Raw genomic sequence first — 72,089 nt, forward strand, 5'->3', positions numbered from 1 at the left:
TTCACATGTATCTACAGTGCATCTAAATGGCAAATAAAGTGAATCTGAATGTGACTAATGTGTAAAACACAGATACTGACCAGTCTTTAGAGCTGATGCATTCCTCAGGGTCTCTAATTCAGTCTTCAGATCATATATCTGCTGAGCTGTAATGACAGGATGAAGATATATTTACATGTTGATAGACATCATCATCTATGTAGACAAACTGAGTTTTTAATGATCCACTTCTCACCAAGCTGTGTGTATTCTTGCTTTGTCGTCTTCAGTTCTTCATGGCTGCTCTGCAGTTCTCTATCTTTGTCTTTCATTTGTTGGTTCACTTCATCCAGTTTTCTCTCTTTGTCAACGACAGGTACAAGTTATGTGTAAGTTCTGACAAACCAGAGCCATAACAAACGTCTAATGAAACTTTACACGTTTAATATGTGTGGATGATTCAGTTAAGTCTTTGTCCACCACTCACCCAACAACAAACATTTGTTTTTTTCTTTACATCAATTAATTTCATTTATTTCATTTCATTGGCTCATGTATAGGCAGAGGTGGGTAGAGTAGACAAAAACTGTACACAAGTAAAAGTATTGTTACTTTAAAATAATGAGTAAAGTAAAAGTAGTCATCCAAGTAAGAAAGGAAGGTAGTGCCTACTGAAAATACTAATCTATTACTGAGTTACTTCATACTATCTGATTTGTTTAAATAATCAGAATGTAATTGAAACGTATGAAATATGAAATTGTACATGCTTGCCCAATAGAAATGTTACACTCTAATAAATAATTGGTGCTTCAGTGGTTTTTCAGTGGTTCTTTGGGATGGTTGGTGCTATAAAGTACCTCAGTGGTCATTATTGGTTATTTAAGATGGTTGAGGTGCTATATACAGTACGTACTGTAGGACCAAACACTTCTCCTATGATTACCAGGCCAAAAACCCAATTTAGGTGTTATAGAGCACCATTTGTTTTAGAGTGAGTATAAAAAGTGGAAGGTAGAATCTCACCAGCATGACTTTGATCACTGATGACATAATTCCACTCCTTCTTCATCTTCTTCAGCTCTTCATCTTTCTGCTTCACTTGTCTGTCTGTTTCTGTCACTAGTTTATCACCTTCCTTCAATAGTTGGTCTTTCTCTTCTAGTTTCTGGTCTCTCTGTCTACAGTAAACATAACAAGGATACAAGATTATCAAATGGTTTATGTCAGCGGTTCCCAAACCTTTTTGGCCGTGCACCCCGTTGCCTCCCGACCTAGCTGACACACCCCACACGGAAAGGAAATATATTAACTTGTATTTTTATGTATGCAACTTATATGTTTATCATATATATGTGACATATTATTGAAAATTGGCCGCCTGCCTATATGTCTCTACATATATGTACATATACAGTATATATCCATATATGTGGACATATATAAGCTATATTTGAGACATATGTTTCCTCTATATCCACGTATATGCACATATATGAACCTGAATATGGCATATACTTGCCATATATGTTCATAATATTTAAAATAACACTGTAACAGGACAAAGAAGGATACGCTGCTGGTTCCAACTGGTGTTACACATTTGTTTTATTTTGTTGCTTTTCTGCAAAATAGATATTAAACGGTTCAGTATCACACGATGCCTCTGCACAACATGCACGTGTGTCCTTCATAGAACAAACTCTCACTGGCATTTTTTAACTGGCAATAACATCAAATGACTAAATATAACCATTACTTAATATTCAATCAAGGGGGAGAGAAATCTTCTCTGTAATAGGAGTATGACAATAATAACTAATAGAACTACTATGCAAATAAAAACTTAACAACAGAAATGCATTTGAAATTATCTGTATTTACTGGACATGGACAATACAACCTACTAAGAGGCTTTGATTTGATTGTGAAGACATTAATTACATCCAATAAGGAGCTCACAATGATGCCAAGTTCTCACTATAAACCCCTTTGTTTCAGAGGATAGACAGACACTAATAACAAATATAATGCAGCTGAGCTGAGAAACTTTGGTCAACTTCATTATGTAGTCTACTTGCATAATACGTGTTTTTTACCTAGTCTACTTTGGATCTGATGGATAGGGTTCTGTGCAGACTGCAGACTCTGCAGTCCATTTAGAAACACTTGGTTGGACCCTACCTACCTGCTCGTAGTGTCACTGTTGCCTGGTCCATTGCTCCTAACATTATCAGAATGGCAGCTGCTAAATCCTCTGATCTCTGATGACCATAACATTCTCCTCTTCAATACCTTCGGTTTTGGTCAAACTACCCCCCAAATTGGAAGCACCAGGAGGTTGTTTGTTTATAATTATTCACAACGTGGTCGTTAGTTTGAGTCGTGGCGGGGGTCTATCACTTTTTTTTTTCTTTTTCCTCGGTAACTTTCACTGTTTTAAAATACTTGCTTAAATATGCACACTTTGCAGCTTTGCACAGATAGCTCTTGTATCCTCTTATATGTTGTTGAGCTCCTGATTATTTTCTTTCCGACTTGTATTCTACCAGCAGCAACACGTGATTTCATTCACCGCTTGTTTACAAGAACGCCTTGTCGTCCAAAACACTCGCCGCAAAACACACTCGCCCCGGGTATATCTGGCGGCCTCGGTCGGCGGAAAACATAGGGGCGAGTGTTTTAATTGGGCTGCGTTTCTCCTCTCGACAGACGCACGCACGCACGCACGCACGCACGCACGCACGCACGCACGCACGCACGCACGCACGCACGCACGCACACCACAACACACACACACACACACACACACACACACACACACACACACACACACACGGCCCGCCCCTGATGACAGGCTCCACTGCTCCGCTGCACACAGCCAGTTAATTGATCAAATCAAGATTTTAAACGCATATTTGAAAACTGGAGCCTATCAATCTAAATGCGGAACAGCGTCTCAATTTGCGGGACGCTTGAAAAGTCACTGAAATGTGGGACTGTCCCGCACAAAACGGGACATATGGTCAACCTACCTGAAACATTTAACCATTTCTTGGCTGAGCATCCCACCAAGTTTCATGAAAATATGCTTTTGTTCTCAACCTTTGACCTCCTGCTCATTCCCAAGTGCTATGAAGTTTATGAGGGGGAATAAACATCACAGCCTTGTATCCACACACAATTATACTGATAAAAAACGGATAAAGTTTTATTTTGAATCATCTTCAATGGCCTGTGGATCAGTTCGAGTGTGGAGTGGGACGGTTAAACCGGATGCAGGGTTTAAATTGGTGGGTTGGTTTTATTTTTTAGTTTTCCTTCTCATTTCCAACCTGTTTCAAGTAATCTACTATCCTAGAAGAAACCAAACCAAATAATGTATTGGTTATTACATTACCTAACATAATATGTAGGTATAGAAAACATACTGTTTGATCAAACTGTTAAAGATGAGCTGTGGCTGTGATTAAGCAATGATATTAAATATAATAACATTCTTAGTGTATATGCATACAAAACTACTAACTGTATGTGAGCAGTGGGAAATGTTTGCCTGTTTATTGTACCTTTGGTCTGACCAGAAGTAGGCATGAGCCAAGCATTCCTCCACTGTAGGTCTTTTCTCTGGGTCTTCATTGATCATCCTCTCAATGAGATCCTTGGCAACCTCATCCTGAACGTGGTCCAGTTTGTAGATTCCATCCAGAATGTTGCATTCACACCGAGGGCCTTTGCCAAATGGATGGTGTCCTCCAGACAGGATGTAATATAACAACATTCCAGCCACCTTTAGAATGAACATGAACATTTAGTGACAGTACAGTATATGTTGTTCTCATTGATTAAATTGTTCTTGCTTAATAAGAACAAACCTGGATGTCAGTGCTGCACTTATATGGCATATAATCACAGTCTAAGGTCTCCTTCGCCTTCCAGCATTTTGATCCTGCAACTTTTGTGATAAGTGTTGTTTGTCCTCTGGGCAACCGTATACTTATTCCAAAATCAGCCAGTTTTGCCCTCCCTCCAATATCTGCAGGGCAAATGGGGTAGTTAAATATAATTAAAAAAAGGTTTCAGATTAATCTAAGTAAATTCAGAAAATGGTGCCTAAAATGTCTGACTGTTTAATTTGTCTTCTGTAACTTACCAATCAAGACATTCTGGGGCTTGATGTCCCGGTGGAGAATTGGAGGATCCTGACAGTGGAGACACTTTAAGCTTAAAAGAACCTGCTCTGCAAGCTCCTTTCTGTTCAATTCAGAATCTGATGCATTATTTTTCACATTGTATATGTGTTCTTCCACTGTGCATTCACATAACTGCAGAGCAATGTATCCAAAGTAGTTATCCTCTACATAGTCCACACATCGTACAATTGAAGGATCATCAAGCTCTGGAAGACGTAAAATGTCTTTCTCATTCTTCAGCCCCTCATAATTGTGCTTAGTCATTCTCTTCACTGCAACTTCAGTGCCGTCATCTCTTAACCCCAAGAACACATCAGTTCCATCACCTCCGTATGCTATACGGAATTCACAATCTGTCCCAAACACTAGACTACCAACTCTGGCAACATTGTCATCGTCAGTGTTCGCAAGTTTCTTTAACTGTTGACTCCACCTTTCACTGACTCGGTGCCATTTTCGTGGTGGTGGTAGTGGTGACGGATCCATGTTTTGTTTCAGAATATCTGTGGGGAGACAAAAATGGGAGCTCAATACATCTGTTTGGATTACATTTTTATTAAGCCCCGGAGTGGCCATATATTACATAAAATAATGTACTGAGGCCATGTTCTACTATTTCGAGCACACAAAATAGATATACTGTAATTCGTTCTCATGTTTTGGTTAATTTGAGCGTGTGAATTACGCAATTTGTGTATTGGTCTCATGTTAGTCACTGTATCCAGCTTTGAAACTCACAGGTTACAATTTGGTACAAATTAAATCCATAATTTTGTGTGATTTTCTCTGTCAAGGTGGCCGTGGGTAGCCTTGGAAAACACACCGGTCTTATTATTTGCAGTGACATATAGCCTACTCACTGCAGTGAGTAAGTGCACCAACTGTACCCTGGGCAAGTAAGGACTAAACTACAAAACTATCCCTAGTATCAATTTCTTCACCACAATAAAGCCTACATTAAACACATTCTTGTAACAGCATAGCCAAAAATGTAATTTACATTTAAACCACCTTTAAGGTCCACTTCACAAAATGTGTCATCTTGCGCTAATGATACTGTATGCCAGCTTAAACATGCTCATAACGTTTTACAGCTGAGTATAGATTGCCCTTGTTTTGCGTCTAGTGATAGTGATCCATGTGATAATGTTTGTATTATTTCGAAAATGGCAGCCATATTGTTTTTTTTTTTGTGTGGCTAACAGGCTTTTCTGCAAAAGTAGGTCCTAGGCAAAATAGACCTAGGCAAATTAATCCAAAATAATCCAAATTGGATAATCCAATCACAATCCAGGTCCAAATACACATAAAATGCCTTTTGCCTGAAGCCATTTTGGAAAATGGCAGCCATATTGTTTTTTTTCCCCCGCATAGCTAACGGGGGGAGGGGGCGGGGGGAAACTATATGTTGATACCAAAATAATCAAAATCCAATCACAATCCAGGTCAAAATACACATAAAATGTCTTTCGCCAGCAGCCATTTTGGAAAATGGCAGCCATATTGGGTTTTTTTGCGTGGCTAACAGGCTTTTCTGCAAAACTATTGTAGCATAACAATGGACTTAAGGGCCCGGACTAGTCATTATTTCTTGATAATGACTGATGAGCTCTATAACAGACCTCTGTCTAATCAAAGACTCAGAACACCTGCTCATGTCAACCTGCGCTGCTTGGTTTTATGCTTTATCCAACATGACAGCCATGTAAACAAACAAACAATGTCATTTACAACTAAACGTTGCTCTCAAGAATGTTTTTGAAAACATTTGAAGTGAGACATAAATGATGCAATAACTGAAAAGTGATTCTATTTGATCCATTACACATCCTAATATCGTGGGCAACAACGCAAGAATCCCAAAACACTCGCCCCAAAACACAGTCGCCCCGGGGCGAATCCGGCGGTACTATCCACCTGTTTGCGCGGGTAGTTTCCTGATGTGTGGGATTATATTATTATAGCGCCCTTAGGGCGGATATATAGGCCTACCAATATATCTGTTTTTATCTTATACATCTTTAGATCACTTGGACCACACACAAAGGGTGGGTGTAAACATAATTGGAATTGGTCCATTCATTCATATCTACCAACAATGACATAGTTCTCCTCTCTCTTCACTTACCTTGGGCTGTGTTTTTAAATGTCTCCAGTAGATCTTCCCTCTTGACCTTCTTCAGGATTTTCAACATGATGTCAATTTCTTTACCAGAATAGTTCTGTGTGATCAGGTCCACAACGTCCGTGGGCCCAGCATTCTCCAGATCGCTCTTACACAGCGGTTTGAGACCTTCAACATTGCCAGGCTGTTGCAGATACCACTTGAACCTGTTGAACTCCTCGACATCCAGCTCTTCCAGAGTGTTCAAGATAAGACCCTTCATGGTTGATTCCTGCTGCAAACACATGATGTTAACGTCTCTTAATGCTTTGAAGCTTTAGTTCAACTTATTTATACCAGGAAATATATCCACACATGCACATTTCTGCATTACAGTGTGTGTGTGTGTGTGTGTGTGTGTGTGTGTGTGTGTGTGTGTGTGTGTGTGTGTGTGTGTGTGTGTGTGTGGGGTGCTCAGTTAAAATATGATTATTTTGGGGGGTCCTCAGTTCAGTTGTAAAAGTCATAACCTAAGCCCCCCCCCCCCCCCCCACCACCACCTCCTCGAACTGTTTATTGTACATATTTTTAGTTTTTCTTACTTTTAAACTGTTTATATGATGTTCTGCATAGTATTGTTTATCTGTCTGTCATGTAATGTCTCCATGAATTGAGTACATGGACCCCATTTGAAACAAGCCGTTGCAGCTTTTATTTTTATTTTTTATCCTGTTTAGTTGAGCTTGTATTGTGAACTGTACTTCCATGTGCTCTTTCTCTGCAACCTTCTAAATAAACTATTCAATCAATCAAAAGCCTCCACAGTGAAGGCCACCATGACTCTCTACAATAACTTTAGAAGATATGTAAACACCAACTAACAACATTAATATTTGCAGACACAATACAAATTACTTTTTTTTTTTTGCGTGGCTAACGGGGGGAGGGGGTGGGGGGGAGTCAAAACTATATTCTGATGCCAAAATAAAAAAAATGGATAATCCAATCACAATCCAGTCAAAATACACATAAAATGCCCATTTGCTTTTCTGCAAAAGTAGGTCCTAGGCATTGTTCATGCCAAATTTGGCGCTTATATCAAAAAGTAAACTATTGTAACATAAAAATGGACTTAAGGGCCCGGACTAAAAGGACATTGTTACATTTGTTTATTACACGGCTTGGTTGAATGCTTGATTCTGATCAATCATCAGTCATTATTTCTTGATAATGACTGATGAGCTCTATAACAGTCTAATCAAAGACTCAGAACACCTGCTCATGTCAACCTGCGCTGCTTGATTTTATGCTTTATCCAACATGACAGCCATGTAAACAAACAAACAATGTCATTTACAACTGCTCTCAAGAATGTTTTTGAAAACATTTGAAGTGAGAAATAAATGATGCAATAACCGAAAAGTGATTCTATTTGATCCATTACACATCCTAATATCGTGGGCAACAACGCAAGAATCCCAAAACACTCGCCCCAAAACACAGTCGCCCCGGGGCGAATCCGGCGGTACTATAGGGAAATCCGGCGGTATATAGAATGGGGACAAGTGTGTTTTGGGGCGAGTCTTCCGGTTACCTTATGGAATACTGTCTATTTGTTTTCCAAGGCGAACTTCTCGGCCCAGCCCAATACTTATGGAATACTTTTATTGCCGTAAACAAGGAAATACTTTGTTTTGTTGGGTCTCTTTATTAATGTATTTATTAAGTAGCTGTGTAATAAGTGGGATAATACATGGGGAGGTGGTCATTATTGAAATGTAAAGCCCTTCAGGGTGATTATCCACCTCCGCGAAATAATCACCCTGCCGGGCTTTAAATTTCAATACTGACCACCATTATCCCTTGCATATTTGACTTGTGTTGGTTAGTGGTGTGAGGGCACACGGTGCACACATTCATACAGCTCAATATCATAGGAAATGAGAAATCAGAATCTGAGCTGTTTGTCATAATGTTCTGTCTGGATTTTGTTTTCCTTACCGGATTAAGCTTCCTCACTTCTCCAGGGCTTGGCCCTGGAGAAGGGCTGGAGGGCTGAAGGGCTGGAGAAGGGCTTGGCCCTGGAGAAGTGGGCCTAGCAGGCCGGAACAGTTTTTTAAATTTGTCCATTTTGTTGAGGATCTCCACTGAGGACAACACAGCTTCCTCCTGGTCACACCTTCACTCTGTCATCTGTTGATTCACATTTACATTAAATATAATGATCTCAGAGGAAAAACATTAAAGTATCCATAAAACAAAAACAAAAAGTGAAATATTACAGGATATCAGAACCTGGTTATTAAAACAATACAAAGATTCATTCATTCATTCGTCTATAAATCTGAGGTTTATGGACTCTCACTGAGTCCATAAACCTCCTGTCTGTCCCACCCATCCACCCACCCAACCACCCATCCACGCACCCACCCATACATCAATCCAACCCCCCCCACCCCCAAGTTCTCATCATAGCCTATATCTGTTGTATTTAATGTCAATTAAAACAATAAACACTGTGTGCCTACAGCAACCCAGCGCAATGCACACACAGCCATATATTTTTGCTTCAACCAATGATATAATATAGAATGATCAGAAAAAAATTCAAGCCTGTCATTCCTGTTCGAGTAGCCTACTGTAGGCTTTAATACTCGCCGCACGAGCCTTGCACATCCACAAAGTAGGCTAATCCAATGTTTAATCATCATTATCATCATTTTCAGTTGATAAAATGGCCAATCTACCCTCCCTGTAGCCTATATCCATGACATAGTTGGAGAATGAGCACTCAGGTTTGCAACGATAAAACAAAACTCAAGTGAAACCTATGGAATACCATAGCACAGAGTGCCACGCTATGAGCTTGTAGATCTGCTATTTGTTTTTAAATCCTGGAAGATTTGTGCAAATCTTTGAGAATATATATATATATATATATATATATATATATATATATATATATATATATATATATATATATATATATATATATATATATGTATATAGGATATGTTTTAAAGCAAACATTATTTACTCTGATCGTACTTCTGGGGGTCCCTGGAACAACATATTTTGAGATGGGGGTCCGCGGCCAAATACATATCATTTTGGGGGTCCTTGACATGAAAAGGTTGGAGCACCACTGATATAGCAACATACTGTCAGGATTTATTTTTTATTTTTTATACTGTATGTATTTGACCGCGAACCACCATTTCAAAATATGTTGTTCCAGGGACCCCCCAGAATCATCTACAAAGGTAGAGAGAAGCTGTGACCCTCCCTCTCTGATGGACATTTCACAGATAGTTATACTATTCTTGTACTATATTAAAATTAAATCATCCTTAACCAAGTTAAATTCATTATTTATGTGGACTTAAACATCATTGTTTTATTTGATGGCCTTCCTGCCCTGACATTTGACCTTTGTGCCCTTAAAAAATAACATCAAACGCCAAGTGGCCTTGCCCCTAAAATGATGAAATTCCAGGCCTGCCCAGAAGCAAAGATTTGAGTTACAATTAAATGTTAGCTTTAAAAATATATATATTCAAAGATTTGCACAAAGTTACCACGATTGTCCAAAAAATAGCAGATCTATAAGCTCATAACACGGCACTGGTAAATATAGAGCCCTTAACAGGCAACGTCACACTGATAAGAACCAGTATGCGCGTGCAGGCCGGCACCGAATGAACCCCATTCTGTCAGGTCTCACTATGACGCGCCTCACTAGCCAACACACAAGAGGAGGTTGAATGAACTGAAACCAGCGAAACCCCGAAAAAATATGTTGGGAATTGATTGCATGAAACAATCACCTGTGCGTCCATCTCAACGTTGGTGAACACATTTCAGTCAGATAACTCACAAATAGATTGAACCAATATTATAGACCAAATATATATTTAACAAATATTATAGAACGAGAATACAAGTGTGGATGTAATATTTCATCTTGGCGTTCAGGCTCTGCTCAGCACAATTAGACAACCATCATTAACCATTAAGACACACACACACACACACACACACACACACACACACACACACACACACACACACACACACACACACACACACACACACACACACACACACACACACACACACACACACACAATGGAGGGAGTTGTTTCTTTTCTGCCCTCGAGTCTTGTTTCCTTCCCGTTCTTAATAAAAACGTGTTAAAAAAACAAAACAAACATGTAACCAATGAAAAGAATGAACACAAGATTAACTACATTAGATCCATTGGAACACAGGCTCCTTTTTCCATTTCCTGAAAATGTACGGTTTTGAACCATACAAGATTATGATTCTACAGTCACATGAATGACTCAACCTTGTAATAATATAACAAATGATTCATGTATGTGACTCAGGACAAGTCTAGAGATATACTGTATTATCTCCTACTAGTATCCTCATGGTGAATCTACATGCAGGTATAAAGTAAAGACATTTTACCTTGAGACGAGACGTTGAAACGATGCAGCTGATCTGAACTGACTGAGATCATGTGAGGATGTGGTTTCACTTCCTCAAACTCCACTATAACTGTGGAAAACCATCTGACACCATTCTGGTCTAAACTGAAGTCTAGTGTCAGGTTACACTGTTCTCTCTGTAGTTAATGTAGAAAGAAATGGAGTAATTGATTGGATTTTGTAGAAATTAACAACTTTTTTTTAACAAAGATTTTATGCCATTTATTCCACATTAATTATATCTTCTCTACACTGTCTCTCTCTCAGCTGTCCTACTGTCTGTCTCTCCTACACTGTCTCCCTCTCAGCTGTCCTACTGTCTGTCTCTCCTACACTGTCTCTCTCTCAGCTGTCCTACTGTCTGTCTCTCCTACACTGTCTCTCTCTCAGCTGTCCTACTGTCTGTCTCTCCTACACTGTCTCTCTCTCAGCTGTCCTACTGTCTGTCTCTCCTACACTGACTGGTGGCGCTATAAAAGGCAGATGTGAAAAACGCAGGGCAAACGTTTTTCCTTGACCTCTAGGGAGTGCATATGCAAAGTTTTACACAGATTGGTGCAGTTATAGGTAAAAACACAAATCGGTCTGTTATAGCGCTGATTTAAGGCTGATTTGAAACATTTCAAGTGCCATTTCTTCCTCGGCATAGTGGGAATGTGTGTGTAAAATATCACGGAAATTGCAAGCTGTGTTCATGATTTGAGGCATTTTGTTGAAAACGGATCGGCCTGCAAACTTTGGAAGCCATTTTTAGCCAATCAGGATGGAATATGAAAAATCTGAAAGATACTTTTTGTTTAATGACTATTAGAGATACTGTGTACCGATTTGCGTGATGTTTGGACAAAACCTGTAGGAGTACTGTCAAAAAATGTGTTTTGCAAAAAGCGGCCTCGTGGTGGCGCTATAACCGGCCCATGTGAAACATTTGGGGAAGAGGTTCTGATAACTTCCTGTCTGTCTAACTGATGTTCAACCACAAGCTGCTCTGTGTTGCAAACTGACAGTTAAAACTGATTCTTCATTATTCACAGTGAGCATTATGTTCCACTTATAACAACATCTTTACATTATTAAACTGCAAGGTCAGCATTCTGTTTCATCTATTTGTGTATTATTTGTGTATCATCAGTTTAATATTTAAGTAATTCATGCATTTATTACATCTAGGCTTGACTAGATCAATGCCTGCCAAACAGACCCCTCAGGGGTCCCCGGACCCTTTAGGACATAAAAGGGTCCAGGGACCCCTGAGGGGGTTCCAGGGGGTCCCCAGCTAAATCATTCTTAGGTACCAAATAGACCCTAATCGGTCTGTAACACAGAGAGAGTGCAAATGGATTTAGCTCCATTTGCACACTCTCAGAGTTATGGGGGTCCCTGACATTAATATGTTTGAGAACCATTTCCTTAAAGAACACTCTTAAAAGCTGTGGTCTGGATCCAGAGAGGGCTGGTACAAACATTGATAGAAAAAAACATGAATTTACTAAATATGAAATCTATGAAGAAGTTTAATCTGCAACCCAATTGTATACAATATGTGGTGGAGGGGTCCCTGCTTCATCTCTATCAGCTAAGGGGTCCCTGTTTCATCTCTATCAGCTAAGGGGTCCCTGTTTCATCTCTATCAGCTAAGGGGTCCCTGTTTCATCTCTATCAGCTAAGGGGTCCCTGTTTCATCTCTATCAGCTAAGGGGTCCCTGTTTCATCTCTATCAGCTAAGGGGTCCCTGTTTCATCTCTATCAGCTAAGGGGTCCCTGTTTCATCTCTATCAGCTAAGGGGTCCCTGCTTCATCTCTATCAGCTAAGGGGTCCCTGTTTCATCTCTATCAGCTAAGGGGTCCCTGTTTCATCTCTATCAGCTAAGGGGTCCCTGATTTAAATCACTTCATATTTAATATTCACTGTCTCTCTGTACTTGTATCCTGGTTGGCTGAGAGATGTTAGAGAATATACGTTTGTGTTTGATGTTTAAACTCATATCCATCCATTTCAGAGTGTCGCAAAAAGGTAGTGAAAATAGCAGATCTACAAGCTCAAAATGTACTGTGGACTTGAAGATCGGCTATTTTCACTTAAACATATATATATATATATATATATATCATTACAAACAGGCAACAGACTTGCAGATTTTCCACTTTGAGAAACTTCAGACTGCATTATGTCCAGTGATGATAATAATAATAATAATAATAATAATAATAATAATAATAATAATAATAATAATAATAACTAGAAAATGTGCTCCTCGGAGCACAAGTCTCCGCCAGCAGACCCACATTGGTGAGGATTTTTGGTAAGGAATTTATTCCAAGATTGGAACTTTTATCTCTGACTAAATGTTAGCTTGGCTGATGCACTGATGTCACTTTGAAACATGCAATGCAATGTTTCAAAGTGACTCACCTATTTATAGGTATGTATTTCGTCATGCGTCTCGCTAGCCAATCAAAGCACACCCTTTCAACATATTGTCACGTGTCACGTGAAGCTTGACCAATGTTAGCTTGGTGGAACCAAAGGAAATCAAACGAAAACATACTCTCTGCCTTCGGCCTGGCGGAGACAATAATAATATAATATTTATTGTCCCCGAAAGACTTCACAGGTCTGTTAAAAAACAACAACAACAATAATAAACAAAACATAACCATAAAGCACAAAACAACATCACCAAGACAACACACTTGTCCATTAGAGACTTATTATATTGCTGTCAGATGAACATAATCAACATGATCAGAGATTCAGGAGTCTCTGTGTCGCCCTCATGTGGACAGACTCTACATAGCAGGCTGATAACATCACCTTGGTCTCTGCTGCAGGAGGACAAACATGATCATTATGTTATAATTATAAATAAAACACAGTTTAATGTGTAAACACAACGTGTGGGCCTTCCTCAGGTGATGTGCTGGTCTTTATTCAGAGCAGCAGATAAAACGTATTGTTATTATATTATTTATTATTTTTCTGAATCTCTGATCATGTTGATTATGTTCATCTGACAGCAAATAAAACAAGTCTCTGATGTAGGAGGATACTCACAGTGTGGTGATGACGTCATGATGACGTCATGATGAGGAGACAGCTGTGTTGAAGATGTTGTTCAGTCTCTCTTTCTCCTCATAAACTATGTTAAATATGATGATATTAAAGTTGTTGTAGAGTCCATGTATCCATATGTATGAATGATTACAATGCTTCTTTCAGCTCATCTTCATCATAAAGTATTTAAAGTAAAAGGTAAAGTTGTTGTTATGATTCATGTAGGATAAAGTGTATTCTAATATACAGATCAGATGTCAAATCACTTCCATGTGGAGTCACAGTGAATGAACCACAGACAGGATGTCTTTCTGTCTGTGATTACAATCCTGCTTTCAGCTGCAGATACAACACCTGATGATGATGATTGTTTGATTGTTTAAAGGACCTTAATGGAAACAAGCCATAGTGTTTTCTTGGGTTTATAATCCTCTTTACAGACTTTGTATTTATCTGTACTTTATGCGCTTTTTTTTGGGTAAACTCTTAATAAAGTATTCAATCAATCAAAGCAGACCTGTAGCAACCTTACCAGAACACGTACATTACCATGGTGTATGGGAAATGTAGTCCTTGAAATGTAGTTCTTCTAGAGAGACAATGCTTTTGTTTTGAAGAAAAAGCGGAAGTGCTCACGTGGCGTCCGATGTGAAGCATGACACTAAACCAGTTTTATTTTGAAGGGAAAACGGAAGTGGTCACGTGGTTACTAAACGTCTTACATGACGCAGCCAGTCAGCGTGTCAACATGATGCTCTGTTCTATGACGGTGTCCCTCACCGAAAATAGCAGATCTACAAGCTCACAACGCGTCTCATTGAGAGCTTTTAGATCTTAACATCTTATATAGTAGAAAGTAGATCATATTGCGTCATCTCATTATTTTATGAACTGAGTGAAAAGTGGATTTATTGACGACTTGCACTTGTAGTGATTCATTTTGTCCACATGAGGGCGACTAAGGCCGTTCAATACAAACAGATGAACAAAGTGTTGTAAACATGAACACATTGTTATATTTATCACTGTATTAGTTTAATGATTTACATCAATGTTGTGTTTTTACCCCATGATGTATGATAGATAGATTATGTGCAGTTATTTCTTATATTTATATTTTGAACAGGATCAAATTGTAAATATGAAGCCATGATTAAAAGCTTTTTAATACATAAATAAAAACGCGTTACTAATTTCTGCTTTGATTCATTCATAGATATAATATATTTATAGTAGTATAAGCATATAATATTTTCCATTGTTCAACAGACCATTTCTGTAGGCAAATAATGTAATGTAATGTAAATAGTTTTTTGTAGGCTACAGCAATGATGTTTCATCTATTTTCAACCGGGCATCATGTCAGAGGTGATTTTATTTTTTATCTAACAATTTCAGACAATTTAAAACCATTTAAAAGTAGATCCTGCTGGCTTAAACAAAACAAAACACACGATTCCAGTTCATGATTTGAATAATTAAGTTAACATAGCGTCACAAGAATTGTAACCATATTTTATTCTTTGGTTATTCAAAAATCACACCCAGTGTGAAGTGGGCGGTGTGTGGTCATCACAACATGACTCACTTTAAAAAAAGACTTTTTCCATAGTCCATACTGCTATTCATAGGTCTGCACATGTGTCATGTGTTTCGCTAGCCAATCACAGTCCTGAATTTGCAAAGTCAGCCAATCACATTACAGTTAGTGGTGATGACACTAGCTGTAATGTGATTGGCTGATATGAAAAAAGTATCGATTTGCATTAACAATGGAAGGGTTAGGGGGTACACAATTTTTTGGGTTGGTGTCCAAAACTCACTTATAGGGGGCGGCTACACCGCCCCAAAAATAGCAGATCTACAAGCTCATAGCGTGGCACGAGTGCCACGCTATGAGCTTGTAGATCTGCTATTTTTTGAAAAATCGCAAACCTTTGAGAAAATCTTTGAACTCTCTCTCTCTCTCTCTCTCTCTCTCTCTCTCTCTCTCTCTCTCTCTCTCTCTCTCTCTCTCTCTCTCTCTCTCTCTCTCTCTCTCTCTCTCTCTCTCTCTCTCTCTCTCTCTCTCTCTCTCTCTCTCTCTCTCTCTCTCTCTCTCTCTCTCTCTCTCTCTCACACACACACACACACTCACTCTCACACACACTCACTCTCACACACACTCTCTCTCACACACACACACACACACACACACACACACACACACACACACACACACACACACACACACACACACACACACACACACACACACACACACACACACACACACACACACACACACACACAGTTTTTTTAAAACAAACATTTTTAACTCAAATCTTTGCTTCTAGGGGTCCCCGGCACAACATATTTTTGAGATGGGGGTCCTCAGCCAAATACAGATCAATGTGGGGGTCCTTGACATGAGTTTGAGAAACACTGACATACAGGAGGAACACTGGAGAAAGGAGAAGATCTACACATTGTCTTAATGCTCCCAAATATATGTTATTATAAAGCGGTAAAAAAAATAAAAACCTTCATCAGGTTTAGTGAACAGCATGTAAAGGACACATAGAGCTCACATCAGTCCATGAACTAAAGACACCCGGGACAACTCAACAATTTGTAATAATAATAATAATTCATACCATTTATATAGAGCTTTTCTAAGTACTCAAAGTCGCTTCACACAAGAGAAACACAATTTCTTTTAAATGTATTAGGAAAAACTAGTTCAAAGGTTAAAGGTGGTTAGTTAGTTAGTTTTCTGAAACACGTATGTTTCTATATCAGTGGTGCTCAATCTTTTTCATGTCAAGGACCCCCAAAATTATATGTATTTGGCCGCGGACCCCCATCAATTTTTTTTGTTCCAGGGACCCCCCAGAAGCAAAGATTTGAGTTAAAACATGTTCGCTTTAAAAATATATATATTCAAAGATTTGCACACATTTTCACGATTTTTCAAAAATAGCAGATCTACAAGCTCAAAGCGCGGCACCGAGTGCCGCGCTATGAGCTTGTAGATCTGCTATTTTTGAATAGCCCAAAGTGTAAAATAATAATCGTTTTAGCTCAAATATAAAAATGACACAGTTCCAGGTCTTAATGGGTTAAACGTGGTGAGGGTAGCTTTGATGTGAGCTGGCAGTGAGGGAGAAGACCCTGGCCGTCCCCCCAGGTTTATGTTATTTGTCTCTGTGACGTCCAGGAGGTTGTTATCACCAGACCTGAGGGTTCAGGGGGGGGTTGGAGGAGTTCAGAGAGGTAGGGGGGAGCCTGGTTGATGAGGGTCTAGTAGGTGGTGAGTCGTGTTTTGAAATCTATTCTGTGTTTAACTGGGAGCGAGTGAAGGTCATGGAGGACCGAAGTGATGTGGTTCTGGTGAGCAGGCGGGCAGCAGTTACATTTAAAATACTTTGTCTAAAAGGTCCGTCCAAAAAAGTCCTTGCGGTCTTGTTTCCAATGAGGTCCTTGTTATTCAATTCATAGACTTATATAGTGGAAACACAGTTCAAATATCATTACAAAAAAAAACAGGTAAAAGATTATGTACATTATGTACATCAAAACAAATAAAATAAAATAAAAGACTATGTACCAGAACAGGGGCACATACTGTAGTTTCATGATAACCTTGGTGGTGACGCTGTATAAGAGGCTGTTACTGTAGTGGAGTCTGTGAGTGTCTCAGCAGCAGTGTGTGATTGGCCGGGACGAAGGAGGACAATGTTGCAAAAAGGTGGAAAAAGGACGGTTTTTGTGATGTGGTTGACATGGGACTGAGAGGAGAGGGTGGGGTCGGTCCAGGATGACACCAAGGGTGTGGACTTGGGTGGAGGGGGTGGCAATGGAGCCATCAAATCAGTGCCCATACCAAATACCAGTCCACAATGTATACAAATATAATCTGAGCTCCCTGAACAATACACAGAACCCCACACGGTCAGCTAAATACAGAATAAAAGACAAAAATACAACATTAAAAAGACAAGAAACAAGAATGCTTTGATATAAAACTATAATCCCTGAACCAGCCTGTGTCCATGAAACAGTGTCCTGTCATTGCACCTGTCATTGATCATTTACTTTAAAGTTGGTCTGGATGACAGTGTCATCAAAAAATAACAGTTAAATAGAATGATGCAACGTCAATGTGTCCAACTTTTTTTTCATCTTCGGAAAGAAAGAGAAAAGCAGCAGGAAGTTGCCTGACTGAAGGTATTTTCATTACTTCAGTAGAGTTTTACATCAACTCAAGATGTTCAGAGAGGAATGGGTCGAGATCACAGAGAATGAGTATCATGCATGAACTTGCAGCAGGTCCTTTTCTCCTCACTGCATCGATGACAAAACGTGCCTGGTCCTGTTTCATCTGCCCATAGTCGGCCGCCTCCCGCTCATGATCGTTTAACACCCTCCTCTCAAGGAGTTTGTCCAAGAGATGGTTGAGTACAGGTTGTGAAACTCTGGAGATGAACCTGCTCCGTATGGATAACAGTCTTTTCTCTGCTGGAACACTCGGTGAGCGCTGAACTTGTTCTCTTAAAGCAGGAGCTGGAAGGTCTACATGGCGTTCCCATGCACAGACAGAGGAGTTACTGTCTCTTAGAAGTAGACGGACATTCTTATACCTTTCTGTCAAAATGATGTCAAATGTTTCAATATAATTGAAATAGGATGATTCATCAACTGCAAATGTTGCCTTATTTGGTTGAATTATGATGGTATCATCTTCAGGGGAAGTGGAGAGAGTGTATTCTTGATTTGGGATTAGTTTACACACAAAGTTTGCAATACAAATCTCTTCTCCATGTCTGCTACTCCTTTTGTTCAACACGTCACTCAGCACAATGTTAGGAGGTAACAGTAATACTTTCAGGCTTAAACTGGGATCATCATCATCAGTCGGTGGTGTAAACAATATGAACACCAATGCCTGGATGGGAGATGGAGGCGGAGCTTGCATGGAAAACGATTTTACACCTTCAATTAAACCTGAAGTTGAAGGATTGTCGTTATCCACAACGTAGTGCAAGGATAACGTTGTGGGTCTCGGTGTAGACTCGGTGTGGACCACCGGCTGATGGAAGGACTGGGTCTCTGGGTCCTGATGGGCAGCTGGGGAGGACATCAGAGACTGATGCTTCTTCTCTGGCTTAAAGACTTCTGAGACAGAGATGGATGGATGGATGGAGAGGAGATGGGAGAGGAGGAGAGGAGTCAAAGATAAGTAGAATAGAATAGAGAGGGGGAGAGATGGAATGAATCAAAGAGGAGAAAGGAGGAAAAGGGCAGATGAGGAAGAGGAAAGGAGAGAAGAGAGATCAGAGATGAATGAGAGGAGACAAGAAACAGAGGGTGGAATGACAAAGAGAAGATGTTTAGTTACAATTGTTCTGATGGAAAACTAAAACAGTCAAACATATAAAACATATAATCCTGGAGTGTATTTAGAATTTAGAAGAGAGAGTAGTAGAAGTGTTACTCACTTCTTCTTTTACTCTGAGTGCTGACTGAGGAGCTACTGGAGGCCTCTTCTTCCACTCTGATCTGTTTCTTCACCTCCAACTTCCTGTCCTTGTTAGTCGACACAGATGATGATGACCATGCTATGGTTGTGTCTCCCATGCTGTCAAAGGGAGATTAGTTTTATGTAATACGTTTTTTAGCTTTGATTACTTTAACATTTTAAAATATTTTAGTTGTGATTTGAATATTATTATTATCACCAAGTATTCACCATAATGTGTGTGCCACCACACACCTATGTGTGTGGTGGCAGCTCTGATGTCATTATAACACAATGTGTTATAATGACATTATAACACATTGTGTTATAATGACATTATAACACATTGTGTTATAATGACATTATTATTATAATGACACTAGAGTTTCGGGGGGCTACGCCCCCCTCAACCCCAGCCGCGCACGGGGCCCAGCGTGGCCGTGTGTATATTGGGGGACCCAAATCGGCGGAGTGAAACTGTGGAAAAGTTTTTTTGAAAAAGGAAAAAATTTGAAGAAATAATATTTGTTATGTTTCAGGGGCTCCACAGGGGGTCCGCGGACCCCCTGATGGTCCACTGACCCCCTGTGGAGTGTTGGGACGCGCGGGGACACCCCTGGAACATTGCGGACCATTTCGGTGTTTTTTTTTTTTTTATGAAGGTGGTTGCTTGTTTCTGGCGCAGGCTGTGCAAACCTGGCAACCCAGCGCATGCTGCCGCACGTTTAAGTGGCGTAGCGTCATGAGGGTCAGTGGGGCCGTGGCTCGGTCAGTGAAGACCCTGTAGTGCGGATGATATGTGGCATAGAGGGGCAGATTGTAAATCCACAGAGGAAACATGCGTGGGCTACCATTGGTTCAGCGATGTGTGCGGTCGCCCTGCGGCCCCTCCTCCTCCACCAATGTGCAGTATTGAGAGCCCTGACGTCACAACAATTGGAGCGATGGGCACTGCACTGTGGTTGGTTAGGGTACACCTAGGGCCCAGGTAGAACCCAGTTAAAGCCTGCATGGGCAAACCCAGTTAGGACCCGCCTTGGTCCCACATAAACATGGCTAGTTGGGGCCCACCTAAGGGCCAGGTAGAAGCTACTTATAGCCTGCATGGGCATCGCAGTTGGGACTGAAGTGGATGCCGCTGACATTGCTGACATGGGGTCCATATGGTTGAGCCCACCTTGAAACCATATGGGAACTACGCTGGCATGCTGGCTGTAATGCAAACGCTGCATCATACCTGCAGTGTGTAGTTTGATGTTGTGTGTGTAGCAGATATACCTGCAGTGTGTAGATCAATGTCCATAGGAAAGTCAATGCCCAGCAGTGTTTTTTTTTTCCCCAGCAGAGTTTGTAGTGTCTCTGTGTCTGTCTGGAAGAGGTTGCACATGAACTCTGCAGCCGCACTGAGGCGCTCCAACACAAACACTCTGACATTAAGCTGCTTCACACAACAAACATCAGCACCACGCTGCTGTTTGTCCAAAAGACACAATATCTCCTCTCCCACCGACGTCATGTGTTCATTTATCGACAGCCGTACAGACTCCTTTTGACACATTTTACGTTGTTTATCCAGCTCTCACTGACTCTCCACATCGGGCTGTTATTTTGCTGGGATCAAGTCAACGATGTGAGAGATTAGCTATCACAGACGGACGGACAGGGGGTGAAACATAGTCTTGCGCCATGCCTTTCGGCCTGGCGGAGACAATGAAAAACCGAAAGTAAAGGAAATGGCCATTTCTGCAACAGAAGTAGTCAATAAACTATGCTATGAAAACATCGGCCACATTGGCAAAGAATGTAAGAAAGAGGCAATCATGTAGAAAATAGCCGATCTCCAAGCTTACAAAGCCTCTCAACGTGAGGCGTTTCGAGCTTGTAGATCGGCTATTTTCACAATATTTACTTGTGGAACGGAGTCAAACAGAATGGGGGGGTCCCAGATCAAGTACGGGGGGGGGGGGGGGGGGGGCGGCGTGAAAGGGTTGATAAACACTGCTCTAATCGGAGCGAAATTATCTGAAATTACTACATGACCATAATGCAGCCTAACATGCGCTGCACGGGGCGGTCCTGCCATTACGTTAGTTACTGTAGTTGCTGTGGAGCTACATAGTTCTCCAGAAGACACACACAAACATACACCATCTACAATGGACGAACTGAGCAGCAATATAGACATTCACCACACGAACGTGCATTGTTGACAAAGTGATTGCACAGCCGCTGCAGGCATGACAACCAGGTTAGCGTTAGCGACATGGCAGCTATCACAGCGCCCTGTCCGTCGTGCTGCAACTGCCTGTGATGGCTACAGCAGTAACAGCAAGCTGTCTGCGATGCCATTGTCTGGAGACTGCTCTTAGCGTGACACGACCAATGAGAGTGAGCGCTGTAGTTGTTGCTAAGATACGGTGGCGTCTCTGCCCCATAGCTTGTAGATCTCTCACACATGATTGGCGTAGGCTGCGTTGCCAGGTGTGACTTTGTGTCTAAGCAATGGTCGGCTTATTTTTGCGCGCCTTTGGGCTCGTTTGCATTGTGCGCACGGCAGCGCTTGTTTAGCGTACGTCAGCGCGACGTGGCAACGGACGTGGCAACGTGAAAGGTGATTGGCTGGTGAAAAGAAACACCCGACGTTACACCAGAAATGGTGCCTGGAGAAAATGGTGACCAAAAAAAAAGTTTGGAAAAAAAGGAAAAAACCCCCGCAGCGGCTGCCTGCTGTTGTGGTGATGAGGTCGTGCGCACGGTAAACGGTACGAAGCTGCCTCCCCTTCCGTTTTGTCCGACATTTGGTGAGTAGAATTAATTATGTTGCGCGGTGGAAAAGGTGTAGTGAACAGTGAGATGTCCCCTACGCGAGGCGTAAATTCAGCGCGGCCGCCGTGGCGAGTGAGGTGGCGACATGTGGTCTGGCGGTGCGTTGTTTATTCGATAACAGAGCTGTGGGGTGTGGACACCGAGGGTGCGGAAGTCGGTCGCCATTTATATAGTTAGATTATAACACAATGTGTTATAATGTCATTATAACACATTGTGTTATAATGACATTATTATTATAATGTCATTATAACACAATGTGTTATAATGTCATTATAACACAATGTGTTATAATGACATTATTATTATAATGTCATTATAACACAATGTGTTATAATGACATTATAATAATAATGTCATTATAACACATTGTGTTATAATGTCATTATAACACAAGCAGTGTGTTCTTGGAGCTTTGGTCTTCAACAAGGTAAATGATAAGGCTTTATGCTGATTCACAATATTGTCAAATGTAACAAAACAAAAGAAGAACATGAACAAACAAAACATTTATAATAATACATTGAAAACTGGGATAAAACAGCAAGAAAGAAGGGTAACAATCAGACATAAAGATGAGATAAAGGCATTTTAAACACTATGATCTACGACTACGTGTCAATGTACCTAAAACATGTTTTCAGGGTGGTCCTTGTGTTCCACTCTTGATCTCTGGTAAACATGAAGACACTTTGAAACAGACCAGGAAATGTCTCCAACAAGTCAATATCAGCTGCATCCTCAGCACTGTAGACAGACAAACCAACTTATTTTACTGACCTCAAACACAGCAATGACAGGCTTATGGTCCAACTTCTCCTTTTTAAAGTATTAAAGGGTCTACACCATGAATTTAAAAAATAATAATAATATTTAATATCATATTGTTTATGTCCCTCAAACGTTTTTCAAAAGGTTTGAGCCTAAATCAAGCCTCAGATATACTCATTCCAACTAACTTCTCTCTGGCTTATAAAGCACTTTCAGCTGCCATACCAAAACGTCCTTTTGGGCAGAGGGGTGCTACTGACATTAGAAGTAAAAGACGCCCACAACAGGCTGGCTTCATGCCAAATCGATCCACAACGGATCAGATATCTGCCCTCCGCCTCATCATTGAGAAGGCACATGAGTTTCGCCGAGATAGACACCTCTATATTGCCTTTCTCGATCTCAAGGCTGCTTTTGACACTGTTGACCACGCATCTCTTTGGAAGATCCTAACCATCCTTGGAGTCCCAAGAAAGTTCATCCATCTCTTTCAAAAGCTTTACAGCGATGCCGAAAGTTGTGTGCGGGTCAACAGCAAGAACTCCACCTGGTTCTCAATCAACAGCGGAGTGAGACAGGGATGCGTAGCTGCACCAGACCTGTTTAACTGCATCATCGACCATCTGATGGAACGGATCTGTGCTCGTATTTCCGGGGTTCAACTAGGCAGTTACCCCCTCACAGATCTGGAATATGCAGATGACACCACACTATTCTGCTCCACACTAGATCAGCTAAGAGAAGCCTTGGAGATCTACGAAGAGGAAGCCAATAAACTGGGTCTAAAGGTCAGCTGGACTAAAACCAAACTCATGCACATTGGAGGCGAAGCTCCCCCCCCCGCTGCACATCAGTGGGGAAGAAGTTGAGTTTGTGACCTCCTTTAATTACCTCGGGTCCATTGTCACTAATAACGGCAACATAGCAACCGAGATAAATCGTAGACGTGCTCTGGCAGCCAGTGCCATGAAAACTCTCTGGAGGCCACTGTGGAGACACCATTCCATAACGAGAGAGACCAAATTACGGATCTATAACACCTCAGTTCTCTCCATTCTTCTTTATGGAGCAGAAACTTGGCCTCTCAACAAGACCCTGGCGGACAGAATTGACGGCTTTGACACCAGAGCACTGCGCACAATAGAGGGGATAAAATGGCAAGATCGAGTCACCAACATCAGGCTGCGGGAACGTACCGAACAGCCCCCCGCATCCCGCCTGGCAGCACAGCGGCGGATGCGCTGGTACGGCCACGTCAAAAGACTCCCTCCTGAACACCCTACATCCGCTATCCTCCACTTCGATCCAAAACCCGCCGGCTGGAAACGCCCCCGCGGTGCGCCCCGCACATGCTGGATTGATGCCATCACCAGGGACTTACAACAAACAGGCTTGTCGCTAGCGGAAGCCGAGCCCCTAGCACAGGACCGACTCAAATGGAGAAGACTGGTGAAGCTGATTGGCTCTAAGCATGGCGACGCCCCCGTCGCCGAGCAAGAGACCTGATGATGATGATGGTGCTACTGAGCAATTCTGTCTGTCAAAATACATGGGCAGAAATGCAAGTGATGTCACTTGCATTGCCATTCTGAGATGGCCTGTTCAGACACGCCCATTCTGCAAATCTCTGAAATGAGAATGAATGACTGAATGTTAAAAAAAAAAAAATCATGGTGTAGCCCCTTTAAAGCACCTCACATCATTTAATTCAGCTTCAATGGCTCAGAATCATTAAAGTATAAAAGTAAATAATACAATAAAAACAATGTATTATCTTTGTAAAGCAGGTAGACTATAATTGTCTCCACCAGGCCATAGAGACTATGTTCAGAATCAGAATCAGATTTATTGTCACATCACAGGTTTACAAGGTAAAAAAGTGGGTGAAATTCGTTTTTGTACATCATTCCCATGGCAACGTTAAATTCCGTAGAAAGAAGAGTGGGGAGAGAGAAGAAGAGGGGTGGGGGGCAAGTGGGAACAAGAGAGAGAGAGAGAGAGAGAGCACCGTGTATGTCTGCACCGTGTATGTCCGTCCGTCCGTCCGTCCGTCCGTCCGTGTGTGTGTGTGTGTGGCAACGTTGGCCCGATCGACATGAAACTGTGCACACACACTCCCTGGATGCCAGAGCAGAACCTCAGCGCAAAAGTTTATTTTTTTTATATTAGGCCTACTCCTACAGATTTTGTCCAAACATCACACACATTCTGATTGACTAAGATTGGCTTCCAAAGTTTGTAGGATTGCTCCGTTGTGAACAAAATGCCTCAAATCATGAACACAGAGTGGGATTGCCTTGACAGATTTTGAAAAATGTAGGGTGACATTTGTTCAGTCGAGGCACTATAACAGGCCGATTCACATTTTTACCTTTAACTGGACCGAACGGCGTGAAACTTTGCACGCTCACTCCCTAGAGGCCAAGGAAAAACCTCCGCCCTGCATTTTTCACATTGGCCTTTTTTGGTCCAATCCAAGTACAATTATTTTGAATCATATTCAACTTCAATGGCCTGTGGGACGGTCAACTGGATGCAGTGTCACGGTGCAAGGCAGGTGAGGACCCAGAAGCAGACCAATGCAGGCAGGAAGGTCTAATGCAATGTATTTATTAACACTTAACAGGATTACAGCAGGACAGACACAGGCAGGAACACTGTAGCAATGGCTATAACCTGACAAGGGAACTCTCACAAACACAAAATAGACAGACTAAACTAGACACAGGTGAAACTCATAGACAGCTAGAAAAGGTGCTCCTCGGAGCACAGGTCTCCGCCAGGTCAAGTAGGTTATTATGGCCTCCTGGTGGCGCTATAATAGGCCAATGTGAAAAGGGTGCCATTTATTCTTAGGCCTTGCAAGGCAATCGGACACTGAATTCATAATTTGAGGCATTTTGTTAAAAAAAATTGTTTTGCTAAATTAGACCTGCTGGTGGTGCTATAACAGGCCAATGTTAAAATAGTGTGAATGTGTGTGCAAAGTTTGACCGCAATCGGACGGTGCGTTCATGATTTGCGGCATTTTGTTCAAAACAAGCCACAACTGCAAACTTTAGATGTCAATCTTAACCAATCAGGATGTAATATGAAAAATCAAACACATCCGTCTTGATCACATGACTATAGAGATCATCTTTACCGCTTTGCGTGAAATTTGGATAAAATCTGAAGGAGTAATACAAAAAAATGTTTTACATATGTCTGCCTCCTGGTGGCGCTATAAAAGGCAGATGTGAAAAATGCAGGGCAAAGGTTTTTCCTTGACCTCTAGGGAGTGCGCTTACAAAGTTGTACACAGATCGGTGCAGTTATAGGTATAAACAAGAATCGACCTGTTATAGCGCCACCATGAGGCTGATTTGAACATTTTCAAGTGGCAATTCGTCCTCGGCCTAGTGGAAATATACGTGCAAACTTTCAAGGAAATTGCATGCTGTGTTCATGATTTACTCTCTCACCATGCCTTTCGGCCTGGCGGAGACAATCAACACAGGGATTAGCTGGAAGACTAACAGAACACAGGTGGAGAAACGAGTAATCACAGGGAGGTGAGACAAGACAGGTAGCAAACACTAGGGCAGACAGGAAACACTAGGAACATAACTACACAATAAAAGTACAAGGAGAACAGGAAACTATACATAAGATACAAGGATCCTGACATGCAGGGTTTAAATTGGTCAATCGGTTGGTTTTATATTTTTATTTATGTTATTATTACTATACATTTTTTCTTTTGAACATGCAGTGGAAATGTTTGGGTTGTGTATAATATTGTGATAATTATCAGTTAACAGAGTTTGCATTGGCAAAAGAGGGGTTAGGAGTTTATAAGTTTACACTTCATCCTACTCCTTTTCAACCATTGTTGATGCTATGCTTGTATTTTTTCTGTTTAGTATTTTATTTGTTTTGAATGAATGTTTGAAATAAACACATTGATTCATTCATTGAACTTACTAGTGCTCATGGAGATTGTGTATGAAGCGCAGCAATCCAAATCCATTCTCAGAGTAGACTTTCTTCATACCGTCCATCTTCTGAACCACATCAGCTGGCAGCTGGAAAACCATACAACTTAAAGATCAAATACATGAATCTATTAATGGACATAAAGACAGATGTGAACCCCACATGATGCTTTAATCACCTTGTGTTTCCATGTGTTGAAAAGTCCCTTCTCATCACACTGCTCTAATCTCCTGATGAGGTTCTGGTCTGCATTTAGATAGTTCTGAACTTCCTTCTCATTTCCAACCTGTATCAAGAAATCTACTCTCCTGGAAGAAACAAAACAAAATAATGTAGAAATAATAATGTACTTACGTTAAAACATAATATGTTGGTGTTTGATCAAACTGTGAGCTGAGGTTGTGATTAACCCATGATATTAAATATAATAACATTGAGATTTTAGTGAATATGCATTAAAAAGTACTGAATGTGTGCAGTGGGAAATGTTTGCCTGTTTCTTGTACTGTACCTTTTGTCTGACCAGAAGAAGGGGTGGGCCAAGCATTCCTTCACTTTAGGTCTTTTCTTTGGGTCTTCATTGATCATCCTCTCGATGAGATCCTTGGCAACCTCATCCTGAACATGGTGCAGTGAGTACTCTCCATCCAGAATGTTGACTTCACATCGAGGGCCTTTGCCAAATGGATGCTGTCCTCCAGACAGGATGTAATATAACAACATCCCAGCCACCTTTAGAAAGAGCATGAACATTTAGTGATAGTACAGTATATGTTTTTCTCATTGATTAAATTGTTCTCATGCAGAATTAGAACAAACCTGGATGTCGGTGCTGCATTTATACTTTACAGGTATATTATCATCACCGTCTTCATTCAAGGTCTCCTTCGCCTTCCAGCATTTTGTTCCTGCACTGCTTGTGGGATGTGTTGTTTGTCCTCTGGTCAACCGTCTGCTTATTCCAAAATCAGCCAGTCTTGCCCTCCCTCTATTATCTGCAGGGCAAATGGGGTAGTTAAATATAATAAAACAAAAGGGTTTTAGATTAATATAAATAAATTCAGCAAATGATGCATAACATTTCTGACATTATCTGCTTGTCAATTTGTCTTCTGTAGCTTACCAATCAAGACATTCTGGGGCTTGATGTCCCGGTGGAGAATTGGAGGATCCTGACAGTGGAGTAACTTTAAGCCTTTAAGAGCCTGCTTGGCAACCTGAAATCTTTCAGAATCTGATGTATTCATGATGTGTTCTTCCAGTGTGTATTCACATAACTGCAGAACAAGGTATCCAAAGTTCTTATCATCAATGAAGTCCACATATCGTACAATTGAAGGATCATCAAGCTCTGGAAGACGTAAAAAGCCTTCCTCATTCTTCAGCACCTCATAATTGTGCTTAGTCATTCTCTTCACTGCAACTTCAGTGCCGTCATCTCTTAACCCCAAGAACACCTCAGTTCCATCACTTCCCTTTTTTATAAGGAATTCTTTATCTGTCCCAAACACTAGACTACCAACTCTGGCAACATTGTCATCGTTCGCAAGTTTCTTTAACTGTTGACTCCACCTTTCACTGACTCGGTGCCATTTTCGTGGTGGTGGTGGTGGTGGTAATGGTGACTGATCCATGTTTTGTTTCAGAATAGCTGTGGGGAGACAAAAATGGGAGCTCAATACATCTGTTTGGATTTTTTTTTTATTTGATTTGATCTTTATTTATCTTGAACAATTTAAAAGTACAGAAGACTCCATACATCATCATCACAATTTCAAAACATTTGTTCAAGAAGGGACAGGAGGAAGCAAATGCTTATCTAGTCCGGCCCCCTTCTTACCATGACAAATAACCTATTGTAACACAATATTTAATACAAATTGATATACCATAAAATGAGTACACAGTTTACATATAATACATATAAATCGATCCTACTAAAAGTAATAAAAGATCATATAAAGTAAAGAAAATAGTCAATTAAAAAAAACATTTCATATAAAGCAAATAATCATAGTAACTTCAGTATAAAATGATCTGACCATAATGTAGTATAAATGACTGCTTATAACATCGCTTGAACTGTTTAACATTTCTGCAGTTTTTGATACTTTTATCAAGATTATTCCAAAGATTAATACCTGATATTGAAATGCACATTTGTTTCAGTGTTGAATGAATAATTATCATCTGTTTAAAATTATGTTTGTTTCTTAAATCATATTTTCCATCACTCTCCTTAAAAAGCTTCTGGATGTTTCCAGGTAAACTCTTATTCCAGGCTTTAAACATGATTTGTGCCGTTTTAAATTTCACTAGATCTGGAAACTTTAGAATATGAGATTGTAACAGATTATTAGTATGATCAAGGTATCCTGCTCCATTAATTATCCTTACTGCTCGTTTTTGTAAAATACAAATCTTATTTAAAGTGCTTTTATAGGTATTTCCCCAAACTTCTACACAGTACAACAAATAAGGGTCAACAAGTGCGCAATACAGAGTGTGTAGTGATTTCCTATCTAAAATGTGTTTGGCTTTACCCAGTATCCCTATTGTTCTTGCCAGTTTGGTGCACACATATTTTGTATGGGATTTCCAGCTGAGTCTGTGGTCAATTTGGACACCCAGAAACTTGATCTCATACACTCTTTCAATCTTTACCTGGTCTATTTCTACATTTATTTCTATTCATTTCATTTCATTTCATTTTTATTAACATTTTATTATTAAATAAAATAATGTACTGAGGCCATGTTTTACTATTTTGAGCACACAAAATAGATATACTGTAATTCGTTCTCATGTTTTGGTTAATTTGAGCATGTGAATTACGCAATTTGTGTATTGGTCTCATGTTAATCACTGTATCCAGCTTTGAAACTCACAGGTTACAGTTTGGTACAAATTAAATCCATAATCTTGTGTGATTTCCTCTGTCAAGGTGGCCGTGGGTAGCCTTGGAAAACACACCGGTCGTACTGTTTTCAGTGACATATAGCCTACTCACTGCAGTGAGTAAGTGCACCAACTGTACCCAGTGGCAAGTAAGGACTAAACTATAAAGCCATCCCTAGTATCAATTTCTTCACCACAATAAAGCCTACATTAAACACATTCTTGTGACAGCATAGCCATCCTAAATAGTACAAAAATGTAATTTGGTAAAGGTAGAGTCCAGTGGACTGTCAGCTGACTTTTAGCTTTCATAGGCTAATTAAAATCACTGGTAACTCTGAACGGGTCCATTTGGTTACATGTGTACATTCATAGAGTTACTAATGGATATACTGTATTCACCCTGTGGAAGCTAGTCTCTGTGGAAGCATGTTCCCAGTGTAGTTGTCTGATCAGACATTGACATAGTGGACCATGTATTATTATGTGGTTATTATAAATGGACTTTGTACAGAGCTCACGTACCGGGACTCTGTACACAGTCAATTCTAATCAAAGTGTCCGGCGTGGATATATTGTATGCTACATAGACTCCAGTGGTGTAAAGTAACTAAGTACATGTATTCAATTTCAAGTACTGTACTTAAGTACAATGTTGAGGTATTTTTTTCTCTACTGGAGTACATCCAATTTTCAATACTTTATATTGAAAATTATTATTATAATAATATATATATATTATAATATCTATTATCACTTTACCCAGATACAGCTCAAGTGGAGTTAGGACGTTTTTGACCTTTAATGTGGCGATAGTTGTCCATATTTATATTTTTCCTTGCTTCAATATTTGTAAAATCCACACACAGGGTGTTCAATAGCACTGATGTGTTAAAGAAAATAAAAAGTTGAAAAACTGAGATAGGAGGTTTATGCCCGACAGCGACGATATTTTATTATAGCGCCCTTAGGGTGGATATATAGACCAATATATCTGTTTTTATCTTATACATCTTTAGATCACTTGGACCACACACAAAGGGTGGGTGTAAACATAATTGGAATTGGTCCATTCATTCATACAGTATCTACCAACAATTACATAGTTCTCTCCTCTCTTCACTTACCTTTGGCTGTGTTTTTAAATGTCTCCAGTAGATCTTTCCTCTTGAGCTTCTTCAGGATTCTCAACATGATGTCAATTTCTTTACCAGGATAGTTCTGTGTGATCTGGTCCACAACGCCCGTGGCCTCAGCATTCTCCAGAGCTCTCTCACTCAGCGGTTCGAGACCTTCAACATTGCCAGGCTGTTGCAGATGCCACTTGAACCTGTGGAACTCCTCGATATTCATCTCTCTCAGAGTGTTCAAGATAAGATCCTTCATGGTTGATTCCTGCTGCAAACACATGATGTTAAAGTCTCTTAATGCTTTGAAGCTTTAGTTCAACTTATTTATACCAGGAAATATATCCACACATGCACATTGCTGCATTACAGTGTGTGTGTGTGTGTGTGTGTGTGTGTGTGTGTGTGTGTGTGTGTGTGTGTGTGTGTGTGTGTGTGTGTGTGTGTGTGTGTGTGTGTGTGTAGGATGCACAATCATTGGTTAGTAGCTGAATTGCATATTTTCAAATACATACTGATACAGACCAACTTTAAACAATGAATTAAAGATGATCGTATAGAACACAAAGATGTTATTTTCTCCACTCAAATCCATACAGTTAATTATAAGAATGACAGAATGTTAAAGTTGGGGGGAAAACATATAAATGATGTACCTGTGTGTGTGGAGCTGATGAAGGTGATTGGTCCATTGTGGGTTTTATGAATCACATGGACAGGAGGAACAGCAGGTAGAACTGAAGACCCTTTAAAACAAAATCATCACTGTTACTTTATCTTTACCTATTCAATGTTAGAACACATTAAAACATGCTATGCAGCATTATTATGCCCCTGGACTAGGGGTGAATACAACTTAGTATTTATTAATGATGAAAACCCAAATAGAGAAATCAGTATAGAAATCAGTTAAATCTGTAATGTAATGTGTGTATGTGTAGTGGAACACAGTGAGCTGGGATTGAACCCGAGGCTCCCACTCGCCAGTCCGACGTGTTACCAGTCATGCCAATAGGGCTGAGCCCGATTGGCAGGTCTGTTGCACGCCGCTTCTTGGCGTTGACTGTGGGGGCTACATATGCATGAGTGGATGGTGTAGTATACAAATACTCCGGACACCAAGCGGGTAAACACCTTATATTTTGCATTTGTACATGTTTGGAGAAATACGGGCTTTACTGGTGACATTTCAGGGCGAACTGGGGGGGTTGTGACTGACAAGCTGCCTCTGATTAGCCGAGCTCCTACATGCTTGCATGCCAGTCACAACGCGGTGAAGCGGGACATGGGCAGTGGAGAAGAGTGTGAGAGAGGAGTTTAAGTTTTACTTATCTATTAAACATGTTAAACGGCAACGCCGATGTGCGCGGATCAATGCAGCTCTCTGCGCGTTACTACTGCATTTCTGGGTAATTCGAGAAATCTCTGCAACTTCTAAGCGACGAGCTATTTGCCCGAGACCAGACAGTGGTAGCCGCGAGTGAAAGAGAGAGAGTGATTAGAGCGTCAAGGGACCCTGGATACCGCCTTCCCAAATACAAAAAAGGTAAACAGGGTCCCGAAAGGGGCTATTACTGCTGGTCCTTCCCTATATGGTCCTTCCATGTCAACAAATAATTTGATAATCCACTTTCAATTAAAACTCCAGTGTCTTCCATTATTCCTGGGATTTCATCTTTTGGAAACCCTCCACCTTCCATAACTTCACAGTGGTAAATCTGTGCTACTTTAAGTCATACATTAATTAGAGGGGGAACGGAGCACAACATACTTGGTGTTGCATGCCATAAATAGCAGATCTACAAGCTCACAACGCGTCCTTTTCGTGACGCGTTGTGAGCTTGTAGATCTGCTATTTATTGCACACAACACCGACACACAACTAGTATAGCTGAGGCCAACACTCGGGTGTCGGGTTACATTCAGCGGGTCGTGGAGCCGCATTCTACAGCTGATCTTTATGATAGATCACTATGAATGGATGCTTTGTAGTTTGGAGTTCATTTTGACTAGCAAGAATATGTGGCTAATATTGAGCCACTTGTTTGGGTTCAATCTGACTAAGACAAGCCAATCCAACCTAGCAATGCATGTAACATGTATTCATTTTGCTGGCTGCAGACTGCAGAGATAGGGCAACAGCGCAGGCCAGTGCAGCCTCGCGCTCATGGCAGATTAGCGACCCGACTGTTCTTTTCTTTTCTTCAGCGAGCCCAAAGTAACGAGTGCTATGTTATTCAGGCGCTAGTGATCTACACAAACAATTTAGTAAATGTATCTATTTCATCCAATTGTGTTCAGTGACTAATTTAATGTGACATCACCACAAAATAAAATCATACATAATAACTAAACAGCCTATAGGTGGTCAAGAAGCACGAGCCCTCATTAAAATAGGCCTATGATCTAAATAGGGTGAATGTTTTATCATGTTATCATATCATATTTTTGCATCATTAAAATTAGAGATGCTTTTAAAGAGATGCATGAGGTAACAGATCTATAAGGTTGTTAGTTTGTAGATTTGATCTTTTAGGCCATTTATGCATCAGCAAGTTGTGCATAACTTCGCCGAGCTGCGGGCACGGAAAGTAGTAGATCTACAAGCTCACAACATGTCATAACATTACATGTTGTGAGCTTGTAGATCGGCTACTTTCAATGACCCGACAGTGCACACATCAGGCTTTAAGAGCCAGAGAAGTTTAATCAGAGCGCATTCCAATTGAATGCCAAAATAACTAATTTATACAAATCAATCAAATTCATACAAAATGACAAATCAATACAAAATGAATGAACTGCAGCTGATCATTCTTGATCCATTTTAACAGGACAAGTAGCAGAATAATATAAAAACAAAACAGCCAGGTCTTAGAACCATCAGAGACACAAACACTTCATATCCGCCTGTCAGAGCTCAGCTTTGGGCATAAACCATAAACAACCCGTCTGCCAGATCAGTCCAGACTCAGAGACAGAACAGAAGAAGTGATTTATTTTCAGAGGATTAACAGAGACACATCATGCTGTGAGTGACCGGTGATTGCATCCCATCGTCTGGGAGGCATTTGAGGCGTTGAAGCTGTTTAGGATAATAAATGGTGTAAACATATAGACGGGTTTCCGAGCAACGTCATCACAGAGCAGAATGCGCAATCTGCGCATGCCTGGGGGTAAGGCGCGTTCGAAAATACAGCCCTGAGCGGCAGTGAGCGCACTGGCCAATACAAACTAATAGGCGAGTGTGCTCCGGTGCGTAATTTCCAAACGCACCCATAGGCTTCCCCCTCCTCTGCGCGGTCATATTCCTCTCATGTTTACTAACAGGAAACCCGTCTATAAGGTCATAAAGTTGAATGTTGAAGTCAATTATTCAATACATAAACTTAAGTTTTCCCCTACTCTCCGTGATCGAATCCCGCTGCTGATGCTAATTTTACGAAAACCGCAGACCTTTTTTTTTTGCCGATAAAGTATAGTTATGGACAGTGGTGTAAAGTAACTACAGTATGTACATTTACTCAAGTACTGTACTTAAGTACGATTTTGAGGTATTTTTACTTTACTGGAGTATTTCCAATCTTCTATACTTTTACTTCTCCATTACATCTCAGAGGCAAATATTGTACTTTTACTCCACTAAAATGATTTGAAAACTTTAGTTACTAGTTACTTTGTAGATTTTTATTATTACAAAACATACAGTAACCACATTGTGAGCTTGTAGATTTTTCAAAAGATGTTTTATGCATTTTGAACTTGTGAAAGGTGACATTCTGCACAATGAGCACTTTTACTTTTGGTATTTTAAGTACATTTTGATGCCAATACCTTTATACTTTTACTCAAGTACATTTAGATTTCTGGACTTTTACTTGTAACAGAGTATTTCTCCACCAATCTTTCCACCACTGGTTATGGACATAACCATGACGGAGGCGCGCAGTCTCAAGCAAACTTGAGCCACGAGAGGCACCACTGAGCGAGCTAAAGCGAGCGAGTTGCCGTGCTGAACGTTGTGAAGTTCGTTTGAGCCTACTCAGCGCCGTCCGAGTTATGTACCGATAGGGACAGAATAGTAAATCATGTTTTAGGGCGAGCGTTTGCCCCAAACTGTGTGAGTGTGTGTGTGTGTGTGTGTGTGTGTGTGTGTGTGTGTGTGTGTGTGTGTGTGTGTGTGTGTATATTTCGGCCATTTGAAAAAAGCAGATCTACAAGCTGGTCGCCATGCGATGCATTATGAGCTTGTAGATCTGCGGAAATTAACAACTTTAAGATTAGTATAAGTGCTTAGGAGATTTTGTAATTTATTCCACATTAATGATATCTTCTCTCCTACACCGTCTCCCTCTAAGCTGTCCTACTGTCTGTCTCTCAGCTGTGCTTAATAAATGTGATGTCAATCAAGCCTCAGGGATAGGCACTGATCCCTTGGATACCAGTGAGCACCCATGAAGAAAGCAGAAAGACTGTAAGTAGCTACATCCTAAAGGGTCCTGAGAGGAGTCCAGGGGGTCCCCAGCTAAATCATTCTTAGGTACCAAATGAACCCTAATCGGTCCCTGACATTAATATGTTTGAGAACCATTTCCTTTTATTTAATCTGGACCGACATTATTCTATATACACTGATTATTTAATCTGGAGAGACATTATTCTATTCGATTGTTAAGACGTGACGTTGCGCCCCGCTAGAATAACTTCCGGGTCCAAGTGTTTTAATGTTAATAATAATAATGTTAAATCATAATAATAAATAAATACTTTGTACTTCTATGATATTAGCATTAAGACCCTTATTAACCCTCAATGGTTCATTTCTGAAAAAGGAGGTTATTGTAAAAAGATTTACGGGTTCCAACATGTTGTTTACAATGAAGAGTGGACGGCGCTGGTGCCTTTTGGACCCGGACGTGACATCGGACTACAAAATTACGTCAGACTTAAGAACCGAATATACACTGATTATTTAATCTGGAGAGACATTATTCTATATACACTGATTATTTAATCTGGAGAGACATTATTCTATATACACTGATTATTTAGTAAAAAGTCGGTTTGACATGGGGGAGAGTGCATGATATGGTAAACCCCCCCCACGGGAGAAGTAGAATGGAAAGTATATTATATTTATTATATGTATAATTATGTATATATACAGAAGTAGAATAGCAAGCCCTTCAGACCACCACCACATATTTTAGTGAAAGGTTATGAATGAATTAATAGATTCATTAATTCATTATTACATTATTTATTTCTAACTTTACAAAGTTTTAAACATCTCAGACCTTCCATTGTGAATCTACACAATGGAAAAGCCTCAAACCCCCATACGACCAGCCTTTCTGTTTGTGGGGGTATCATGACAATATGTATCCATTTCACCACTTTTACAATAACATATTTTAATACAAGAATCCATTTCATGTATGAAAGATCTTAGATATGTTTACTCCTACCTCCAGGAGGTGAATGTCACATTGTTGTCACTAGTCTATTCATGTATCAACAACAAGATGAGCTTCTGTTGTTGTGTGTCTGTTTATAATACAGAATAATGTAGGAATATTCAATGTATCAATTTGACACAATCATGTGTTTGGTAGTGGTGTGTGGTCACTCACTGTCCCTGTTATAAACATACTAATCCTCTTCTGCTCAACAATACACTGTAAATGATCATTCATAATCTGATCTGCTGGTAATAATAATGTTGTCTTCCTTACCCAGTCCTCCTACACAGCTCCTCCTGATCACACCTTCACTCTGTCACCTGTTGATTCACATTTACATTACAATGATTCATCCCTGAGAGGAAAAGCATTAAAGTAACAATAATACAAAAAATAAAGAGACATTTTACAGGTTATAATCTTATCTGCTTATCAAAGAGTACAAGATCAGGTGTAGTTTTACAATGAGTCCCCTAAGTGGTGCACATTCACCACATTAAATAAGAAACACACTACAAACAGAGGTCTGATACAAACAGAGGTTTAGTTATCTTAATGATGTCAATGTTTATCTGTTAAACTCATCCAAGTTGTCAAACAGCTGTGAGTCTTGTCTCACTGATGGAAGGTTTAGTAACAATCTGTTGTTTCTATCTGGTCATCACTGAAAACAAAGACATCGTATATCGTGCATCATTCTGACCTAATGGCTAATAGTCCAGGCAAACTAGCTCATTTTGGACGTCAAAATCAAAGTAACTGTAACAGATAATTTTTCTTCACAGACCATTTCTATGAAGTCACCTGAACAACATACTAAAAGTCCTAAGAAATCCTAGTTGCGGAAATATGTGTAATTGGCATCAATCCAAATGGCCACCAATTCTTGTCAAAAAGCCATATAAAATGATGGTGAGTCCAACTTTCATTCTTCTGAGATTTCAATTTACTTAAAAATAATGTTTTGGTGAGGAATTCAGATACGTTTTTTAGCCATTTTTGAACCAATATAACAGAACTACAGGATGTTATTACCAAAGTCTAGCAAACTATCGTTTCACATCAAAGTAATTGTAACAGAATGTTTTCCACCATAAATAATTTCTATGAGGTGTCCAGATATACATAATAAACATACATATAAAAGTCCAAAATCCTAGTTGCGGAATTATTTTTAATTGGTGTTGCAGGTCCCAGGTAGCCAGGACAAGCATGCAGATAATAATGTCCTGTTTAACAGGAGAAAGAAGCACACAGAATGTTTTAGCTGTTTTCAGACTGGTTGCTTTCATCAGAATGACTTCCTGTCTGCAGGTAATAGCATCCCATGAGGAAGAAAACGCTCTGATACTGCCCCCTACTGACCAAGCTGAATACTGATAAATTAACAATGATACAGCTTCCAAAACAATTTCAAATCACAACATAAAATAAATAAATCAACACAAAAATGTGACACATTATGGGTGGGTCACATTGGCATCAATCCAAGATGTCCACCAATTATTGTCAAAAAGCCATATGAATGTATATAGTGGAGGTGTTAGGACCCAAAAATATGCCGTTGACTTCAAGTCATGATACAAAGGTCCCCTTTGGTATGGAAGTACCTTAGGGCCATAGGAAAACATGTATCCAAAGAGACGAGTTAGATCACCCTTCATTTCTGAAATATACATGTTTTAAAAAATGGCCGCCACCATTTACAGCAATACAGCAAAAACAATATCTTTGCTTCTGTTAAAGCTATAACAATAATATTGGTGTCAAAGTGTACATTTTTGGGGTCAAGTAATCCAATTCAATAGGTTTCAAGGCAAAAAAATAATAATCATTTTCTCAATGCCATTAAAACAGGGCTAAAATATGCTAATTTAATTGGAAAATGTTGTTTTAACAGGGTAACTTTCCATTTTTCCCCACTCTAAAACCTTAATTTAGTTTCCCCTTTGGCATGGAAGTACCTTAGGACCATAGGAAAACATTTATCCAAAGAGACGAGTTAGATCACCCTTCATTTCTGAAATATACACGTTTTAAAAAATGGCCGCCACCATTTACAGCAATACAGCAGAACCAATATCTTTGCTTCTGTTAAAGCTATAATAATATTATTGGTGTCAAAGTGTACATTTTTGGGGTCAAATAATCCAATTCAATAGGTTTCCAGGCAAAAAACCCAATCATTTTCTTATTGCCATTGAAAACAGGGGTAAAATATGCACATTTTATTAGAAAAATACGTAAATAACGGGTAACTTTCCATTTATTTCCCCTCTAAAACTTTAATTTAGTTTTCCCTTTGGCATGGAAGTACCTTAGGGGAATAGGAAATAAATTATCCAAAGACACAAACTAGATAAGACGTCATTTCTAAAGTATTTGTGTTTAAAAAAATGGCCGCCACCATTTACAGCAATACAGCATAGCCCATATCTTTGCTTCTGTTAGGGCTATGATGATAATATTGGTGTCAAAGTGTACATTTCTGGAGCCAAGGAATACAATTACATAGGTTCCAAGACTAAAAAACCCAATAGTTTTCTCATTACCCTCACAATGGGGGTAAAATATGCACATTTCATCAACAAAATAAGTGACATTAAAATGTTCCCCCTATTAAAAAAACTTTAAGAAGTACAACCTCTTATGCACATGCCATATGCTTTATGTGTGTCTGTCCAATCTAGGAACCCAGTCAAAAAAAGGAAAAAACAGCACCCTCTGCTATTTTTTTCCTTAAGATTTGACTCTGGGGGGGACCTCCCAATAGAATGTGGAAAACAGGATGGTGGCCATTAGGTCCGCCCTCAGCCCTCCACTTCCGGTCTATGTGTCTTTGTTTACATTCCTAACATTCCTAACTATACACGTTGTATCAGGAGCTCCCGACAGATTCAGCTGCAGAGCTCTGAATCTGTCTTGAGAGATTAGTGTCTGTCTGACTGTAAGTGTATATGTCTGACTGCTATCACCTGAGAGTTACACCTGTTGCTGCCACAAAAATAAATTCTGCACAAGGGACTGCGACAATTTGATTAAATCAGAGGTGACAGAAAATCTGAGACACTTTGAGGTTCAATTTGAGGTTTGTATTACTTTCTCATTTAATACAGAATGTTTTTTATGTTAACTGTGCCATTATTGGACAGAGTCGACAGAGCAAGAAGAAGACATGAAGAGTCTGTGAGCCCAGTAAAAACACAGTGCATGAATGGTGGTGGCAAGTTCACTGCACAGGCTATACTCTCATACTCATCATCATCCTCATGAATAAACCACACCGTGTTTCTTCTGTGGTGAAGTTGGCAACAGAAAGGAACTAAGGACGGCTTCCACCCTGGGATTGGATCGAAAAGTGAAATAATGTACTCAGGTGCTGGGTGACAAGTGTCTGTTAGCTAAACAAGCTGCTGGTGACATGGTAGCTATGGAGGCAGTGCATCATCGTGCATGCCTGACTAGGCTCTATAGAAAAGCAGAAACCGCCGTTGTGACACGATTGAGTCAATCAATTATTATTAAATGTAACACCACGCGCCTTCGAGAGGATATTGACATCAGATCTGTGCGACTAGATCGTGGCTGGTCCCTGTTATGTTGTTTGATGATGACCTGAAAGCTGTTGTTGGCATGAAAAGCATCATCTTCAGAGCAGCTAAAATCCTCCGGGAAGAATATCTTCCGATGAAACAATAATTTACAGGTTCCTTCACAGCCTCCTGATTCAATCCCTCCCCTGCTGCAATTGTTCCTAAAGATGCTTCTGGATGGATAAGGTATTGACCAGCCAGCCCCTGAACCAGAGAAGTGCCAGGTTGCTACATCAATTGGGCAGCAAATCATTTACAACTCTGTGAAATGCAGATCCAAGAAATGTCCGTAGTGTTAGTTGTCACATAAGAGAAAGGGAACCACAGCTTCACTGTATCTGGCAATGAATCTGCACCTGCATACTGGCAGTAAACACCAGGTGGATACCATGCATAAGCGAGGTATGGTGTATCATGTGATCGCTTGAAAACATTGAGTACAGTGATCAATCAGTGGGAGCAGATTGGTGTGGTGGTCCCACCTCAGGCAGTTAAGGGTGTCTTCACTAATGGTGGTTTTGACAACATTGACCTCAACCCATCGTCAACAACAGCAAAATCAGCCCTCCACGGGACATGCATAAGCATTCAGCAGCACTTCCCGTCAGATGACCAACAAACAGCCAATCTCACTAACATCCTAGTTCCAGCTAAGATGGGGAAGAAGCATGTACAATCCTTTCCAGCTTTCTACACAACAATGGATCTGGATGTTTCACTCCAAACTCATGTTCCTGCCCTTAATACAAACAGTCATCCTCAGCCAGCCTCTTGTCCTCTCAGCAACATACTTGAAGAAGGCTGCCAGTGGTTGGAGAGAGTCACCGACACCTTGTGGGGAAAGACAACCTTGAGGATGAAGAATGGATCTCATGGGGTGCATATTATGCAAGCATTGCAGAGCCTTGTTCAGCCCCCCCATCCAGATCATACATACTGCCACTGTTCACAGAGTCTCCTACCAGTCCCACTATGGCTTGGCTTGGCATGCAATGAATGTCCTCCTTCAAGCAATCAACTACCTAAATCCAGGTCAGACACCAGTCATGTTAGCTGATCAACCCCTATTCACACTTGCCAAAAAAGATGCTCTGGAGTGTGTCTGGAGACTGGCTGGATGAATGGCAGTGGATGGACTACAGCTCTCACCAATAGTGGTAATTCAACAAGTGGCAAAGCTCAGTCTTTCATTGGTGTTGACCACATCTGCAGAACCTGGTACATGCATCAGGTGTCTGTAGCTGCTCTGTACTTGTGATGAAGGCTTATGAGCGATATTTGGAAAAGGCTGTAAATGATGAGTCGAGCCCCCTCTTCCTTTTGCCCTTTGATGAATGGCTTCAATTTAAATTATTTCAAGGGACTTGCCAGAACTGGTTATTTGCAAGTGCAAGACTCAAATTACCACAACAACCCCATTGTCATGGTAGTAAGAAAATTATTGGGGATTTGTTTTGCCTTGAAACCTAATTAATTGGATTCCTTGACCCTAAAAATGTTTACCATTATAGCTTTAACAGAAGTAAATATGGGTTCTGCTGTATCACTTCAAATGGTGGTGGCCATTTTTAAAAACGCATATAATTCAGAAATGAAGAGTGATCTTATTTGTCTCTTTGGATCATTTCTTTCTTAGTGCTCTAAGGTACTTCTATACCAAAGGGAAAAGTAAATCAAAGTTTTAGAGGAGGGGGGGGGTAAGTTACCCTGTTAAAACGTATTCTTCAAATGAAATTTACATATTTTACCCCCCGCTGTCATGGCAATTAGTAAAGCATTGGGTATTTTACATTGAAACCTATTTAATTGAATTCCTCAACCCCAAAAATGTACAATTTGACACCAATATTATTACTATAGCTCTAACAGAAGCAAAGATATGGGGTCTGATATAATAGTGGTTAATTGTCGTCAGCCTTTTTTTAAAAACGCCTATATAAAGAAAATGAAGGGTGATCAAACTTGTCTCTTTGGATATTTTTTTTCCTATGGCCCTATGGTACTTCCATGACAAAGGGAAAAGTAAATACAAGTTTTAGAGGGGGTGGGGTTAAGTTACCCCGTTAAAACTTATTTTTTTAATGAAGTTTGCATATTTTACCCCCCGCTGTCATGGCAATTAATGAAGTATTCGTTTTTTTGCATTGAAACCTATTTAATTGAATTCCTTGACCCCAAAAATGTACACTTTGACACCAATATTATTATTATAGCTCTAACAGAAGCAAAGATATGGGGTCTGGTGTAATAGTGGTTAATTGTCGGCGGCCATTTTTTAAAAACGCCTATAAAAAAAAAAGAAGGGTGATCTAACTCGTCTCTTTGGATAATTCTTTTTCTATGGCCCTAAGGTACTTCCATACCAAAGGGGACCTTTGTATCATGACTTGAAGTCAAATGTTGCTTAGCACCTCCACTATATAATCCAATTCTCATTCCTGAGATTGCAGTTGACTTGCAAATACATTTTGAGGTGAGGAATTAAGATAAAATACCCTGACTGAAGTGCAAGGGAGTCCATGTTTTTCCCCTAAACACTGGTGACCTGCAAGGCAAACAGGGGCATGATACCCCTTACCTTCACAACATGGTCCAACCCTACCCCCCCTTATCTTCACAACATGGTCCAACCCTACACCCCCTTATCTTCACAACATGGTCCAACCCTACACCCCCTTATCTTCACAACATGGTCCAACCCTACCCCCCCTTATCTTCACAACATGGTCCAACCCTACACCCCCTTATCTTCACAACATGGTCCAACCCTACACCCCCTTACCTTCACGACATGGTCCAACCCTACACCCCCTTATCTTCACAACATGGTCCAACCCTACACCCCCTTACCTTCACAACATGGTCCAACCCTACACCCCCTTACCTTCACAACATGGTCCAACCCTACACCCCCTTACCTTCACAACATGGTCCAACCCTACACCCCCTTATCTTCACAACATGGTCCAACCCTACACCCCCTTATCTTCACAACATGGTCCAACCCTACACCCCCTTATCTTCACAACATGGTCCAACCCTACACCCCCTTATCTTCACAACATGGTCCAACCCTACACCCCCTTATCTTCACAACATGGTCCAACCCTACACCCCCTTACCTTCACAACATGGTCCAACCCTACACCCCCTTATCTTCACAACATGGTCCAACCCTACACCCCCTTACCTTCACAACATGGTCCAACCCTACACCCCCTTACCTTCACAACATGGTCCAACCCTACACCCCCTTACCTTCACAACATGGTCCAACCCTACACCCCCTTACCTTCACAACATGGTCCAACCCTACACCCCCTTATCTTCACAACATGGTCCAACCCTACACCCCCTTATCTTCACAACATGGTCCAACCCTACACCCCCTTATCTTCACAACATGGTCCAACCCTACACCCCCTTATCTTCACAACATGGTCCAACCCTAAACCCCCTTATCTTCACAACATGGTCCAACCCTACACCCCCTTATCTTCACAACATGGTCCAACCCTACACCCCCTTATCTTCACAACATGGTCCAACCCTACACCCCCTTATCTTCACAACATGGTCCAACCCTACACCCCCTTATCTTCACAACATGGTCCAACCCTACACCCCCTTATCTTCACAACATGGTCCAACCCTACACCCCCTTACCTTCACAACTAAATAAATTAATACCTTTTAGGGGGCAAAATCAGGAGTTACAGTTACAGTGGAGTTACCACTGTTAACTGTTTCAGAGTTCAACAAGGCCATGTAATGGATAATGGATAATGGAAGTTGAGTGCAATATTTCATATTCTTTAACATTAAACAAATAAGGAACGTGCTTGAAATAACACCAACAACAGCCAATTAATGAGAAAGATTAATATCTAAATGTGGTAGAGAGGCTGTCTGGGAAACAGGAGGTCCCTGGTTCACATCCTAGCCCTGGATATGCGTTGAAGTATCCCTGAGCAAAGCACTTAACCCCTAACTGCTCCCCCTCTGAGCGCTGGTCATGAACACCTGAGCACTATATAATATGATCTTTGTACAAATACGCTTCTTTTCTGCCCCTGACTCTTGTTACATTATTTCTGCATTTGTTAGGGGGATGGATGGGGCAGGGGGAAATCAAACAGACACACACACACATCACAAAACTACACACCTAATACAGCAACACACATGCACAACCCATGTGGCACATGCAGGACTGAATGTAAGCTACTTTAATTTAACTTGTTAATCTGGTTTTTAAATATTAAATATGCATTTTAAAAGAACATTTGTAATATATCCTGCTAGGATCCTGCTGAATTACCATCCAGATAGAATCAGAGACATTTTACCTTCATACGCAGAGGAGACGTTGAAAGAAACAGCCACACTTCCTCAAACTCAATTACTACAGCCTTTCAAGGTGCAAGGTTCAAGTTTGTTCTTTATTGTGTACAGGTGGTACAAACGAGTAAAACGTTGTCTTACTTCAGACAATGCAGCATACTGTAGGTAATAATAATAATAATAATAAGGGTAATAGTAATAATAATAATAATAATAATAATAATAATAATAATAATAATAATAATAGAAAGAAAGAGAGAAAGAAAGAGAAAGAATTATAGAGAGTAAAAAATAGTCTGTAATAATACTCAAGTAAAATGCAATACTCAATAAATGTACTCTTTTATGGTCCACCACAGATTAGAAGTAATAATCTAGTTATCTATTAGTGTAGATGTGTACTTTGCTCTCAGACAGTTGTAAAAACAGTTGTAAAAACATGACCAACAGACAAACACCTAATGAACCGTAGAAAATGACATGATTAAGATTTTAGAAAGATTAAGAACAGTTTTTCCACAAATACTGTAGTATTATACTAACCTGACCCTGCCAGAGGTGGCGGTATTGAGTAACCAGGTTCCTCAAGACAGCTACATCTGAGATCGCTCAAGGGGTTGAGCTAACACCGTACCGCTCCCGGTACGGACCAATCAGCGTGAGCTAAGGGATGTGACGGATGTGACGCCATATAGAAGCGGCTGTTGTTTTGTAGTTTCTTCACTAGTCAACATGGCCGCTACCATGAGCAACACCGATATGACGATAGATGCTGCAATAACATTAGTTATTTCTCAACTGGACAATATTTCTTCTTTGAAAGAAGAGCAAAGTTTGGCACTGAAGGCTTTTCTGCGTGGAAAAGATGTTTTTGCTCTCCTCCCGACTGGCTTCGGCAAGAGTTTAATTTACCAACTAGCTCCACTGGTAGCGAAAGAACTGGGGACGAAGCCGAAGCCTATATTGATCGTCGTGTCTCCTTTGACTGCCCTCGTAGCAGATCAAATCAAAGAGGCTACGAATCTGGGACTCTATGCTGCGCAACTCGTAGATAATGCAGCACACACCGACATCCTCGACGGCCGATGTCAGCTGGTCTTTGGCAGCCCGGAGACATGGTTACTGGAAGATAAATGGCGTGATATGCTTTCCTCACAAGTGTATCGTGAAAACCTACTGGGCATTGCCGTCGATGAAGTTCACGTCGCATACAAATGGTAAGCTAAACGCCGTTAAATGGCTGTATAGTGTAATTGTTACACTACACATACACTGTAATGTTAAACTGTAAAACAAAACAGAGCAGCGTGTTTCTAAATACGGTTACAGTAGTTCAAAGACGAAGTGTTGTAACATTTATGTTTTATTTAGGTCAAACATTATATTATAAACAATAAGCTAACACACACAAACAGACCAAATGTTAAACACAGATCTTACTGTAACTGTATTGTTGTAATGCAACTATGCACGTTACTATTGCTGCTACCTAGACTCAATGTAGGATTTATTTTTCTTTCAACCAGGGGACTGGGAGCAAACGGGAAGCCAGCCTTCAGAGAAGCCTTTTCCAGGCTGAATGAACTAAGATCCATAGTCAAAGAAGGTGAGTTTTGAAACACAGTAATGCTACATGATTAAATACATGATTAATTAATATATCAATCCAGAAAAGGGGCATTGATTGTGTTTGGAAGGGGGGCTGCATTGTGCTGCTACCTGAGGGGGTTAATGTTGGGGGGGGGGGGGGGGGTGTGTGTGCATTAGGCTGGCAACCTGGTTAGGTTAATCCCCCTATTTTTAATGTTAGGGGGAGGGGTGTGTTGTGCTGGCAACTTGGGGAGGCTAACCCCCCTGTTTAGCCAGGTTAGGGGGAGGGGTGTTTACACTACAGGAGCAGATCATAGAAGTTGGTGCTGTCCAAGTGTAGTTATTTGTCATGTAAAGAAAATACAGTATGGAAATGTCAGTCTTTACCTGAAGCTACCCGATAACATAAATAACCTAATTATTTCCCCTTTATAACACTATAGAAAGTGTAGCCCACAGCAGTTCTTCATTAATGCTTGTTTGCTGATACATGTGCACTTATTGTCTTTCAGGTTTACCTGTTTTAGCGTTGACAGCATCTGCTGATAACAAGAACAGAGGCCGTGTGACCAGGATGCTGAATATGGAGGAGGCAACTCTCGTGACTGTTAGCCCAAACAGGAAAAACATCAGGCTGGGACTGAGTCGGGTTCCTGCTGATAACTTGAACTGTATGGACTGGGTAGTAAAGGAGGTCAAAGATAAGGGTCTATCAATGTCTCCCATCATAATCTATTGCAGAACACTGAAGTTAGTTGGGAGAGTGTTCACCTATCTTAAAGCAGAATTGGGAGAAGATGCTTGGGTTAACAGAGACCAGGATCAGAAGGCTGAGAACCACCTTATAGGAATTTTCCACAGCAACACACTGTCAAAGTACAAAGACAGAGTTTTGGCCTCCTTTAGTGGAGAGGGAGAGGGGAGCTGCCGAGTGGTTGTTGCAACAACAGCTCTTGGGATGGGCTTGAATTTCCCTAATGTTTCTCATGTTGTAATGTATGGTTTGCCAGAGGATGTTGAAGACATTGTTCAAAAAGTTGGAAGGGCTGGCAGAAATGGGTTACAGTCACATGCAATTTTGTATGCTATAAAAAAAACTGTAAGTGCTGGTCCAGAAGTGAAAGAACTGATACACACTGGCACTAAGAGCTGCTTTAGAAAAGCACTGTACGGCCATTTTGAAAACCAGCCAACAAGTGTAGAGCCAGGGCATGTCTGCTGCAGCTATTGCCACTCTGTATGTTCATGTGCAGGTGAAGATTGTGACGAGCCTAGCCCCAAACATGAGGTAATAGAACAAAATGCTGGCATGCAAGGGAAATGTAGAGTGGTAACACAAGAGGACAAATCTCTTATCCGGGAAATGTTAGAGGAGTATATGAGTTGTTTAGAAAAAGACACAGCACATGTCTACACTAGCAAGTCAGCATGTACTGGTTTCAGTGCTGAGCTCATAGATGCAGTTGTAGAACGCTGCACACACATATTTGACTTGTCTTACATTCTTAGAAACCTTCCCGTATTCAGAAAAAAACATGCAAGAGAAATTCTGCTAATCATCAATGAAGTCTTTGGTGACATTGAGGAAGTAGAGCCTTCTTCTCAAGAGGATAGCTTCACTGAGCCAGACATCGATTATACAGGGTATTTTGATGAAGATGATGAGGACTTTGAGATGGGAACACAGCACAGCAGCTCAGAATCGTCTGACGAATAAGCAGTTGGCCATTAAAGGCTCTTATAAGACTCACATTGGTTGTCAATTAAAGCTGTGGTATGCTCATGATTAAAATTGTTTTGTATGTAATTTGAACATAAGCAAGTGATTAAAAGTTTGTCGCTGCAAAAAATCTGGTGTCGTTTCTTTTCCAGGTATGCAAATATATCACTTTTAGATTGATAACCTTTTATCACAAAATAAGTACATCATTGTTTTACATCTGTCCTGGTACTGTATGTCACCCTTTTCACTATGCATGATGACTCTTAATCCCTGCTTTTCCCCCCCATGTTGAAATTGATTGTTTCAAATCATTAGGCTAGAGGCATTGATCAGTTTGCCATTTTACACATGGGATCCAACTTTGATACTGTACAAACATGTTATGATGTTGTTTTAGAAAGTAAACATGAACAAGTGAGGCAAATTAAAATATTTATTTACAAAAAAACAACTAAATGCTATAGTTGCGCATACTCAGGTAGGGGAAAATCACAACAATATATATATATAACAGGATTATAAAAACAATACAACATGCGTAGCCTATATTCAATAGGGTCCCAACTATTTACACTCTCATATCCCTTTCAAGTACCCTTTGCTAAACAGTGCAAATTCACAGTGCAAATTCGAGATACATATTTTCTGTGTGAAAGTAATGAGAAAAATAAAGATGCACTTGGTCCAGTCATTGATGAACAGCAACAGTGAATTATTGCAACATTTTTGACTACTTGGCAGCAGTTATTGCACAGACTTTTATAGCACAATGATATATACGTTATCTAAAGTGTATCGTGGACATGTTGAAAGACTGTGCTATATTATTGACTGACTCAGACTCAAGAGTAAAACGCTTTAACGCTGAGAGGAGAGTTTGGTGACCACAGGCAGGATGCCTCAGGTGACGTCGGTGTTTCTGCTGTAGCGGTAGCCGTTTCTGTTGGTCTTCTGTCTTTGCCCTCTTTTTCCCATCGCCTTAAAATGGAAAAATCGTCTTCCATTCTTTGAAGCAAGCGAAGACATGACCTACACATCCGACACGATACGGAGGGGTCTTTAAACAGTGTTAAACCTAACGCTATCAGGCGTTCGTTAATACTTGTTTCGTTTGCAGGCGTAGGCTTATCAAATATCTTCCTTGTACCCGTTAAAATACCTTTTATGCGCAGATTCGTGTTACAAAAACGGCAAAAATCTCCGACCTCCATGATAACTTTTTTTTAGCAACTTCTTGAGAGTTCTTGTTGTGGTGAAATACTGGACTACGATGTTGACTTCCTGGTGTCGCGCCGAACATACGTCACGTAGACACATCGATATGATTGGTTGTGTTTGCACGCCCACACGGTGATAGACAGACGGTCCCATCCAATCATCTACCAAGTATCTTGAAAAAAAGGAACAGCCCCGTCATCGAATTGGCTCCCGAGATCCCAGATCCAAATAAGCTGTGAAACAATGTGTGGAGCAAGCTGTTTGGATCTGGTAGCGTCAGGTTAGTATTATACTAGTAGTAATATTATTTGTCCTTCTTGCTTCTGCAAGTTGGACAAAGCAGATTAGATTCAAATAAATGGAACATCTATAGTTTCTAAGACAAAAGAAAAGGAAGCGCTGCCATGGGTTCAATCACAGTGGCTCAAAACAGCTGCTCTTCAGTGGAACAGGTATAGGAATAGAAGCAAAGGAAACCAAAGTTCTGCTTGTGGTGAGACAGACTAAGGAAAACATACTGAGGCACTCCGTCTTCAAGGGAAAAAAATATGGATTTATTTCAGCAGGCATTTTAGCAGGAATTTTAGCAAGGCAACAGCTGACCGACGCGTTTTGACACTTAGGTCTTCAACAGGGTCTTAACGATCAAGGTGATTAGTCACTCTTTAAGTACAGGTTGTGGGTGGCAAACAAGTGACTCCGACCAATGAAAGCATTACACATACAGATGACGTCATATGCAAAATAAATGATAATACATAATATATATACATAATAATGAAAACATACATAATACTTATGCACACCATAAGTGACAAAACCAACACCAAAAGTTAAAGGTTAACTGGGGAGAAATCAGCTATAATAACGGCAAAAAGTCAACTTCATCATTTAGGCCTGGAAATGTAGTGGCTTGTAGAGTGACAATCCAGAAATCTCCCTTTGGAGCAGTTTGTTTAGTCTGTCACCACCTCTAATATCATTAGGAATGACCTCTAAGACAACAGCTTTGAAAGAGGAGGGGCTCCCATGTCCTTCTCCATTACAATGAACAGCCATAGGGTAATCTGGGTTATTTACTCGGATGGCAGTTTTGTGCAAGCGGTCTTTAAACCGTCTTTTTGTTCTACCTATATAGAAACAACCACATGGACATTGAAGACGATAGACCACAAAAGTAGTGTTGCAGTTAGCAAAGTGATTCATTTTATATATTTTGTCAGTGAACACATATCAGTGAAACAATTTGTTTTAGGTATCTATAGTTTCTAAACATTAAATTGACTATATCCGTGGTTCTCAAAGTGTGGTTCGGGGACCCCAGGGGACCTTGAGGGGGTTCCAGGGGGTCCCCAGCAAAATTACTTAAAATAGCATCAAAATCAGTTAAACCACTTTTACCCTCTACATTGGCCATTTGAAAGTAGCTGATCTACAAGATCACTTGTGAGCTTGTAGATCAGCTATTTTCAAAATATCTTGATATGGTTTGAAACATTTTAACAACACAAAACTTGTACAAGGGTCTCTGAATTATGTCTGCTGCCAAATACATAATTAGTGGTCCTACATTTCCAGATTTTTAAAAAAAAATTGAACTCTTAATATCTTCATATAATTGGTTCTCACTAATGCTCATTATAATATGATGACATCATGTCTACTCACTCTGTGTCTCAGAGGAGGGCTGTGGACAGTTTAGAAACCTGTCTACCAGTGACATCATCAATGGGGAATCCAAGCTAATACAAATCACAGGCTTTCTATTCCTAGAAAGTTAGCATGCTATAAATAGAAGCCATTGTTTTTGCATCAATACAAAAATAAAACCAGACCTCAATGTAAACACAATCACAAAGTCAGCCTACGATCACCTCAACATCTAGCACTGGTTGAAGGACTTATGTTTGATTGATTGATTGATTGATTGATTGAAATGTTTATTAGGCAAAAGAATGTAAAACATCACAGTTACATTTATAATACTTTTGTCTAAAAAGGTCCGACCAAAAAAGTCCTTGCGGACTTGTTTCCGTTGGGGTCCTTGAATTAATTTCATAGACATATATAATGTCTCAGCAGGATCTAGAAAAAGCTGTCCATGCATTTATCTTCAGTAGACTACTGTAACAATGTCTTTACATTTAATTATATATTCATCAGTAGACTTGACTACTGTAACGGTGTCTTTACATATATCTATATATTCATATTTAAAGGTCTCCCTAAAAAAATCAGACGACTGCAGTTGATTCAGAACACTGCTGCTCCACTCCTTACTAATACCAAGAAAGTGGAGCATATCACTGCAGTTCTTTAATCCTCACACTGACTCTCTGTGTGTCAAATAATTTATAAAAATACTACTGTTGGTCTATAAGGCTTTAAATGGTTTAGGGGCCAAAATGCATTTCTGATCTTGTAGGATATCATGAATCATCCAGATCTTTCAGCTCATCTGGTAAAGAATCAGCTTTCTGTCCCTAAAACCACACATAAACGTGAGGAAGCAGCATGTAGTTTGTATGCTCCACATATCTGGAACAAAGTCCCAGAAAACTCTAGGTTCTGCTGACACTCTTATTTAATTTAAAACACAACTAAAGACCTTTCTGTTTGATGCTGCCTTTGATCTAGTCACTTTTATTTGTTCTCTTTTCTTTTCCCTTCTGCACTGTAACTGTATCTGTTTTTGTTTTTTTTACTTCTTTTGTTTTATGCATCCTAATGTCATTTTATAATTGTGTTTCCTTTGCTTGATGTGCTGTGTAAAGCACATTGAATTGCCTTGTTGTTGAAATGTGCTGTACAAATAAAACTGCCTTGCCTTGAAATGGCCAAACCTGCCTACCGATGATGTCACTGCAGGCGGGTTCTGAACCCTCCAACAGAGTGAGTAGACATAATCTAATCATGAGCATTAGTGAGGACCAATTATATGAAAATATAGGGTTGAAAATGGGTGAAGTGCTCCTTTAATGTCTTTATAGCTAGGTGGAACACTTTGAACTTTACTCTTACATCTATCTATCTATCTATATATACATTTCTAAACCCAAAACCCCCAAAAAAAACCTGCCACTGTGTGGGACTAAACACAAAAACAACATATCAATGTCACTAACAAGACACGCCACAACGTGCAGAATTACTACGCGCAGTCTGTAGGCCACTTCATACTGCTCAGCACACATCTGCCCCCTCGCAGCATAATTAATTGCGGCCAACACAAACTCACAACATTACAGTCGGCCATGTTGTTCCTTAGCGTCATCGCCGACCACCGCCCAACGAGACCCAAGTGAGGTCAGACAACACACTCCATATTTGGGCATAGCTCCATTGGGAACATCTCCTATTATGGCTTTATATAACCGCCCAACGAGACCCAAGTGAGGTCAGACAACACACTCCATATTTGGGCATAGCTCCATTGGGAACATCTCCTATTATGGCTTTATATAACCGCCCAACGAGACCCAAGTGAGGTCAGACAACACACTCCATATTTGGGCATAGCTCCATTGGGAACATCTCCTATTATGGCTTTATATATTATAGAGACCAACAAACACAAAGCACCGCGCAGCGGCTAGGGGGGAGGGGCGCGCAGCGCCCCGACCCTCTAGTATATATACATTTCTAAACCCAAAACCCCCCAAAAAAACCTGCCACTGTGTGGGACTAAACACAAAAACAACATATCAATGTCACTAACAAGACACGCCACAACGTGCAGAATTACTACGCGCAGTCTGTAGGCCACTTCATACTGCTCAGCACACATCTGCCCCCTCGCAGCATAATTAATTGCGGCCAACACAAACTCACAACATTACAGTCGGCCATGTTGTTCCTTAGCGTCATCGCCGACCACCGCCCAACGAGACCCAAGTGAGGTCAGACAACACACTCCATATTTCGACACTGGATTCAAATTGTAAGGTAAAATAGTAATCTACCTTACAATTTGAATCCAGTGTCGAATGTCCCCGTGTGTGTACGTTCCTGTCCCCGTGTGTGTAAGTTCCATCACTGTTATATCCATATATGGAGTTTCACATCAGCATGACGTCAGCACTGGATATCTCCAAATGACATGATGATCGCCGTGGGCAGTGGTGGAAAAAGTACTCAAATTATTTACTTAAGTAAAAGTACCAATACTGCACTATAAAAATACTCAATTACAAGTAAAAGTCCAGAATTAAAAATTTGGATGCCAGGTACCTCCACCAAGCTGAGCAGTGCTGACACCCTGGAGCACGACCAAGATGCAATACGCTTCAACGTGGAATATCTAAACACCCTCTGCCCCCATGGATTTCCCAGGCACATCATCACCCTCAAGCCTGGCATGCCTTTGATGCTACTCCGCAACCTCAGCCCCAAAGACGGACTCTGCAATGGGACAAAACTCTTATTCCAGAGGACCCTCAACAACAAGCTGCTGCTGTGCAAAATAGCCGCCACGCAAAAGGAGGTCCTCATCCCTCGGATCAAGTTCATTCCTGATGCTGGACTTTTCACTTTTGATTGGGCCAGGCGACAGTTTCCAGTCCGCACTGCTTTCGCCACCACCATCAACAAATCACAAGGGCAAACACTTACAACAGTTGGGGTCTGGCTTCGATCCCCTGTCTTCACTCACGGACAGCTATATGTTGCCAGTTCCAGAACGGGTGACCCAGCAGCCCTGAAGTATGCCATACACCAGCAGGAAGACCACACTGCAAACGTCACTGAAAACGTGGTTTTCACAAAAGTGCTTCTTCCCCACTGAGGTAAGGCTGTTGCATTCTTCCATCTGTCATTTCGGATTGCTCTACATAACTAACAATGCCTACAACTTCACACAAACATCACTGTCTTCACTCTCACATGATCCATGGTGTACGTCTCACATTGCGTGCTTGACTCCTTCTCCTTTTCTCCCATTCTGCAGGCTCTGCCATGACAACCTGTGGACATGACGACGTCGCCACTGTCTTTCACACCTTCTCATTCTTATCCACCTTTTACACAAATAAACTGCTCACTTCATCTCCTGCCATTTGGTCTATCTTTTAACATTCTACACCACTGCACACTGCTCACAGGTCTGCCATGCCAGGTGTGAGTAATCACAAAGTGGGTTTTGGTCATTGCAGAGGTCATGCACGTCACCTGTTTGTCAAGTGGGTATTTTCATAGCCTGGCGTGGATTTAGGGGAGCACAAAACTCTCTCTCACACTGTGAGGTGCCGGTAATGTGGCACTGCCAAGTGGACGCCGCGTCACGCTAGTACATTACATTACATTACAGCTAGGTGGAACACTTTGAACTTTACTCTTACATTACATTACATTACATTACAGTCATTTAGCAGACGCTTTTATCCAAAGCGACTTACAATAAGTGTATTCAACATAGGTAGGGAAGGAAAACTACTAATCACCAGAAGTTTTAAGTACATTTCCTGCAAAAACAAGCAACCAAGAGTATACCTAGCGCTAAGGTAAAAGTGCAATATATCAGCTACCTACTTTCTTAAACAGATGAGACAAAAATGGCAAAATCAAATGAGCACGAGCTAAAACAAATAAGTGTATCGACTAAACAAGATCCAATAAAACAATACAAAAATAAAACAAGAGTTCGTACAACTAGTTAACAACAAGTAGGCCAGGCAAAGAGGAAGGATAGTGTTTCCTGAAGAGGTGGGTTTTCAGCCTGCGGCGAATCTCTTAAAGATTATTCCAGGTGTCTGTTACGATCCGGCCTAGGGGTCACCAGGTGCAACATCAAAATGGACTCCCTCCTTCCCAGTCCCCAAACACAACCAGCCAACACCAGTTTAAAATCCAAAATACCGTGGTTTATTGATTAAATTACCTCAGGGTGGGCCCCTGGACATAAAATACTAATCAAGAAAGACAAATCTATGCCTACCTTTAACAAAACAAGACCAGGAGACCTGGTTGTGCCAGACCTAAGCCTGTGTTGTGTGAAGTCGTGTGAAGTCTAATTCTGAAATCTTTGTGTCTTACGTTATATACCAACCGTATTTATACTTGTGACATAATAGTGATGTCACGACTAGTCTGAGCCTATTTATTCATGCATAAGAAACTTAACCACAACCAGACATACCATGTATGGACAAATTGGTGACAAAGGCTCGTGTAGGCCATACCTTTCAGGTCTGGCAAATACATAGATCTTACCTAACAAAAATGTATATACAGCTATAATGTACATAAATAAGTCACACTATCACAATATAATACAATGCTTCTGTGAGGCACTATAATGATTAATGATTAACTTGTGAATATGACTCAGATTAAATATTATCTCACCATTGTTCAACTGAGCTGTAAGATTTCTACACAACAAACAACAGGTTCACAAAACGTTGAAGGAATATTCATGAACACTTTAATACGAAGGATGCTTTTTATACTGAAGCAAACGGTGCAGAGAATTATGCCTCTTCAGCACCTGGGAACAAAACCTGAACATTAAGAGCTCTGTACAGAGACTTACTGTCAAGCTATTTAGTATATTTGCAGTTTCCCCCGCTTGAAAGGGATGGTACAGTCCATAGGAGGTTTTAACTGGGCATCACTCATACAATGACCACAACTTTGGTTTTCCTTTTAGTTCTTCTTTACTTTAGTTTTTGTTGTTGCAGTACAGGTTATGCAGGTAGTGTGTAGTTGTAAGGTATAGGGTATAGCAAGGTGAAAAACCTTAAATGAAAAATAAGAAATAATTACTGTAAATACAATGCACATGAAATAATAAATGCAAAATATAAATGCTTTACATATATTTTTTAACACTTGTGAATATTGTTTTTACTTTCTTAGTGTCTTTTTGTGAATTAGGTTTTTTAAACATTTTTTAACAAATGCAGTCTCATATGAAATGCATATATAATAGACTGAATTTTAGCAGCATTTAAACTGTTTCTATCAATCTACATTTCTCAATAAACAAATCACATTAGTTTTTAAAACAACAATCATGTTGCTTTAACTTGAGAACATCAAACAAACAATTGAAATTGAACTAGAACGCACGTTGTAACGTGCGCTACAAACGGCAAGTTTTATGGCTCTTAAACAAACAAACAGTTCGTCTCTCACCGGCTGCCTCTCCAGCTTTTTATGGCTGCACCAGCGCTGCTTTGATATCTGTGCGACGTTTCTGTTGCAGGACGCACACTTGTTTGTTTGATAATAATGGAGGAGTGTGGAGGATTCTCCTCCTTCTCCCTTCTCTTCCACTGTGGTTTGGTTTACAGGCTTCTTTCAGGTGTGGTGCTTTATAGTGTAGCGACGCTGATTAGTGATTAGGGAATGATTTCAGACAGCTGCCACTCTGTCAATCAGCCTGACTTTTTTTTAACCCTGTGATATCCAGTGAGGATTTTCCAAGTTGACTTCACACTGTACTGCTCACTGGGTTGAAGTTGTTATTTAAAGATACTTTTAAGACAGAGAAAACGTATCCTGAACGTTTCTTGTGTTAAGACACCTTCAGAGATCTCGTGACTGTCAGCTGTCACCACAGATAGTGAGAAAACCCTAACCCTGAGAAAATTCTGGAAAGAAAATAAAACCAAGAACAGAACTGTCACATCAGAATTCACTTCACTCTGAAGCAACCGGCTGGCTTTTTTTAAAAATTGCAGTTACCTTTTTTTTATTTATTTTTTTTTATCCCGCGATTTTTGTAACCCTAACCCTAACCCTTTTCCAGGACTTAGCAAAACACATAACAGCTGTGTATACGCCATTGGTCTGTTTAGCAGACTGCGGCGGCTCATGTGGGACAACCAAGGCATGGATGTGTGTGGCCAGTCATTTGGGATCAATATAAGTAGGAAAAAAGGCTATGGGCCCTATTTTCGGGCCAAAGTTCCTATACCCACTATGCGGTTGTTCAGACGTGACGTTGCGCCACGCTAGAATAACTTCCGGGTCCCAGTGTGTATTTTCCCAATATGCGCAGTGCTGTGTCCCTCTCTGTTTTAACACATCTGACACTAAAATAACCACTAAAGTGTCATTCTACCGCTTTACTGGCAACGACAAAAAGAAGAGGAAATCGTTTTTTTAATATACATCTATATATAAATATATATATATATAAATAAATATAAAAAATATATATTATAATGTTAATAATAATAATAAATAAATACAAATATAAATATATATATTAGCCTACCTTTTACTGTCTATGATATTAGCATTAAGACCCTTATTAACCCTCAATGGTTCATTTCTGAAAAAGGAGGTTATTGTAAAAAGATTTACGGGTTCCAACATGTTTGTTTACAATGAAGAGTGGACGGTGCTGGTGCCTTTTGAACCCGGACGTGACGTGGGACTACAAAATGACGTCAGACTTAAGAACCGAACTGGGGGATCTAGCATAGCATAAGGGGCGTTCCCGTGCAAAAGTTGCTATCTTCAGACACCAGCCTTATCCCTTAAACACCTGCTCTACCCGTTACATTATGCATACAGTAGGTGTGGTTTGGGCGTTACATTATGCATACAGTAGGTATGGTTTGGGCGTTACATTATGCATACAGTAGGTGTGGTTTGGGCGTTACATTATGCATACAGTAGGTGTGGTTTGGGCGTTACAATAATAAAACCAATCATCGTGCCAGATGCCATTACCTTTAACCCTTTAAGACCGGGAAAGCATCATCTGTGTAATGTTTTGATTTGGCTTTGGGCTATTGAAAAATAGCAGATCTACAAGCTCATAGCGGTGCCGCGCTATGAGCTTGCAGATCTGTTTTTTTTTTTTAATCGTGAAAATGTGTGCAAATCTTTGAATATGTATGTGTTTTAACATGTTTAACTCAAATCTTTGCTTCTGGGGGATTCTACAAATGTCTTCTAAATCAGTTTTTGGAAAAAAACATATGTTGCTATAATCAGAGATTCTCAAACTTTTTCATGTCTTGGACCCCCAAAATGTATTTGACTGCGGACCCCCATCTCAAAATATTTTTGTTTCAGGGACCCCCCAGAAGCAAAGATTTGAGTTAAAAACGGTGGCTTTAAAATATATATTCAAAGATTTGTACAAATGTTCATGATTTTTGAAAAATAGCAGATCTACAGCTTGTTGCTTGTAGATCTGCTATTTTTGAATAGCCCAAAGAAATCTAAAAATGACAGAGATGCGTTCCTGGTCTTTATGGTTTAAGAGAAGACAGCGCAAGGCGCAAGCCATTATCCACAATGCAATCTTATTCTCTCTCTCTCTCTCTCTCTCTCTCTCTCTCTCTCTGCCCATGGAAGAGCAACGTTGTCTTGGAATACAATTATATTTGATACACAGAATGATCACTCACACATTGCTGCTTATAGAGAACTTTAAATGACAGCAACCTGCTTGTGTTCTGGATTCATTCAACACAATGGTCTGACAGCTTCCCTGTGTTAGCTGATCTGAGTGAGTGGGATGGGTTGTAGGGTTTTATCAGGCTTTGGAGACATGGGGGGGTCATAGCTGTGGTTGCTTTGTAGGACGTCAGTGTTTTGTACTCTGTGAGGGCATTAAGTGTGAGCCAATGGAGGGAGTGGAGAAGGGGAGAGACATGTGAACATGTTGGCTGGTTCAAGACCAGGCGTGCTGCTGCATTCTGGACCATTTGGAGAGGCTTAAGTGAGCATGGCAGAAGGCCAGTGAGGAGATTGAACCTGTGATGTTAACATTCTCTATGGAGTTAAAAGACATGAAAATGTGACTCTATGATAAAACAACCTTAAAATGAAGATACTATGAGTACAAATCACATTTTGGTAGACATCCATTCTACTATTTCTACATAAACTATACATGATATTATAAAGTAAAAAAGTACATACTGTAAGGACAGTTGTGTTGTATCTTTGGATTTATTTTTCGTTTTTATTTTGTTGTTTTTACAGTCTTATTGATCCTGGCATAATGAACTGGTTATACATGTATGTACATGTTTGAACTGTAGACCAAATCATTTCATTACAAAAATAAATCACATCTTATCCAAGGGTTAGTTTAATTTATTACAAAATGTTTTCCCATATAAACCTACAGCCTGATGAATAATGAAACATTTTAAAGGTTCTGCACATGAAACATATAAACACATGTGAGCAAGGCTCAGTGTCACCCTGTCTGTGTTTATGTTCCAACAACAATGTACATTATCACATTATGTATGCTTCACTTCATTTGATTGACATTAGGACAAATGTGTAACTCTGGGTAGGCCCATGCAGAGTCAATCTGGGTGGGCCTGTGCCTCTCTATGCAGGTCCACCCACCGTAGATCCCTCCCTGGTATTATTCCAGACCCAGTAACTCCTTTTTGATAAGAGCTTTGTACAAGGTCTCTGCTGCTTCAGCGGTGGTCACACTGTCAAGGATCTTCCTCATGCTTTGTTGAGGTGTGGTCTGAGCTTGGACGTTGGCGGCCATTTCATGATGGAAGTCGTTACTTTGCAGGTAATCAAGGATGGGCTCCACGTTCTTCACTTTACTGACTAAAGCCTCCCGATTTTCCATCAAGAAATCCGGTTTGCCTTTATAAAAATCAAAGGATAACATACTGTAAATCTTAAGATTGTTAAGTTGAAAGAAAGAAAAACACACACATATATGAAGATAATGGGTGTGTACCTGAAACAGAATGGCTGATGGGGTTCGTTCTCGTTGGTTTGGTTTGTCCTGTGGATGAGAGAAGTGAAAGCCTTTACTGCAGGGTTTACACATGATTAATATTATATTCAAATATTAATCTGAATAATATCCTATAATTATACGACATTATTTTAGTCATCAAAGTAGTAGCTGAATGCATTATTATGGATAAAATGATCATTCTGAATACTGAACTCAGATGTACAACTGTTAACTGAAACATGGTGCTCATGTTTGCGTTCATTAGTGTCAAACAGATGTGTACATCTCACCGTTCACCAAAAAACATTCAATGAAAGCTTGTTTAATGTGTTCATGAGCATATGGGTATGGGAGGGGCTGAGCACATGTTAAAGTCTGAAGGATATTTCACTGTAGTGTTAGAGTTTACTTTTACCTAACAGTCACACAGTCAAATATGCTTCATATTTCATTTATAAATGTAAATAAATTAACCATTAAATTATCCCAGACCTAGTAACTCCTCCATGAGCAACTCCTCATGTATGACAAGAGCTTTGTACAAGGTCTCTGCTGCTGCAGTGGTGGTCACGCTGTTAAGGATCCTCCTCATGCTTTGTTGAGGTGTGAACTCAGCTTGGATGTTGGCGACTATTTCAGGAAGGAACCCCTCACTTTGCAGATAATCAAGGATGGGACGCACATTCTTCACTTTACTGACTAAAGCCTCCCGATTTTCCCTCAAGAAATCCTGTTTGCCTTTATAAAAATCAAAGGATAACATACTGTAAATCTTAAGATTGTTAAGTTGAAAGAAAGAAAAACACATATATGAAGATAATGGGTGTTTACCTGAAACAGAATGGCTGATGGGGTTCATTCTCGTTGGTTTGGTTTGTCCTGTGGATGATATGAAGTGAAAGCCTTTAGGGTTTACACATGATTAATATTTATATTTAAATATTAATCTGAATAATAATAATTATATGACATTATCTTAGTCATCAAAGAAGTAGCTGAATGCACTATTATGGATAAAATGATAATACTGAATACTGAACTCAGATGAAACATGACGCTCATGTTTGCGTTCATTAGTGTCAAACAGATGTGTACAGCTCACCGTTCACCAAAAAACATTCAATGAAAGCTTTTTTAATGTGTTCATGAGCATGGGTATGGGAGGGGCTGAGTGTAACAGTTGATCTGCGTTGTGTTGTGTGGATGAATGAAGTTCCAGACCCTCTCTTTGTTGACAGTTTATTCTGGTAGGAATAGACACAATTCTTTGGTCAGAAACCGCTTTTGGTGTAACACCCGCGATGCAGCAGCACGTCTTGGGCAAATATAATCAAGACTGGCCTATTCTAACAATCAATAAACATACAATACAATACAATGAAATAAAACAAAACAATATGTACCTGGTAGGAATAGACACAATTCTTTGGTCAGAAACCGCTTTTGGTGTAACACCCGCGATGCAGCAGCACGTCTACAACAGAATTAACAGCAGTTTGTTGTAGACAATATACTGTTTGGTATGACTGAAAATGACTAACTGAAAACATGTACAAAGCATCACTACTTCATGTAGGTACATTTAGCATGTTTAGAATGACCAGTATACATCACAGTATCACAGTAAACTCTTATTGAAAATATAGTGTGCTGAGGAACACATCTTACCTTGGGCAAATATAATCAAGACTGGCACCCCTCTAACATGGACACCTGTGTTACTCAATAAGGTGCCGCCCACTAACCAATAAGAAATGCCCTTACTTAGGGAGCAAGTGGAACCCACTAATCTCTGTTACACTCCCCCCTGCTGAAATCCACTTGCTCACCAAAAACAAATCAAAATCTGACCAAGAGGTGGGGAAAACCCCCCCCCAAAAAAAAAACAGGTACACAACATCATAAACTATGTACAAAGAAACACACCCATTGAGCATCCCATACCGTACTACAGTCACACACCCCAGTCAAAAGACCATTCTTCACAAGAATTAGTGCAAAAAGAGGACGGCCAAAACCCCTCACCGCACATAGGAACAACATGCCTGTTACATGTCATATACGCATGTGACTGCGACATGGCTCAACAAGTGTAACAAAAACACAGATAAAAGAAAAAAGAAAACACTCCCCATAGTATAACCCACCAATTCAACCAACAGGTACTGCACTCTCCTGATGCATTATCTCAATAAGTCTCCTCACTGGTTTAAACACCCTCCCCGCTCTAGACCTGCGCTTAGACCCCCTACGCCCAACTAAAGCAGCTGTGGGGTGTGGGGTGGGGGAAGGCGCAACGGGACACTGAATATGGGGCATGGAAGCATGAGTCTGGGCTGTGCATGACTGTTCACCACTGCACTCAAGCCCTCCACTGTCGAGCTCAGGGGCTGATCCGCCGGAATCCCCCGACTGGACAGATAGACTGGACAATGCAGCATCCAAGGTGGAAACAGGAGGCAGATCAGTGAGTCCCTCCAACGCACCAGAGGTGACGGGTAATGACAGGCAAGGAGCCGGATCAAGCCGCTCAGTGTCCAAAGTCCGAGCATCATCCTCCACACCCGCCTCACTGGTCCTCTCAGAAGGGAGATCCGACACCCATGCTCTGGTCCTATACTCCACCGCATCATCCGAAACAGCATCCTCATCCACCATCCCAGGTTCATTATCCAAATCATCAGAATCAGACACAGCAGACACCTCCATCCCATCATCAGAGGCATCATCAGGGAGAGGAAGGAAGTTCACAGGCATGATCAAGTTACGATGCACCACCTTCTCCTGGCCTGAGGAGCTATGCTGAATTCTGAAGGTGTGACTGTCGGCATTCAGTCCAACAACCAGGTAGATTGCATTTTCCCAGCGGTCAGCAAGCTTCCTCTTCCCACGTTCTCCCTTGTTAGCCAACAGCACACGATCACCTATCTCCACAGGAGCTCCGCGAACCCTCAGATTGTAAAGGTCAGCATGCCTCTTCAACTGCTTGGTCGCAGCAGCCTGTGCTATCTCCATAGCCTCTCTCATGTCCCTCCGCAATGACTGGACATACCGATCATAGTCCACCACCTCCGGGTCGTCCATGACAGAACCAAAGACCATGTCAATGGGCAGCCTCGGTATCCTCCCAAACATCAGCAAAAACGGCGCAAAACCTGTGGTTTCATGAACAGTACAGTTGTACGCGAATGTGAGGGATTTCAATGCTTCCGGCCATTTGTGTTTGGCTCTCGGAGGCAGAGCACGAATCATGTTTCCCAAGGTCCTGTTCATCCTCTCACATGAGCCGTTGCCCATAGGGTGATATGGCGTTGTATGAGATTTCTGGACACCAGCAACCTTCAAGAGTTCAGCGATCAAGGCACTCTCGAAATTAGCCCCCCGGTCTGAGTGAATGCGGCCCGGAAAACCATAAACACAGAAGTAGTTATGCCAAAGCTGGTGTGCAACAGCCTTAGCAGTCTGGTTGGGACACAGGAAGGCATGTGCCATCTTGGTAAAGTGGTCAGTGGCAACAAGCACATTAACAGATTGGTTTGCAGAATCCTCAGCAGTCCAGAAATCTATACATACAAGTTCAAGAGGTTCAGATGTTATAATGCTTTCCAAGGGGGCTCTACCTTCAGGCTCAGGCGTCTTACTGAACACACATCGTCTGCAGCAGCGAACATACTCCCTCACATCCTTCTCCAGTCCAAGCCAGTGAAACCGCTGTCTCGTGAGGTACAGGGTCCTTTGTTGCCCCTGGTGGCCTGCCTCGTCGTGAACACCTTTCAGCACCCTGTCCCGGAGCGACTGGGGAACAACGTACAGGCATGTCGTCTTCCTTGTAACAGGATTTTTAGACACCCGGTACAACACACCACTCCTCATCTTCAACTTATCCCAGCTCCTCAGCAATCGAATGGCATCAACGGGCTCAGCATCACGTTCCCTTCTTGACGGTCTCCGCCCTCTCTCCACAAATGCCATTACTCTGCTCAACACACTGTCATCTCTCTGCATCCCCATCAGCTGACTATGTGACAGGAGCTCAATTCCAACCTGCTCCGACGGCAACACCGTCTGGGGAAACTGCGGCAACAGCAGAGCATACGGCCAAACACCACAATCTTGCTGACTATGGCCATGGAGCACTGCAGCCACCTCCTGTTTAGACAGAGCACCAGATTTAGCAACAGTCACAGACTGGGAAGCACATGTCACAGACGGGGAACCAGCAGCAGGCCCTGCACCAGAGGCCCTGTCAACTGGATGAGTTGACCAGCGGAACACATCCTGCACCAGACCTGGCCCCACAGCAGCAGCCTCAGCCAGCAGAGTGTCATATGCCACCCTCGTCAAACGATGGAGTGCACTGGGCTGGACGAAGGGCTCTCTACTCAGGGCATCCGCAACAATGTTCTTAGGACCAGGGATGTATTTGATGTCAAACTGGTAAGGTGCTAACTTGGAAATCCACCTCTGCTCACACGCATCCAACTTTGCTTTGGTCAGTATGTATGTCACTGGATTGTTATCCGTCCATACAGTAAACGGATGACCCCTCAACCAATGGTGAAACTTATCGCACACTGCCCACTTTAGAGCAAAAAACTCCAATCTGTGTGCTGGATAACGTGACTGAGCATAGGTGAGTGACTTGCTGGCAAAGGCGATAGGCCTGGCAATTTTTCCACCCACAGGCACCTGAGACAATACAGCACCAAGACCGTTACTGGAAGCGTCCACCGACAGCAGGAATGGCTCATCAAAGTTAGGGTGGGCCAAAAGGACCTGATCGAGCAAAGCCTGTTTAAGCTGATGGAATGCCTGCAGACACTCAATAGTCCAATCATCAGCAGTCAGTTCACGTTGTTGTGCGCGACGTTTCTTCCCTTTCCAGCGAGGAGCTTTCTTCCCAGTGGTCAATGCAAACAGAGGCTTGGCTATGGAGGAGCATCCCTCAATATACTGCTGATAGAAAACCACCATTCCAAGAAATGAACGGACCTTCCGGCGGGAAGGAACATTCCTGTCATCCTCCATCAAGTCAGCCTCTGACAGTTCAGTAATGGCACGCACCTTCTCTGGGTCCGTGGCTATACCATCAGCACTAACAACATGCCCAAGGAACTTCACTGACTTCCGCAGGAAATAGCATTTCATAGGGGCCAGCTTCAGATTGTGAGACTTGAGTCGCCTGAATACCATCTCCAAGCGTTCCAATGCCAGCTCCTCTGTGGGTGCGAACACCAGCACATCGTCCAGATAGCACAATAGGCTCAGGAAGTTCTGATCCCCAAAGATGTCCAACATCATCCGCATGAATGTTGCAGGGCTGTTGCACAGGCCCTGGGGCATGCGATTATATTCGTACAACCCGAACGGTGACGTGAAAGCTGTATACTTCTTATCTTCCTCGTGCATCTCAACGTTGTAATACCCGGAGGTGAGGTCCATGGTGGAGAAGTAGGCATTGCCACCCAGCGCGGCCAAAGCATCAGCTTGGTGAGGAAGGGGGTGGGCGTCTTTGATGGTGCGTGCATTAATCCACCGGAAGTCAGTGCACAGTCTTAGATCTCCTGACTTTTTCCAGACAAGCACCAGCGGTGAGGCAAAATCACTACTGGACTTCCGTATGATCTCCTGCTCCTCCATCTCATTCAGAGCTTGTCTGAGCTTCTCATACTGAGTGGGTGCAACACGTCGGTATGGTAACCGAAAGGGCTTCTCGTCAAGAAGGCGAATGCGGTGGTAACAGCCAGTAGCTTTGCCACAATCCAGCTTATGTCTAGAGAAGACAGTGTGGTACTGGGCCACCAGGTCAAGCAGCTTCTCCTTGCACTCAGGGGACACGTCACAGGAGTCAACATCTATGTCCGTCAACCCTAAACCATGCAGAACCGAGTCAGAATGCTCATCCCGCCTGTCATTACCCTCACACTCAGAGATGCTGGAAGTGTCGCTGGTCAGATTTGACCCTACTTGACAGTCTTTTTGAGCACCAGCCGACCTCTGCACCTGTTGTTGCACAATGGGCTGTGGAGCAACATCAACATCAGAACAGTCAAATTCTTCCAGTGCCATGCATGTGTAGGCGTCAGCCAGCTTTGCGTTCCGCTTCAGGGTTACAGGCTTACTAGACGGGTTCATAACTTTCAGAGGCAGCCAACCATCACCCCTCAGCAGAGCCACTGTCTTTCCAATGAGAACAGAACTTGGCCTTGATCTAGCACTGCTGGGCTCAATAATGACTGCACTGCCCACTGAGATGTCAGTCCCGCTCTGTAGCTTGCCCCAGACAAGGTGCTCACTCATGGGCTCCAAAGTCACTGCACCCTTGATTTTGACAGTTCCCACTTTATCAGGCACGTCGCCGCCGGTCCATCTCTCCACGTTTGCCACCAAACTCAGTAGCTTGCCGTTCCCGGCGTCACCGTGCTCCGTCGGGAGAACGTCACTCATTAAGCCTCTCTCCAACTTCAGCTGGCGAATCAAGTATCTCAACAGATTACTCCCAATAATTAAGTCATCATCTTGGCCATTTACTACCAGTGTCGGGACTAATACATGGCAGCCAAATGCTTCCACCTCCAGGTCACACACCCCTGAAGGTCTTGTTCTCAAACCACCACATCCAACTATAACCACATCGGTAGGTAGCAGTGAGGGGCCGCTCAACACTCCTTCCTGTAACAGACGGGGCATGATGTCTGAACTCACAGTACAAGCCATTGATCCACTATCCAGCATGGCGTTCACATTTACTTTGCCACCAAGCAGGACATTCTCATAGAACAAGTCATCATAAGGCGGTAGTCTCTGAATGTTCTGCAGTATCACTCTCTGTCCCAACTTTCTCTCCTCACACACACTTCGGTAAACAGATTCAATCTCATCATCTATCACATCTAGGGGCTCAGAATAAGGCCAAACACTCGCCCCCTCCAAATGCAGGCCAACTAGTTTCCCTGATCAGTGGCTTCCCCTGGCACCACATTTACTGCTTGCGTGGCTGCTGACTTTGGGCATTCAGCACGTGTGTGCCCAGATGCATGACATAAGAAACATAGGTGGTTTGCCCTACAGTGGAAATTAGTAGTGTGCCCAACATCTCCGCACACACCACATGGCATCGCAGGCCTAAATCGGTTCCTCTGGTTCCTCTGAGGACTACTGTTCATCCCAGCATGGGTCTGAGCTTGTAGTGGATTCTGCTCCAGAACCCTTTCCAACATAGAGATCAGACGTTCAAATCGGTCAGGGGGATTATGAGGGGACTGATTTGTAACTTGCACAGGGACATGATCAATGCTAGGCTTACTGGCAGGTGCAGTGAAGTGAGCAGTTGGACTGATTTCCTGCCGTTGTGTGGTAATAGCTGCAGCCACCATAGGACGAGACGAAGGCCTCCTATCTCTCCTGTGCTCAACTAGCTTCTCATGAATTTCCGCAGCTGTCCACTGCTGCAGTGACTTGCACTTGAATATGAGAGAGAGCTCAGGGTCAGGGCAATGGCGTACAAACATGGCACTAAGCTCACGGGATGGGTTGTCAAATGTCTTACTCTGTCTCCTCAGACAGTCCTCTGTCACTTCCATAGCCCTGTTCAGCCTGAGCCAGTAATCAAAGGGGTGTTCACTTGGGAATGGTAAGGTGGCATAAAAATCAGCGAGTGGCATGCTAGAGGAAACTGTGTCACAGAAATGCTGCTTTAGTATGTCAAAGATGGGACCCGGGCCAGTAGACAGATCAAATGATGGATTACTGCGTATACCCACCCTAACCACATCACGTGCCCTCCCCATAAGTTTGCCCAGAACTTCCTCAGCCTGATCTGCCACTGGGAACCCCTTCTTATTTAAGTACCTCATCATTACTGTCTCCCATTCAAGTATTGTGAAAGCATCAGAGTTGTCCCCCTTAAACCCTGCTGGTTCCTTGATCTCAGATTTCACTACTACATTCAAGATGGAAGGATCTACACCCACTGAATGTTGCGTGTTCCCAGTCATATTGGATTTAACCCCAATGCCCAACTTTGACTCAATGCATGAGGCAATACTCTCGCCAATTGAAAGGCCAATCTCTGTGGCTATTTCCGCTATAAGGCTCACAGACCCACCCACAACTCCCTGGCGGTTTGAACACACATTACTAGCTTGTGGAAGTACATTGTCGGTAACATTGTCACCTGGAAAAAACTCAAGATCAGGTATAGGGGTGGATGACTGAATTCGGCGACTGTTGTCACCAGCCGATGTAATTGGAGTGGACAGCAGCGTACCCCTCCCAATACCAAAGATGTCATCACTACCTGGTAATTTCACATGGCCAGGCATAGGGGTAGATGTGCCTTGTGGCAATTGAAACCTCTGACTGCCCCTGCCAACTGATGGAATTGGAGTGTACAATGCACCCCTGCCCCTCCCAAAACCAAAATCCATAATGCAGTCAAGTAAAGAAAATTAAAAAAAAATTGAAAATCAGAGAATGTCCATGAAACACTATTAGTGTCACAAAATATGTGCTACTGTGCAATTAACAAAAACATAAAACAAAACAAAACAAGAAAGTCACTACTGCTGTGCAAATAGTTGTACTCTCAATCTCCAAAGAGCAACAGAATGGAATCCTACTACCCTCTGGTGGCGAAAAGAAAAAGTACTACCCCAACGTCGCCACCACGTGATCTTGCGCAATAGGCGGATTCCTGGAATAGCAACACCATTCGAATTCCTGGAATGACTCGGTGCAGTCAGTGCTCCAACGACGAATCCAGGAAATGGGTCAAGGCACCATTGTAACAGTTGATCTGCGTTGTGTTGTGTGGATGAATGAAGTTCCAGACCCTCTCTTTGTTGACAGTTTATTCTGGTAGGAATAGACACAATTCTTTGGTCAGAAACCGCTTTTGGTGTAACACCCGCGATGCAGCAGCACGTCTTGGGCAAATATAATCAAGACTGGCCTATTCTAACAATCAATAAACATACAATACAATACAATGAAATAAAACAAAACAATATGTACCTGGTAGGAATAGACACAATTCTTTGGTCAGAAACCGCTTTTGGTGTAACACCCGCGATGCAGCAGCACGTCTACAACAGAATTAACAGCAGTTTGTTGTAGACAATATACTGTTTGGTATGACTGAAAATGACTAACTGAAAACATGTACAAAGCATCACTACTTCATGTAGGTACATTTAGCATGTTTAGAATGACCAGTATACATCACAGTATCACAGTAAACTCTTATTGAAAATATAGTGTGCTGAGGAACACATCTTACCTTGGGCAAATATAATCAAGACTGGCACCCCTCTAACATGGACACCTGTGTTACTCAATAAGGTGCCGCCCACTAACCAATAAGAAATGCCCTTACTTAGGGAGCAAGTGGAACCCACTAATCTCTGTTACATGAGCACATGTTAAAGACTGAAGGATATTTCACTGTAGTGTTAGAGTTTACTTTTACCTAACAGTCACAATCAAATATGCTTGTAAAAAAAAATACAAAAATAAACCTTAAAGGTGTAGTGAAATGAAAAATATGTTTTTCACACTTTTAGAGCATATCCGTGGTCATCATATGGGCACACCTAACAATAGATGCCCAAAAAAATGAAAAAAACCCATTTTTGTGTATTTTTATATCTAAAGCCCCTAAAAAGCCAATCTTAATTACTTCCTGTAAACGAAAACGTGCTGCGTGATGACATCAGACAGCCTTCATGAATATAAAAGAATCTTGATTACGTGCACCTGTTTGATTCCCATAGCTGCACGTTCTTCAAACACAGCTGGTTTTAATTACAGAGATACTCCGTTTTGAATCTCATTGAAGATGAGTGTATTACTCATTTTAAACTTCATCTGCACACTAAAATATGTATCTGAAAACATTATAGGTTAGAACTAAGCCAGGTAGTAGCAAACGCGCTTCACTGGCCGTCTCTCTCTCACTTGTAAACAAACACTAGCCGTGTTGCCCACGGCTGAAGTGATTGAGATCCAACGTCCCATAGCCTGAAGGGATGGGACCTTCTGATTGGTTTAGAGTCGTTGAGCCGGCGTTTCAGGCTGAACCTTCAAAATAAAATGACCGAAAATGTCACTTCAGTGCGTCTTTAAATATAAAATCTTTCATAAAATCACTTTTTATGTCATTTATAAATGTAAATAAATTAACCATTAAATCAGGTTAAAGTCAATTGGGTCTAAAGTCAAATTGTGTTTTTATCGATGTCTAAAAGTTGAGTTGTGATGTGCTGATGACCCTCCATACCCACTATCATAATGCTGAGACAGTTCTGGAGTTTTGCAGTGGAAACTGCATAACTCACAGACAGAGATTTAGTGCATTTAAAGGTAAAGATAGGGGGATTCGGAAGGCCACGATTGGTAGAGGAAAAGCAACTTGCTCCCCCAGAGTACCTAAAAGAAGATTCATTCATCGTCAAACCAAATATGTGTATTTCATGTTTCATATTGTCCGACTTCTATAGGTAGATATTTAAATGTTGCAGCAGCAATGTTTTCACCTCTTACTCAAAGGACCAACCTGTCTCCTGCACATTAAGAGGAGCTCCATGTATTCAAATTAGGGCTGGGACTCGATAAAAAAAAATAATCTAATTAATTAGAGGCTTTGTAATTAATTGTGATCTCACTGTTTAGATCCTTCTGTACACCACTGTATACTGCCCACCTTTGGAGTCGCTTCAGGCAAGGCAGCATCAGGCGCCTTACAGTGGCCTATAATGACTGCATGAGGCTGCTGCTGAGAGCTCCAAGAAGCTCCAGTGCAAGCCAGATGTTTGTTAGTGTTGGGGTACCCACCTGTGCTGCTGTGCTACACAACCTTATGTATAGGTTTATGTGTAGAGCATCGGAGTCAGTAAATGACATAATCGCTGTCATAACAGACCCCACACGAAGCTCTGTCAGGTTCACCTCTAGACTGTGGAACCATTGGCGCACATGTCTGTATGTCAGAAACTGAACAATGTGAGCTATTTGCATTATTTTTATTTATTTTATTTTATTTTCTGTTTTTATTGTGTGGTGTTGTTTTCTTGTGATATGGATCCTCCTGGGTCTGAAATAAAGATTGAATTGAATTGAATTAATTAATCGAAATTAATCGCATGTTTAATCACATATCAATATTTGACCTGAGAAGCAATTTCTTTTCAGTTAAAACAGATTTTGGTATATGAGTGAATCAATGAGTGAATACATAAGTTTAAGCAACAAAAAATAGTTCTGCACACAACCGTGTTTTTATCCACCCTTCCATCAGAGAGTTTTTTAAATCTAAATGTCCCATCCACTGGGCCAAGCAAAGCAGTCTGATCGGCTTCTTGTCCCATTGCGTGCACTGGGGTGTGTTGGCTGTTGGTTGGTGCACTGGTATGATCGGTACACCTGAAACTCGTCCAGTTCTGTGGTGCATAAACTCAGCGCGATTAGAATGCGATTAATTTTTTTAATCGCGTTCATTTTCTGTAATTAATTAATCTAAATGAATCAGTTAAAGTCCCAGCCCTAATTCAAATACAATGAATTATGGAATCAGGATTTAAAAAACCTGTTTTTCGCTTTCCCCAACTGTCAGAAGAATGTGGCTGTGGGATGGCCCCGCGAGCTATGGGACGAACTGGCTCCCGGGTTAACAGATCATGGTTGCCAGATCATGTGCGCATATCCGCCCACGGGTATGGACTAGTAAATATATTATTCGGTTAGGCTTAAACATGAGGAGTTTAAGTGAACATTGGAATTATCGCCTACAAATCTACATTATATGCGCTATGCAATGACATTCTAATTTATAATATTTCACAAACCTTGAAGAACAAGGCACTGGATTAATAAAGCCTGGTCTGGACGATGCTAATTTCACAGCTAAATTTCAATGGTAACTAATGTAGGATTGCTTTCATGAAACCGAGTCATGGATACATTTATCCAGGGTTGAGTGGCTAAATTAATCTGGCAAGATAATTCAGCTTTCATGAATCCAATTCATGGCTGATCCTGGATAGATTCAGCCAGGATAGCTGTTAAATCCAGGCTTAATCCCTAATTCTGCTTTTGTGAAACAGGCCCCCAGGATTTCCTCTGTCAAGGTGGCCATGGGTAGCCTTGGAAAACACAACAGTCTTATTATTTTCAGTGACATATAGCCTACTCACTGCAGTGAGTAAGTGCACCAACTGTACCCTGGCAATTAAGGACTAAACTATAAAACCATCCCTAGTATCAATTTCTTCACCACAATAAAGCCTACATTAAACACATTCTTGTGACAGCATAGCCATCCTAAGTAGAACAAAAATGTAATTTACATTTAAACCATCTTTAAGGTCCACTTCACAAAATGTGTCATCTTGCGCTAATGATACTGTATGCCAGCGTAAACACGCTCATAACGTTTTACAGCTGAGTATAGATTGCCCTCGTTTTGGGTCTAGTGATAGTGATCCATGTGGTAAATAAATGCTGGGTTTATACCACACTATTTATTTGTGTGTTGATTCATCTTTGACTGT

The 72,089-nt window shown here is 41.1% G+C and overlaps 2 protein-coding genes across 2 annotated transcripts in view; both read right to left on the reverse strand.

The window, feature by feature from the left end:
- Positions 1–319: 319 nt before the first annotated feature.
- LOC311051678 (uncharacterized protein) lies at positions 320–31,186 on the reverse strand (the record flags this gene model as incomplete). The annotated part of the gene is made up of 15 exons (XM_084066261.1): positions 320–375; positions 1,006–1,160; positions 3,549–3,732; positions 4,133–4,675; positions 6,301–6,571; positions 8,278–8,423; positions 18,814–18,984; positions 19,308–19,447; positions 22,781–22,900; positions 26,891–26,991; positions 27,081–27,210; positions 27,414–27,634; positions 27,722–27,897; positions 28,026–28,553; positions 30,928–31,186. 15 exons carry the CDS (start codon positions 31,184–31,186, stop codon positions 320–322), a joined length of 3,201 nt encoding a protein of 1,066 aa, XP_083922387.1.
- Positions 31,187–59,202: 28,016 nt separating this feature from the next.
- LOC311051679 (uncharacterized protein) overlaps positions 59,203–72,089 on the reverse strand; it is a gene marked incomplete at its 3' end in the record, with an annotated part of 213,885 nt that continues 200,998 nt past the window's right edge. Inside the window, exon 13 of the mRNA XM_084066262.1 lies at positions 59,203–59,441. Within this exon, the coding sequence (XP_083922388.1) occupies positions 59,203–59,441 (239 nt within the window). The remainder of the gene's footprint in view (positions 59,442–72,089) is intronic.

This window comes from Gymnoscopelus microlampas (assembly GCF_963454915.1).
Source record: "Gymnoscopelus microlampas genome assembly, chromosome: 9".
Lineage (NCBI taxonomy): Eukaryota > Metazoa > Chordata > Actinopteri > Myctophiformes > Myctophidae > Gymnoscopelus > Gymnoscopelus microlampas.